The 72,089-nt window shown below is 40.2% G+C and overlaps 2 protein-coding genes across 2 annotated transcripts; one reads left to right on the top strand and one right to left on the bottom strand.

The window, feature by feature from the left end:
• Positions 1-10,318: 10,318 nt before the first annotated feature.
• On the top strand, positions 10,319-12,331 carry LOC128779457 (heterogeneous nuclear ribonucleoprotein M). The gene has a single exon (XM_053913275.2). The coding sequence runs from the start codon at positions 10,516-10,518 to the stop codon at positions 12,223-12,225; it is 1,710 nt and encodes a 569-aa protein (XP_053769250.1). The 5' UTR covers positions 10,319-10,515; the 3' UTR covers positions 12,226-12,331.
• Positions 12,332-56,118: 43,787 nt separating this feature from the next.
• MC2R (melanocortin 2 receptor) lies at positions 56,119-57,070 on the bottom strand. The gene has a single exon (XM_024580139.2). It carries the CDS (start codon positions 57,068-57,070, stop codon positions 56,180-56,182), a length of 891 nt encoding a protein of 296 aa, XP_024435907.1. The 3' UTR covers positions 56,119-56,179.
• Positions 57,071-72,089: the final 15,019 nt, after the last annotated feature.

Here is a 72,089-nt window from a genome sequence, read left to right as displayed (position 1 = left end):
GGTAGGTTGTTTATTTGAAATGTTTCCGTCTTTTTTAGGGAGGCCTGTATTGCCATGAACTTCCCTCTCAGGAGTGCCTTCACTGTGTCCCATAAGTTTTGGACTGTATGTGTTCATCTTCATTTGTTTTCAGAAACTTTTTGATTTCTTCCATGATCTCATTATTCACCCATTCATTGTTTAAAAGCATGCTATTCAATCTCCATGAGTTTTAGTGTTTTTGACTTTTTCCCTTGAGATTGGTTTCTAGTTCAGTCCCTTGTGGTTAGAGAAAATGCTTGATATGATTTCAATTTTCTTGAATTTTTTGTTTTTTATTATGTAGTCTATCTCTGAAAATATTCCATGTGGATTTGACAAGAATGTGTTCTTTGCTTCTTTGGGATGAAAGGTTCTCTCTATATATATATCAGTTAAGTCCATTTGATCTAGGACCTTGTTCAATGCTGCACTATACTTGTTGATATTTTGTTTGGAAGATCTATTCCTTCTTGACAGCGGGGTGTTAAAATCCCCTAGGATAAGTGTGCTGCTGTTTATATCTTTCTTTAAATCCTCCAAGATTTTCCTTACATATTTGGGTGCTCCTTTGTTGGTGCATATATGTTTACAATGTTTATGTCTTCTTGGTGGATTCTTCCCTTGAATATTATGAAGTGTCCTTCAGTGTCTATTTTTATGGCTATTGTTTTGAAGTTTATTTAGTCTGATATAAGTATTACTACTCCAGCTTTCTTTTCCTGTTCATTTGCATGGAATATTTTTTTCGAACCCTTCACTTTCAGCCTGTGTAGGCATTTTTTTCTGAGGTGGGTCTCTGTAGGCAGGTTATGTGCAGGTTATGTTTTCTTATCCATTCAGTTGTCCCATGTCTTTTGATGGAGCACTTAATCCATTAGCATTCAAGGTTATTATTGATAGGTATTTATTTATTTTTCTCTCTTTGTATTGGTATCCCTCTCTTTCTCATTCTTTTTCTTCCTCTTCTTATAGCAGTCCCTTTAGCATATCTTGCAGTGCTGGTTTGGTGGAGATGCATTCTTTCAGCCTTCTTTTGTCTGGGAAACTCCTTATTTTGCCTTCCAGTTTAATTGAGAGCCTCACTGGGTAGAGTATTCTTGGTTGCAGGACTTTGCTTTTCATTAGTTGGAATATTTTTGCCATTGTCTCCTAATCTGAAGTGTGTCTGTTGAGAAATCAGCTGCTAGCCATATTGGAGCTCCCTCATATATTACTTCTGGTTTCTCCCTTGCTGCTTTTAAGATTCTCTCTTTGTCTTTAAAACTTGTCATTTTAATTATGATGTGTCTTGGTGTAGGCCTTTTGGGTTCATCTTTATTTTGTTCACAAGTTCACCTGAACTTGTGTGTTGTTTTTGCTCTCCAGATTCGGAAAGTTTTCTGTCATTATTTTTTCGAACAGGGTTTCTATCCCTTGTTCCTTTTCTTCTCCTTCTGGTATTGTTATGATTCGAATGTTATTGCGTTTCATATTGTCTTGGAGTCCCCTTAAGCTATCTTCATATTTTTTAAGTCTTTTTTTTGTGTCACTGCTCTACTTGGGTGTTTCTTTCTACCTTGTCTTACAGCTCACTAATTTGGTCCTCTGCTTCATCAAGCCTGTTTTTAATTCCTTCTAGTGTGTTCTTCATTGCAGAAATTGTATTTTTCATTTCCTCCTGGTTCTTGTTTATAGTTTCTATTTCCTTTTTCATACTGTTGTAGTTCTCACTCATTTCCTTGTAGTTGTTTTTGAGTTCCATGAACATCCTTATAACGATTCTTTTGAATTCTACATCTATAGTTTCCTTACCTCCATTTTATTTAGCTCTTTTAGTGGGGAGTCTTCCATTCCTTTTGATTGCATATTCTTTTTTTTTCTTCAAATTTTAGGTGACTCTTTTGATTTGTTTCTGTGCTTCCTGATGCTCTGCTTTGCTAGCTGTCTTCGTAGGGTGAACTCATATGGTAGGAGTTCTATGGGATTCAGCAGTGTGGTCTCTTTGATCTACTTGCCTGGATGCTCTAGCATTGCCCTTTTTTCTGTTTGTGTGGGCTCTCTTGTTGTACTTGAGTTTTACTTGTTGGTGGTTACTTTGTTGGTGGGTTCTCTCCTCCAGCAGGTTTACTGGTGTTCACAACTCCCAGCTTATCTTGTATGTGATCAGTGGCAAAGTGGATTAAGACAGTGGGAGAGTATTCTATGGGATTTAAAGTACCAACAAGTAGAGAACAGATAGGAGATCCTTTGGAGAAGTACAGCGATAACCATGATATTTCACCCAACTAGCCACTTTTTATAAAATGTGAAGAGATGATTCTTATTAGAGGGGATAAGGAATGTGGGCTAAATTCAGAAAACAGAGCACTTGTGTAAGGTTAGAAGGTGAGATATAGTGAGAGTAAAGGATAGAAACTAGGTATAGTGTGCGAGAGAATAGAGTTAACCACAACAGTAATATACTCAGGAAGACAGTGAAATGGGCCAAGACCAGGGAGGAGTACTATGTAGTATTTACAATAATATGGAACAACAATTATTTATAATAATAATGGAACAAGAATAATATGACAAGAAATATATGATCTGAATAAAAAGAATAGAAAGTAAAAGACCAAGAGTAGTGTGTTATTGGAATACAAGTGAAGTGAAAGAAGAAAAATTAAAATGCAATATGAAATAGAGAACAAGGAAAATCAGTCAAACAATGCAATTAAACAAACAAAATGAAGAAAACTAAACAGAAAGAAGAGAAATAAAAAATAATAATCAAATAAAAAATAAAAATATCAAAAAAATAATTAAAAAATAAACAATAAAATGTAAGTTCTATAGGATATCAAAGTGAAATTTGTCTTAGTTTCTCAGTTGTTGGCATTAGCCTTGTGATCCCTTACTGGATATGTTTTTTGTCCTTTCACAGCTCCAGGCCTTATTGTCTCATACTTGGGAAAATAAAAGAAAAAAAAATGCCTCCTGCTGACTTTAAACCCTCTAAGTTCTGCTGGTCTTCCTGGATGGTGCAAGCAGAGAGGGGCTGGGCTTCACTTTTTTCTTCTCCTGTGGTTTTGCAAGCATGGGGGCTAGGTTTGGGCTCCAATATTCACAGGTGCCCAGCCTCCAGCCCAGGTCTTCAGGTCGCTGCTGGGCCCCTACTGTCCATCTGTGCCAAGCCAGTTTCTTTAATTCACCACATTGTTCTGCCCCTGAGGTGCCCTGATTTGGAGCAACTTGCACCCCACCTCCTCCCTCTTTGCTGGCCTGGGCACTGCACACTCTCAAAGTCCCTTCGGGTAGTTTAATTCCCTTATTCAATTAAGTCTCTCTGGGGACTGCTGCCCCTATGAGGCCCGGTTGCTCAACTTTGATCAGTCTGTGAGGTGCCCTGATTTGGAGCAAATCACATCCCTCCTCCCTCTTCACTGGCCCAGACTCTGGGAGAGTTCCTTAAACAGTGGCTGACAGCTTTTTAAAATTAAATTCCTGGCAAGCACCTGGCTTTTCACACAGCCTAACTCTGACCAGTTGAGAGGCTATCTGGGTCAGGGCTCATCATGATCCAATTGTACTCCCTTCTCTAGGTGTCAACTGGTTCCCCGATTTTTCTGGTAATGTCCTAGCCAGTGACCACAGCGGGGGGCACCACATATGTGCATCTCCCACTGCATCTTTATTCTCCCTAGCAACTTGAAATATCCAGGTGTCTTCTGGTGCCTGGCTGCCTTCCCTGCTCTGGTAGGAGAGGGAGTTGCGGAGTTACAATCACTGATCTGGCTCTTCTCCAAAGCTCCTGCAGCCAGTGACCGCCAGCAGTAGCCTTGGTCCCTGGGTCAATTCCAGGGAATTTACCATCCTAACTCAATCTCTTTACCATCTGTTTTTCTACATCCTCTACATTTTTGGCTTCCAAACTTCAGAAAAGCTGGGATTCCATTGGCTGTTTACTCTGTTCTTCAGAAGATCTGCTAGGTATTCCAGTTGGGTTCACCAGCAAGTGTGCTCAGCTCCTACCTACCTCGCCACCATCTTCAGTCTCTAGACTTCAGTGTGCCTTGCGGATGGACCCTATCATTCTTAGGAGAGGTTTTGGAAAAATGCTGTACCTGTGTAAAATTGGCAATATAAACTAAGAGTCCAAGTCCTCTTGGAATTATTCATCTTTTTAGTTAGCAGGTGACTGTAGTCCCTGGGATTCTCGTCTTACTTTCTCAGATGTAAAATTTAAAGCATAAAGCATAAAAATTTCTGCAAAAAATTCTTGTTAACTGAGAGTGCTTTCCTTATATATTCTTACTTTTACTTATCACAAGGAATTCAACCTTAATAAAACTTAGTAACTATGGCTAAGTTTTCCCAAAGGGTTTATTTCTTTGCCAAATTTTGATGAGAAGTAAATATGGTATGTTGGAATGTAGCTGCATTAGAACCCTAAGAATCATAACTAGTTTGAGGATCATTTGGGAATTCTGAGCAATAACCATTAGTTTCCTAGTAGTTGGGATTGAGAGGCAAATATTACTTTGATTTTTAAAATTTGATATAAATAATGTTTTTCTTTCCCAAGCTCTTTCTTCATGATCACATGAAATGAAAAATTAGGAAGATCACATGACTGAAAATGGTATATATATATTTGAAATTTTTTATTTATTGATTTCAAGAGAGACAGAGACAGAGACAGTGAGAGAGAGAGAGAGAGAGAGAGAGAGAGAGAGAGAGAGAGAAATTTTGGTTTGTTGTCCCACTTACTTATGCTTTCTTTGGTTAACTTTTGTGTGTGACCTGGCCAAGGATTGAACTTGCAATAGGTGTATGGAGGGTATTTATTTATTTTGTTGTAGTAATGCTAATTTTTCAATCACAGATGACAAACATTATTATATTAGCTTCAGGTGTACACCACAGTGATGAGATATTACATTACTTACTAAGTGATCATCCTGGTAATACACCCATCTGACAATATACATAATTATTAGAATATTGTTGACTATATTCCCTATAATGTACTTTATATCCCTATAACTATTCAGTATCAATTTGTACTTCTTAATCGCTTCACCTTTTTCAACCATTTCTACCTATCTCCCTCCCATCTGAAAATGTGAAAATGTTCTTGTGAGTCTGTTTCTGTTCTGCTTGTTTATTTTGCTTTTCATATTCAATTGTTGATAGATATGCATTTATTGCCATTTTATTTTTCATATTTTTAAATCTTTTTTCTTGTTCTTCTTAAAGAAGACTGTAACATTTCATATACTACTGGTTTGGTGGTGATGAACTCTCTTAGTTTTTTCTTGTCTTGGAAGCTGCTTATCTGTCCTTCAATTCTTTTTTTTTTAACCAAAAAGCTTTTTATTTTTCAAAATGAGAATAAACATATCATTCTTGAAGAAAAACACACAGACAAAAAACCCTATAATTAGTGTTGTGGGTTTTGATTGGTTTAATCTCCTTTCTGTGAACAAGATTTAGGACACTGCCAAAATGCAGAACTCTGCAGATTACCTTATAGACTCAAGGCACGACTTTTTTAGAAGTAATTTTAAAGAGCAACAACAATACCATGATTGAAAACTTGTTAATATTTCATGTGCAAGGGGCCCAAAGTTACACAAAAATGAGATATATAGTAAGGGAGAAGATACTAAATGAACTTGGTCATGAACATGACACACAAAGACAATTAGGATAACCTTAAAATTTGCCCAAATTAATGGAATATAAAATGTATTTAACATCCAGATTTACATAATTTAAATACTTTATATATTTAAATTGGATTCATAAACATTTAAAAATATACAGATAATGTATTATAGAATTGTATACATCAAGCCTATATGATTTTATTACCAGTGTAACCTCAATAAACTCAAATCAACAAGAGGAATCTTGGTTGTAGGTCCTTGCTTTTCATCACTTTGTATATTTCTTGCCACTCCCTCTTGGCTTGCAAGGTTTCTTTCTTTTTTAAAAAATACCATAACATGAGTGTATCCAAAGATGGCGGAGAGAAAGTGGAGAGCAGAGTCCACTTCCCCTCTGCACCAGTGAAACACCTAGCTGATCTGAGGAACAGAGCAAACAGCCAACGGTATTCCAGCATATATGATGATCGGATACCAAAGATAGAGGACATTGAAAGATCAGATGGTAAGAAGAGTACTTAAGGACAATAAGGTCTCTGGGACCAGTGTGGGGACCAGGGTGGCTGAAGCCCCCAGCTGGGGCACAGGGTCTGCTGCAGGATTCTTGGGAGAGAGCCAGGCTGGGCTGTGTGAGAGGCCAGGTGCTTGTTTGGACCAGGGGGTCTTGAAGAGGAGGAATTTCTTGAAAAGAAAAAGAGAAAATAGGGACACTCAGTGGCTGTTTAGAGAACTCTCTGCAGCAGCCCTGGCATCTTGCGCCCCTACCCCTCAGCCCCTGCACTGTTAACGCTGGATAAGCAGCCCCAGCACACACCTGAAGCCCGGTTGGTGCACACCCAGATCAGTGGATTGGAAGCCCACACCTGAAACACTGGGTGGGCGTGCACTCTGATCAGTGGCCTGGCTGCCCAGGCGCACAGGCCCAAAGCCTGGGATCAGTGTGCACCCAGATCAGAGGCCCAGCTGCCTGGGCGCACAGGCTCAAAGTGCCTGAGTGGGTGCGTACCCCAATCAACGGCCAGGGCTCCCACACCTGAAACCTCAGGTGGGTGTGCACGCTGATCAGCTACCCAGCTGCAAAGCTGGGGATCAGTGTGGAACCTAATCAACAGCCTGGCTGTCTGCGGGAGACCACGACTAAAACACCGGGGACTGATAACCACCCAACAAGCCCTGGTGCACAGAGCCCTGCAGGGCCTACTTGCTCTCCAGGAGGAAGGCAGAATGCCCAGCAGAGGGGAGCTGCAGGGATAGGGGAGACTGAAGTCCCCCAAAAGACTTGACTCAGTAGGGGGCTGAACTACCCTGAAGGAGCACAGAGAGACCCTAGCGTCTAGGACAGCAAAGAGCAAGAAGGGGGAGTATGAGTTGCCCCTAATTGGTGCACCTCAAGGACAGCACAACTGGTGAACTAAAGGCTTAGGGGGGAGCAGAAGGACCCTGAGGAAGTGGACTGGAAGCTGGACAACAGCAAAGAGTGTGTCTCAGGAAGGGAGAAAAGTGAAACCAATCCTTCCCCGAACTCCCTCCCCATTTCACAGACAGGAAGACCAACAGAACTGACCAGACCTGTTTAAAGCCAGCAGAAGGCTGTTTTTTTCTTTCCCCCTAAATTCCTTCTTCCTTTTTGTCCTTTCTTTTTTATTCCTTCTTCCTGCTTTCCTTTATTTATTTATTTTTATTTTAATTTTTGTTAAAATTCCTTCTTCTTATCTTTCCTCTGATCTTTTTTATTCCTTCTTCCTTCCTTCCTTCCTTTCCTTTTCTATTCCTTTTTTTCTCCCCTCCTTCTCCTTTTATGTTTTTTCTTCTTCCTCCTTTTCCGATAGGTGAGACAATAAAACCTGAGCTCTGAAAAGACCAGAGTTAGAACCTGTTAGACCCATAAAGGTCAACTCAGGACCAGTGAGCACAGGAGATTAAGCAGACGGCACTACTGAATCCCACTGCCATTCTACCATAGAAGTTCATACCATAAGCCCAGGGAGTCAGAATAGATCAATTTAAGAAGCAGAGGTTAACAAGAAGAGTCTCACAAACAATGGGAAGAAAAAGAAACAATCCCCAAATGAAAGGAAAGGAAGGAACCTCAGAAAGAATGCTAAATGAGATAGAGGCAAGTCAACTATCAGATACAGAGTTCAAAGCAATGGTTATCAGGAAGCTAACTGAGCTCACAGAGAACAACCAGACACTACAGGGAACTACAATGTACTCACTGCAAACTATATCAACATGAAAAAGGAAATAGAAACTATCAACAAGGGCCAAGAGGAAATGAAGAATACAATTTCTGAACTGAAGAATGCAGTAGAAGGAAACAAAAGCAGACTTGATGAAGCAGAGGATCGGATCAGTGAGCTGGAGGACAAAGTAGAAAAAACCCAGAAAGAGCAAGAAAAGGAGAAGAGGCTCAGAAAGAATGAAGAGGGATTAAGGGAAATGCAGGACAACATGAAACGTAAAAATATCCGTATAATAGGGATAACAAAAGGAGAAGAACAGTAGCAAGGGATAGAAAAACTGTTTGAAAAAGTAATGATGAATAATTTCCCTAATCTGAGGAGAGAAAGAGTCACACAAATCCAGGAAACACAGAGAGTCCCAAGCAAGAGGAACCCAAAGAGGCCCACTGCAAGACACGTAATTAAAATGGGAAAATTCCAAGACAAAGAGAGGATCTTAAAGGCAGCAAGGGAGAAACAGGAAGTAACATACAAGGGAGCCCCAATAAGGTTAGCAGCTGACTTCTCAATAGAAACGCTCCAAGCCAGAAGAGAATGACAAAAAATATTCCAAGTAATGAGAACCAGAGGACTGCAACCAAGGCTACTTTACCCAGCAAGGCTCTCCATCAAGATAGAAGGCCAAATAAAGAGTTTCCCAGACAAAAGGAGTCTAAAAGAATGCACTTCCACCAAACCAGCTCTGCAAGAGAGCCCAAAGGGGCTGCTGTAAGGAAAGGAAGGAAAAGAGAAACACATAGGAACACAGGTATGAAAAAATGGCAATGAATAACTACCTATCGATAATAACCTTAAACATAAATAGATTAAATGCTCCAACAGAAGACATAGAATAGCTGAATGGATAAGAAAGCATGAACCACACATATGCTGCCTTACAAGAGACCTACCTCAGGACAAAAGACCTACACAGACTGAAAGTGAAGGGCTGGAAACAAATTTTCCAAGCAAATGGACAGGAAAAAAAAGCAGGGGTAGCAATACTCATATCAGACAAAATAGACTTCCCAAGAAGGACCATAAAGAGAGACCCAGAAGGTCACTTCATAATACTCAAAGGAAGAATCCACCAAGAAGACATAAACATTGTAAATAGATATGCACCCAACATAGGAGCACCCAAATACATAAAGAAAATCTTGGAGGATTTCAAGAAAGATATTGACAGCAACACAATTATAGTAGGGGACTTTAACACCCCACTGTCAAAAATGGACAGGTCTTCCAAACAAAATATCAACAAGGAGATTGTGTCACTGAACGATACCCTGGATGAAATGGACTTAACTGATATACATAGAGCTTTTCATCCCAAAGAAGCAAAATACACATTCTTTTCAAGTGTACATGAAACATTTTCAAAGACAGACCACATCATAGGACACAAAGCAAGCCTCAACAAATTCAAGAAAAATGAAATAATATCAAGCATTTTCTCTATCCACGAGGGACTGATACTAGAAACCAACCCCAAATGAAAAACCCAAAACACTCAGAATCATAGAGACTGAATAGCATGCTATTAAACAATGAATGGGTGAAAATGAGATTAGGAAAGAAATCAGAAACTCTCTGGAAACAAATGAAAACAAACTCACAACAACCCAAAACTTACGGGACACAGCAAAGGCAACTCTGAGAGGGAAGTTCATAGTGATACAGGCCTACTTTAAAAAGATAGAAATATTTCAAACAAACAACCTAACCCTACACCAACAAGAACTCGAGAAACAACAACAAAGACAGCCAGAGCAAGTAGAAGGAAGGAAATAACCAAAATCAGAGCAGAGTTAAGTGACACAGAGACTAAGAGCACAATTGTAAGGATCAACGAATCCAGGAGCTGGTTCTTTGAAAAGAGTATCAAAATCAACAAGTCTTTAAGCAGGGTCATCAAGAAAAAAAGAGAGAGGATCCAAATAAACACAATTGAAATGAAAGAGGAGAGATTACAACTGATACCACAGAAATACAAAGGAGTGTAAGAAATTACTGTGAAGAACTGTATGCCAAGAAATTTGAAAACCTAGGTGAAATGGACACATTTCTAGAAAAATATAATCTTCCAAAACTGAATAAAGAAGAAGCAGAAAACCTGAACAGACCAGTAACAGCAGACGAAATTGGAGCAGTAATCAAAAAACTCCCAACACACAAAAGCCCTGGACCAGATGGTTTCACAGTGGAATTCTAAAAAGCATTTAAGGAATAGCTAACCCCTATCCTTCACAGACTATTTGAAAAAATCCAAACTGATGGAAGACTCCCAAACTCTTTTTATGAAGCCAGCATCATCTTAGTCCCAAAACCACATAAAGACACAATGACGAAAGAAAACTTCAGGCCAATATCGCTGATGAACATAGACATTAAAATCCTAAACAAGGCGGTCGGCCCGGACAAACGGTAGCGAAGGCGGTGAAGGGGAACGACCTACTCAGAATGAGAAGAGGAAGGAGAAAAACATAAAGAGAGGAGGCAATCGCTTTGAGCCGTATGCCAATCCAACCAAAAGATACAGAGCCTTCATTACAAATATACCTTTTGATGTGAAATGGCAGTCACTTAAAGACCTGGTTAAAGAAAAAGTTGGTGAGGTAACATACGTGGAGCTCTTAATGGACGCTGAAGGAAAGTCAAGGGGATGTGCTGTTGTTGAATTCAAGATGGAAGAGAGCATGAAAAAAGCTGCTGAAGTTCTAAACAAGCATAGTCTGAGTGGAAGACCACTGAAAGTCAAAGAAGATCCTGATGGTGAACATGCCAGGAGAGCAATGCAAAAGGCTGGAAGACTTGGAAGCACAGTATTTGTAGCAAATCTGGATTATAAACTTGGCTGGAAGAAACTGAAGGAAGTTTTTAGTATGGCTGGTGTGGTGGTCCGGGCAGACATTCTTGAAGATAAAGACGGAAAAAGTCGTGGAATAGGCACTGTTACTTTTGAACAGTCCATTGAAGCTGTGCCAGCTATATCTATGTTTAATGGCCAACTGCTGTTTGATAGACCAATGCACGTGAAAATGGATGAGAGGGCCTTACCAAAGGGAGATTTTTTCCCTCCTGAGCGTCCACAGCAACTTCCCCATGGACTTGGTGGTATTGGAATGGGGTTAGGACCAGGAGGGCAGCCTATTGATGCCAATCACCTGAATAAAGGCATTGGCATGGGAAACATAGGACCTGCAGGAATGGGAATGGAAGGCATAGGATTTGGAATAAATAAAATGGGAGGCATGGAGGGTCCCTTTGGTGGTGGTATGGAAAACATGGGTCGATTTGGATCTGGGATGAACATGGGCAGAATAAACGGTGGAGGTGGAGGCAGTGTCCCCGGGATCGAGAGGATGGGTCCTGGCATTGACCGCATTGGGGGTGCCGGCATGGAGCGCATGGGCGCAGGCCTGGGCCATGGCATGGATCGTGTGGGCTCTGAAATCGAGCGCATGGGCCTGGTCATGGACCGCATGGGCTCTGTTGAGCGCATGGGCTCCGGCATCGAGCGCATGGGCCCACTGGGCCTCGACCACATGGCCTCCAGCATTGAGCGTATGGGCCAGACCATGGAGCGCATCGGGTCTGGTGTAGAGCGCATGGGTGCCGGCATGGGCTTTGGCCTCGAGCGCATGGCCGCACCCATCGACCGTGTGGGCCAGACCATTGAGCGCATGGGCTCTGGTGTGGAGCGGATGGGCCCTGCCATTGAGCGCATGGGCCTGAGCATGGAGCGCATGGTGCCCGCAGGCATGGGGGCTGGCCTGGAGCGCATGGGCCCTGTGATGGATCGCATGGCCACTGGCCTGGAGCGCATGGGCGCCAACAACCTGGAGCGCATGGGCCTGGAACGAATGGGCGCCAACAGTCTTGAGCGCATGGGCCTGGAGCGCATGGGCGCCAATAGCCTGGAGCGCATGGGTCCTGCCATGGGCCCTGCCCTGGGCGCTGGCATTGAGCGCATGGGCCTGGCCATGGGTGGCGGCGGCAGTGCCAGCTTTGACCGTGCCATCGAGATGGAACGTGGCAACTTTGGAGGAAGCTTCGCAGGTTCCTTTGGTGGCGCTGGAGGCCATGCTCCAGGGGTGGCCAGGAAGGCCTGCCAGATATTTGTGAGAAATCTCCCATTTGATTTTACTTGGAAGATGCTAAAGGACAAATTCAACGAATGTGGCCACGTGCTGTATGCTGACATCAAGATGGAGAATGGGAAGTCCAAGGGGTGCGGTGTGGTTAAGTTTGAGTCGCCAGAGGTGGCTGAGAGAGCCTGCCGGATGATGAATGGGATGAAGCTGAGTGGCCGAGAGATTGACGTTCGAATTGATAGAAATGCTTAAGCGGTTGCCTTTTTTAAACATCAATACCAGACCTCTGAATTTGTATTTTTTCTTGTTAACCATTTTAATTTGTTGGCTGGATGTATAAAGATGTTTAAAAAATTCAGTTGCTTTTTGGGGTAATTTGAATTACTTTTTTAATGACTGGGGTTCCATTTGACTGTTTGCATTGAGATTGCAATGTGCGCGATTTTTTTTGTAGTTGTGGCATCTTGTTGACATCAAATATGACTTTGATAATAAATACCAGTTCCTGAAAAAAAAAAAAAATCCTAAACAAAATATTGGCAAACTGCATCTAACAATACATTAAAAAGATCATACACCATGATCAAGTGGGATTCATCCCAAGGATGCAAGGATGGTACAATATTCCCAAATCAATAAACATAAAACACCACATAAACAAGAGCAAAGAAAAAAACCACATGATCATATAAATAGATGCAGAAAAAGCATTTGATAAGGTACAGCACCCATTCATGATAAAAACACTCAGCAAAGTGGGAATAGAGGGAGCATTCCTCAACATAATAAAGGCCATATATGAGAGACCTATGGCCAACATCATACTCAATGGACAAAAACTTAGAGCTTTCCCACCAACATCAGGAACAAGACAAGGATGCCCTCTCTCACCACTCCTATTTAACATAGTATTGGAAGTCCCAGCCACAGCAATCAGACAAGAAAAAGCAATAAAAGGCATCCAAATTGGAAAGGAGGAAATGAAACTGTCATTGTTTGCAGATGACATGATAGTGTACATGGAAAATCCTATAGACTCCACCAATAAACTACTGGACCTAATAAATGAATTTGGCAAAACAGGTGGATCCAAAGTCAATACTCAGAAATCAAAGGCATTCTTGTACACCAACAGTGAAACACCGAAACAGAAATCAGGAAATAAATCCGATTTGATATAGAAACAAGAAAAATAACGTACCTAGGAATAAACCTAACCAAGGAGATAAGAGACCTGTACTCAGAAAACTACACAATACTGAAGAAAGAAATCAGGGAGGACACAAACAAATGGAAGTATCTACCATGCTCATGGATTGGAAGAATTAAAATCATCAAAATGCCCATACTACCCAAAGTGGTTTATAGATTCAATGCAATCCCTATTAGAGTACCCATGACATATTTCACAGATATAGAACAAACATTTCAGAAATTTATATGGAACCATAAACAACCCCAAATAGCTGCAGCAAATCTAAGAAAGAAGAACAAAGCAGGAGGGATCACAATACCTGATACCAAACTGTATTGGAAGGCCACTGTAATCAAAACAGCCTGGTAGTGGCATAAAAACAGGCATATAGACCAATGGAACGGAACAGAGAGCCCAGGAATAAACCCAAGTCTTTATGGTCAATGAATATTTTGACAAAGGAGGCAGGAGCATAAAATCGAGCGAAAATAGCCTCTTCAACAAATGGTGTTGGGAGATCTGGACAGCTAAATGCAAAAAAATGAAACTCAATCACCAACTTACACCATACACAAAAATAAATTCAAGGTGGATAAAAGACTTAAATATGAGTCATACCACCATAAAAGTCTTAGAGGAAAACATTGGCAGGAAAATCTCAGACATTCCATGCAGCAACATCCTCACAGACATGTCCCCTAAAGCAAGGGACATAAAGGAAAGAATAAACAAATGGGACCTCATCAAAATAAAAATCTTCTGCATGGCTAAAGAAAACAACATTAAAACAAAAAGAGAGCAGAGTATGGGATAACATATTTACCAATGATACCTCCAACAAGGGCCTGATCTCCAAAATATATAAAGGACTCACACAACTCCACCCCAGAAAGACAAACAACCCACTTAAAAAATGGGCAAAGGACTTGAACAGACACTTCTCCAAGGAAGACATACAGAGGGCCCAGAGACATATGAAAAGATGCTCAGCATCACTAGCCATCAGAGAGATGCAAATTACACCCACAGTGAGGTACCATCTCACACCAGTCAGAGCGGCCAACATTAATAAATCCACAAACAAATGTTGGAGAGGATGTGGAGAAAAGAAAACCTTAGTGCACTGTTGGTGGGAATGCAGACTGGTGAGGCCACTGTTTAAAACACTATGGAATTTCCTCAGAAAACTAAAAATGGAACTGCCCTTTGACCCAGCAATTCTGCTGCTGAGATTATACCCTAAGAACCCTGAAACAGCCACCCAAAGGACCCATGCACCCCAATGTTCATGGCAGCACAATTTATAATAGGGAAGTACTGGAAGCAACCTAAGTGCCCATCAGCAAATGAGTGGATCAAAAAACTATGGTATATTTGCACAATGGAATTCTATGCAGCAGAGAGAAAGAAGGAGCTTATACCCTTTGCAACAGCATGGGTGGAATTGGAGAGCATTATTCTAAGTAAAATAAACCAGGCAGTGAAGGACAAATACCATGTGATCTGTCTTTTAATGAAGTATAATGAAGAGAAGAAAAAAGCAAACAATATATAACCAGAGACACTGAAGTTAAAAACAATATAATAGCCAGGGGGGAGTGGGGAGTGGAGAGTGGGTAGAGGGAATTACAGGAACTACTCTAAAGGACACATGGACAAAATCAATGGGGAGGTTGATGCTCGGGGAGGAAGGTGGGTTTGGTTGGGGTGGGGTGGAGGGATGGGAAGAATAGTCATACAAGTGTAATTGAATAACAATAAAAAGTAAAAAAAAAACCAACACCATAACATATTTTATATATTTATTTATTTTATTGCTGTTAATTACAGTTGTTCCAATTTTTCCCCATTTTCTCCCGTGCTCTCTCCACTCCCTCCTCCCTCAGCCAGTCCCCACCCTGTTGTCCATTACCTTGAGTCCTTTATACATATTCCTTGACTTGACTCTTCCCCTTCTTTCCCCTGTTATCCCTCTCCACCCTCCCCTCAGTTCACTGTCATTTTGTTCCTTATTTCATGTCTCTGTTTTTTTGCTTATTTGTCTTATTCATTTGGTTCAAAATATAGGTGAGATCATATGGCATTTGGCTTTGGGCTTGGCTTATTTCACTTAGCATAATACTCTCCAATTCCACCCATACTGTCACAAAGTGTAGGAGTTCCGTCTTTCTGCTGCATAGTATTCCATTTGAGAAATCACCAGACAGTCTTATGGGAGCTTCATTGTAAACAACTAACTGCTTTCCTATTGGTGTTTTTAAGATACTTTTCTTGTCTTTAACCTTTTGCATTTTAATTCTGATGTGTCTTGGTGCGAGCCTCTTTGGGTTCACCTTGTTGGGGGCTCTCTGTGCTTCCTAGACTTGTATGTCTATTTTCTTTACCAAGTTAGGAAAGTTTTCTGTCATTATTTCTTCAAGTAGGTTTCCAATTCCTTCCTCTCTCTCTTCTCTTTCTGGCACCCCAATGATGTGAATGTTGGTACACTTGAAATTGTCCCAGAGGCTCTTTACACATCCCTCAATTTTTTGGATTCTTTTTTTGTTTTGCTGTTCCGATTGTGGGTTTTTTTTTCTTCCTTATATTCCAAATAGCCTATTTGATTTTCAGCTTCTACTCTACTGTTGATTCCTTGTAAATTATTCTTCATTTCAGTTAATATATTCTTCATTTCTTGCTGGTTCTTTTTCATGTTTTCTATCTCCAGTTTTGTGTTTCCTATCTCTTTGTTGAAGTTGTCCCTAAGTTCATCTACTTTTACCCTAGGTTCATTGAGCATCCTTATAACCAGTGTTTTGAATTCTGCATCTTGTAGATTGCTTGTCTCCATTTTGTTTAATTCTTTTCCTAGAGTTTTGTTCTTTTCTTTCATTTGGGCCATATTTCTTTGTTCATTTGGGCTGCATCCCTGTGTTTGTTTCTATGTATTAGGTAGAATTGCTATGTCTCCTGGTTTTAGTAAAGTGGCCTTTTGTAGTAGATGTCCTGCAGGTCCAAGTAGCACAGCCTCCCTGATAACCAAAGCTGATCAATCCAGGTGCACTCCCCAAGTGGGTTGTGTACATCCTCCTGTTGTTGAACTTTGATTGTTTTTGGCATGTCAGTGGACTAGATTTATCCTCAGTCTAATCAGTTGCAAGTACTGGCTATGACCACAGACCACTATGGAGGATCAGCTGTGCAGGGACCCATCCCACATAGTAGGACTTACTTCAGTAGGGCTCTGATGGACACTGAATCTGCAGTGCACTCTTATTTTTAAAACAAAAAATTAAATAAATATTTGGTTTTACAACCACAATATTATACTAAATTTCAATGAACTTTGCAGAAAATTTTTTCCAATAAGTTTTATTTTCTTATAAATTATGTTCTTCCAGCTTTGGGGGAATCATCCTTTTTTTAGTAGTATTTAATAATACAGTGCTAATTTTTTATCCCACATCCTATCGAAAGCCAAGACAGTATAAACTCTCCCAGGATTTTCAGGACTCCCCTCTAGAACTCTGGTTCTTATGGGCTCCTCCACCCTTCTTTACTATTTTTGCTTCTCTGTACTGTGGTCACAATCTCTTTTACTTCATTTACCAAAGTAGCACTTATATAAAGGCTGATGTGTGCAAAGCTTTTCTGGATTATTTGGGTGGAGTAGTTTTACCCCATGCTGTGGTATAGGAAACCACTTGGAATAGCACATATTATCTCTGTTTTAAAATTTCTTGCCCATATTTATTATCAAAAGAAATTTCACTGACTCTCTCCTAAGGATTTGGTCTGCTATGATTGAAAAATAGCTTATGTTAGTCATTTTAAACAAGAATAATTGAATATACTATAAATGGTGATGGTGATGATGATTTTGGTAATGTAAGGAATAGCACTGATGATGTATGGTCTATTTTTTTCTTTCCAATATACAAATATGTTGTCTCTTTACTATAATATGAGTTTTCTTTCCATTTAATGTTACCACTAATAAATGCCTTATTTCACATCTAGCATTAGAACCTCCAACCTTTTTTCTTCTTTGGCATCTTTCCATTTCTTCTGGATTGCAGGCCTAAGACCAACAATACATCACTTGTCACTTGGCCCTCATTCATGTAGTGATGCTTGTTGTAGTGATCTATGATTCCTGTGCTCATAATGATGCTACTCATTGTGGTGCTTTGGTGTCTTTGGACCTATTGAGTCACTAAATTTTCAGAATGAATTAAAATCTACGGCATTTTTCTGTGTGAGCTGGGTCATGAGAGGCCTCTTTATTGGCAACAATTTTCTCCTGAGCATTCTTTAATCCATCACCATCAGCCCCAGAACCTTCTGGTTGATCAAATTTAAATAAAAATCCACCAGTGTCATTCTCCATTCCTCCTTCTTCTATGGGTCTTCAGTTTGTGTTTCAGTAGTTACTTGATTGCTATAATTTCTTGAACTCCACTCTTAAATTCCTAATCCTGAACCATTTCCCTTAACTTCCTTTGCCCTGGTCTAAACAACACATGCACCCTGCCTTGCACTGCTTCTGGAAAACTCAAAATAATTGTTAACTTTATTGTGCAGGTCATATTGGTTCTCTTTTGCTCAACCTTCTTTTTCATGACTATCTTGAATTATGCTTTAAAAAAAATTAAAACATCAACAACAAACAACAAAATGGACCATTATAATGATCTTCTAAATAAATTTGTTTTCTATCCTAGATGAGAAAAATTCTTAATCACACACGAAAAATCAGCAGAATATTTGAAAACATAGTTTTTCTTTAACGTGTCCAGTTAGAGATCTCGGGGGAAAGTTATTTTCTAGGACAGGGATCTCAGTAGGTGAAAGAGAAAATAGATAAACAGGTTTTTTTTCTCTCCAAAGAAAATAGCAGGATGTTTTATTTTATTTTGTCTTTTTCTCTATAACTTCTTTTAAAATGAAATGTGATACAAAATAATCAGATTGCCTTTTATAACTCTTTTATCTTTAACAATCCTATTCTCCTCTATAATTGAATTAAGCTCTTAAAATAGCTCTCGTGTCAAATTCTTCATGATATTGTCCTAATAGTGAAAGGTCTGTTTTCTTTGACTTTGCTTTGAAATGACCCAATACTACAACAATAATGTTAAGAAAAACCACATCTATGTTAGGGAAAAAGAAACCTCAATATTTTAAGAAGAAATGTTTTTTTTTCTGTAATTGACAGTACTCAGAAATTAAAACTATAAATACCACAGATATTAGATGATGTTTAGAAATATCTATGACTAAGTATTTTATCCAGTTCAGGCACTGGCTTTATTTTCTGAGAAAACACAAATATTTTCCACTGCATTCTTAGATTTCACAGAAATCTTCAGTTTAATTTTATCATTTATTGAGAGAGAAAAGTTTTTTTTGTATTTGTCTATTTCACTTCTATCAGTTTTTTATTCTAGATTTTGAAACTTTATTATTAGGTGCATATACATTTAGAATTGCTATGTCTTCTTGATGGCTTGAGCCTCTTTATACTCAGTAAAATTTTTGGTTTTGCTTCAACTTTCTAATACTAATATAGCTACTCCATTTTTTGGATTAGTGTTTCATGGTATATCTATTCCTATCATTTTACTTTCAACCCATCTATGTCTTTATACTTAAACCATATACTTGGATTTGCTTTTCTATCCAAAGTTTCTCTATAACTTCAGCTACTTTATTAGGTTGTTTAGATTGCAGTTGACCCTTGAATGACATGGGTTTGAATTGTGCAGCTCTACTTATATGCAACTTTTTCAATAAATATGTATAGTACTGTAAATATTTCACTTCTGTATGATTTTCTTAACATTTCTTTTCTCTGGCTTATTTTATTGTAAGAATATATTATATAATGCATAGAACATACAAAATATGTGTTAACTAATGGTTGATGTTACCGGTAAGTCTTCAGTCAGCAATAGGTTATTACTAATTAAGTTTTGGAGGAGCCAGAAGTTATACTCAAGTTTTTGACTTCATGGAGAGGTCAGTACACCTAGTCCCCACATCGTTCAAGGCTCAACTGTATTTAAATTTACTCTAAATATTTACATGTTTAAATTTATATTGTTGCTAGTTATTTTCTATTGCATTTGTTCTCTCTCTGCTTTCTTTTCAGTGAAGCATGTTTTATGATTATTTTTATTTTATTTTTTTCTCTAATATTCTCTTACTTATTATATCGTTTAATTGTTTTCTTATGGTTGCTCTAAGATTCATGGTTTACGCTGATGCGCTGGAGGGAAGGAATGCAGCAGGCAGAAAAATTGGAAGGAAAAGAGCAGTGATCCCTTACACTGAGAACATACTTTCTCCAAGGAACCAGTTGTGTGTATGCGGGTAGGCTTTTTACATGGGGACAAGTTCTTCCAGCATTTTTACCTGCACATTCCGAGACAGTAGGGTGCATCAGTCCTTTCAGCAGAACCTGCCTTAGGCACTTAACCTTTCATGGCTCAAGCACCCCAAGACAAAAAAAAAGTGGCCCAAATGAAAGAACAGATCAAAGCTCCAGATATAATACAACTAAGCAGCAAACAGATAGCCAACCTATCAGATGCACAGTTCAAAACACTGGTAATCAGGAAGCTCACAGAATTGGTTGAATTTGGTTGCAAATTAGGTGAAAAAATGAAGGTTATGCTGAGTGAAATAAAGGAAAATGTACAGGGAACCAACAGTGACGGGAAGGAAACTGGGACTCAAATCAATGGTGTGGTCCAGAAGGAAGAAAGAAACATCCAACCAGAAAAAAAAAAATGAAGAAACAAGAATTCAAAAAAATGAGGAGAGACTTAGGAACCTCCAGGACATCTTGAAACGTTCCAACATCCTAATCATAAGGTTACCAGAAGGAGAAGAGGAAGAACAAAATGTAGAAAACTTATTTGAACAAATAATGAAGGAGAATTTTCCCAATCTGGCAAAGGAAATAGACTTCCAGGAAGTCCAGGAAGCTCAGAGAGTCCCAAAGAAGCTGGACCCAAGGAGGAACACATCAAGGCACATCATAATAACATTGCCCAAGATTAATCAGAAGGAGAGAATCTTACAAGCAGCAAGAGAAAAGGACACAGTTATCTACAAAGGAGTTCCCATAAGACTGTCAGCTGATTTCTCAAAAGAGACCTTCCAGGCAAGAAGGGGCTGGCAAGAAGTATTCCAAGTCATGAAAGGCAAAGATCTACATCCAAGATTACTGTATCCAGCAAAGCTTTCATTTAGAATGAAAGGGCAGATAAAGTGCTTCCCAGATAAGGTAAAGTTAAAGAAGTTCATCATCACTAAGCCTTTATTATATGACATGTTAAAGGGATTTATCTAAGAAAAAGAAGATTCAAAATATGAGCAGTAAAAATGCCCGCAAATTCACAGTTATTAACAACCACACCTAAAACCAAAACAAAAGCAAACTAAGCAAACAAGTAGAACAGGAACAGAACCACAGAAATGGAGATCACATGGAGGGTTATGAACAGGGGAATGGGAGAGAAGGGGACAAGGTATAGAGAATAAGTAGCATAAATTGTAGGTAGAAGATAGACAGGGGAAGGGTAAGAATAGTATAGGAAATGGAGAAGCCAAAGAACTTATATGTATGACCCATGGACATGAACTAAAGGGGGGGAATGTAGGTGGAAGGGGGCGTGCAGGGTGGAGGGGAATAGAGGGGGGGAAATGGGACAACTAATAGCATAATCAATAAAATATATTATTTAAAAAAAGATTCATGGTTTACAACCTTAATTTTTTATAGTATTTCTTCAAATAATATTTATCACTTCACTTACAGTGTACAAACTTCAGCCATGTAGCTTTCCATTTTTTCCTCCCATTCTTTGTGCTATTGTTGGCAAATATTTCACTTCTATATACTATAAATCCCACAATATTATTGCCATTATTAGTAATTAATAACTATTATTAATATAATTTTATTTCAAGCAGTTAGCTATATTTTGAATTGATATTTTTGCTATAACTTTATTTTCAAAGGTCATGGAATACAAGAAGTTGCAAAACAAGTACAAAAAATTTTTATGTGAGAACCAAGATGGCGGCGTAGGTAGACACACTGCGCCTCCTTGCACAACCAGAACTGACAGAAAATCCAACAGCAAGGAAGTCCAACACCAAGTAGATAAAAAAGAAACATACATCCAGACCGGTAGGAGGGGCGGAGACGGGCACCAGGGTGGAGAGGACTCGCGTTGCCCTGGAGTGACTGAGACTGGAGGAGTGTGGGAGGAATGGCGCAGGCAGTCTGACCACTAGCAGACCCTGCGGCCCCACATTCGTGCACAGATAAACCGAGAGGGCTGGACTCAGAGTGGCGGAAAACGGGGCAGGCAGAGCGGCGGGTAGCACCCGGCAGCCCCACATTCATGCATAGATAAACCAGACAAATGGCAGGGGATCGAAGCAGACCAAGTAACCCAGGGCTCCAGAACGGGGAAATAAAGCCTCAAACCTCTGACTGAAAGAACCCGTGGGGGTTGGGGCAGCAGCAGGAGAGACTCCCAGCCTCACAGGAGAGTTCATTGGAGAGACCCACAGGGGCCCAGACTGTGCACAAGCCCACCCACTTAGGAACCAGCACCAGAGGGGCCCAATTTGATTGTGAGAGGCGGAGTGAAAGACTGAAATCCAGTGGAGAGTGGAGCGGGTGCCATTGCTCCCTCTCGGCCCCTCCCCCACGTACAGCGTGTTCATCTCAAATTTAACTTCACTGTATTCAGAATATTTTTGTGAAGAGAAAAACTAGTGATGCTTTTCTTAAATGAATTTAATGAGTTGAACCATGTTAATGTGTCCTCTGTGAGATTCAGTTTGGATAATTTTAACCAAAATAAATAAGATGAAAATTACCTGCTTTTGAAACTGTGACTTCCAGCTGTTATCTCTTTCTAATAAAAGTCAGAATTAGACATGCTGTCTATGAAATTCAGCTTGCTCACCTACTGGATCATTGTGTGGCCTATATGTCCAGTTGGTTTAAGCCTGGTGCCAGGGACACAAGATTTGTGGGTGCTTCTCCTGAAAAGCAACACAGCTATGCCCGGTTTTGTGGTATTGGTCCCTAGAAAATGATGTGCAATGTCCACAGACTTTCCTTCCTGTTGGTGAGACAGCATCATTAGTTTTGAACATTTATGGAAGCATGTAATAGAGAGAACAAGAATGACCACATATGCAGTGTCTCATGGCCTTACTATGCACCTTCCTGCCATGTGAAAAGCTATGGGAGGAGTCCCTACTTGTGGGCACTGCCTGCAGCTGACAGCTAGGCTGCTCTGCCTTGATTTTACTGCTGCAAGCACTTTTTCATCCATGAACCTCATGTGAGAAAGGACTTATAATTCCTATCAGGTAAACATGAGGCTAGAAACTGGGATGATGCCTAGCAAAGCCTTTCTTCTGACATTATCACTTTAAGAGCCATGCGCATATCCCTATTGCCTATCTGTGTACATAGACTCTGCTTGAGGTAAGCAAAAGAGCTAAACATGAGGGGTGAACAGTACTGTGGGTTAAATGTGCATAGGAAACTTTTCCTTTTCTGTCCACTGCTTCTAATGTAGTTGTCAAATGTATTGGATTTCTCTTTTGTATTAAAAATCACGGTTATCATAAATTCTCTTCAATTGGTGATTCAGGATTCTTAGGGTATACCCAGCAGTGGAATAACTTGATCAAAAGACAGTTCCATTTTTAGTTTTTTTTAGAAAGTTCCATACTGTTTTACACAGTGGCTGCACCAGTCTGCTTTCCCACCAATAGTACATTAGGGTTCCCTTATCTCCACAACCTCTGCAGCAGTTCTTGTTTGTTGATTAATTAATGATGGCCTTTCTGACAGGTATGAGGTGATATCTCATTGTGGTTTTAATCCCTCTGATGGCTAGTGATGTTGAATATCTGTTTACATGTCTCTGGGCCCTCTGTATGTACTCCTTGGAGAAGTGTCTATTCAGATCCTTTGCCCATTTTTTAGTTGGATTGTTTGTCTTCCTGGTGTTGAGTAATATGAGTTCTTTATATATTATGGAGATTCAACCCTTGTCCAGTGCATCATTGGCAAATATGTTTTCCTATACTGTTGGTTCCCTTTTCACTATGATGATGGTTTCTTTAGCCATGCAGAAGCTTTTAAATTAATGAGTGGATAAAAAACTGTAGTACATTTATACAATGCAGCAGAAGAAAGAAGGAACTCCTACCTTTTGTGACAGCATGGGTCAAACTGAAAATATTATGCTAAGTGAAATAAGCCAGTCAGTGAAAGACAAACACCATATGATCTCACCTATAAGAGGAATCTAATGAACAAAATAAACTAACAAACAAAATAGAACCACAGGCACAGAAACATAGAATAGACTAAAAGTGACCAAAAGGAAGAGATGAATGAGATAATGGTGGAAAGAAGGGGAAGGGACTGGACAAAAAAACATGTATGAATGAGCCACGGACATGGACAACAGTGTGGGAATTGAGTGCAGGAGCAGGAGGTAGGATGGGCAGAAGAGGGCAAAGGGGGCAAAATTGAGACCTTAATGGAATAACAATAAAAAAGTTTAAAAAATGATGATCATCATACCAAAGAATATTTGAAAAATATTAATCAGTTACTTTAGAACTGGGGAGATCTCATTGGTCACAAAGAACAAATGGCTTTTAGTGGACCTCAGTGAGGGGGACACTTCTGAATGGGGGCTGGGGAGTGGGAAGTCCAAGCTTCTCCTGCTCAGGGTGCTATCACTCCCTGGTCCTAAGGGGCTTATAGGACTGCTGGAATTTTGAAAACCACTGGCTTCATCAAACCCAGAAAGTGCATGCAAAATGAGGAAATTACCAAACTGTATGCAGATGCTGAAGAATCATAATTAGCACAAGAATCCAGGTCTCCTGCTCTAGGCTAACTACATTTTCTAGTGCACCACAATTCTTCCTATACAATGAGTAAAAGTTTAATTTGTCATGTTGCTGTTGTGAATGAAAATGATACCCAGTGCTCCACGCCCCTCATGGTGTTTTGGGCTGGCAGCAACAAAGCAGTGTAGAGTCCTGTATTTCCTACTAAGGAATATTTAACATACAGACAGCAGCACATCAGAGCCGAACCCAGAATTAGGCTCTCTGTGGAGTAGGTGGGCCAGGGAATTTCTAATAAATGAATATGTCATTTTCATTACTTCCTATTTTGAGGGCTTCTCTTTTGAGCTGAAGGAGAAATATTTTGTTCATAAGAATCTGAGAGAAATATAAAATTGAGCTGAGTAGAGGAGATAGATTAGCACCCATCTTAGCTCCAGCCCTAGTTCAATGGAAATTAAGATTAGAGGTAAATGCTGAGGGAACTCTTCCTATCACCAAACTTGTGAGACTTTGGGAAAAAGAATTACAAGACAAAGTCCAAAAAAGAGACTCTACTGCTTCTACACAAGAAGCTATCTTCAGCAGCCCCAAACATGAGTAGCTTTGGCAGCCTTTCTGTGGATCTGAAAGTTTTCCAAGCTCAGTTTCCACGCCCTGCTTTCTACACATTCCCCCTCAGGGTTCAACTTCACTCAAGTAACTTCACTCTGCTGTTGACTCCTGGGTTAATCCTGCTCAGGCCTCTCTTGTGGTCCCCACTCAAAATGCCAACTGCTTATTTGATATCGATGCTGTTCACTGGGCATGTCACATTCAAAATGCTTCTCTTTTTCTGTTCTCATATCTCTGTAAATGCTCTCTCTGCAGCTCAAGACAGACCAATGGCCATCTCAGATCCCTTTTTATTTCTTCTCCTTCCATATCTAACCTTTGGGAACATTTTTTTTTTTAATGCTCAATTCTTTTTTTTTTGAAATTTTTATTGTTATTCAATTACAGTTGTATGCCTTTTCTCCCCTTCCGGGAACATTTTTCCATCTGGCTGCAGGGTGAGAAATCAATCAATATATCCACTCATTTGCTCCTTGTTAACCCAAGGTTACATGAAGACCATACAAGGAACTTTTGTTCCCAAATGCCACTCAAAATTTATAAGGATGTATTACACTGGCATTTAGATAGGAGTCAAAAATTATGTGATAGATATTTGCATTGTTTCCAATATTTTTCTATTACAGTCTATGCTATATGAGTGATTACTTACATATGTTATTATACCTCTGTGCAGTTATATGTGTAGGATGAATTCCTAGAAGTGGAATGCTGCATTAAAGGACATGCATATTTGTAATTTTTCTATATATAGATATTGCTATATTTTGCTTTTTAGGGATTGTACCAACTTATGCTTCTCCCAGCAACGTATAAGTGCATGTTTCTCCATATCTTGATTAGCAGACTGCATTAACAAACCTTTCAGTTGTTGAGTGTCTGGTAAACAAAAAATAATTTCATAAAATAGTTTTAATTTTCATTTCTCTTATCATAAGAAATGTCATGTGTTCACCACCATATGACTGGTATGGAGTGCAGAGGAGACACTGTGACAGGGCTGGCTGGGCTCCCACAGGTGGCAGCTCAAGTGCTGGAGGAATATTTCAGTGGCCAGCAGGTTTCCCCTGAGAAGTGTGGGATCTAAACTCCAAGAAGGGCTCCCAGCCTATAGCACCAGAGCCCAAAAAGAACCCAGACAACTTTCAGCTGTGAAAGAGGTAGGGTTTCTCTCTGCCAGAGATGGACAGCTGGAGATGCAAAGAGCCATTTTAAAGGGCCAACACATAAATTTTCATATGCAGCCACTTATGCTGGGCTCTGCCAAAGAAGGATCAGAGTGAACTAGAGATGCTTGAGGAAAGACTGTGGACAGTGGCTTTGGGGATAGAACTGAGAGACTAGCCACCAGGATCCCTGTGCTCAGTCATACCCATACTGCAGGAGCCATCTTACTCAAGCAGAGCACTCCCATCCAAATGACATCAGCCTGATGGGAAGCAATAGCTCCATTCACAGGGATTACTCTGACCCACCCTATGGTGCTTAAGCCTGATTATGGAGTGAAAGGAATGAATGAAATATGATTATGGAGTGAATGGAATAACAACAGAAGGAGTCAGCCATAGAATGTGGATCCCTGTGGTCTCAAACAGGCTGCCTAAGGCCAGGCTGAGATACCAACTGACATTCTCCGACTAAGAATGAAGTGGCATCTTAATATGGTTTTGGTTTGTATTTTCCTTTTTATTAATGGTGTTGAGCAGATATCTTTTCATGTGCTTATTGGTCATTTGTATATCTTCTTTTGAGAAATGTTTACTTAGATCCTTTGCTCATTTAAAATTTTTTCTTTTTAGTTTTGCATTGTAAGATTTTGCATTGTTTTTTTATATAGTCTAGATATAAGTCCTTTACCAGGTATATGATTTGCAAATATTTTTCCCATTCTGTGTCTTTCTTGTCACTTTCTTGGTAGTGTCCTTTGAAACACTCAAGGATTTAAATTAGATAAAGTCCAATTTTTTGGTTGCTAGTATTAATAGTTTTGTTGTCACATCTAATAATCCATTGCCAAATCTGAGGTTAAGGAAATATACTCACATGTTTTCTTCTAAGAGTTTTATAGGTTTAGCTCTTTCTTTTGTCTTTGATCTATTGTGAGCTCATTTTTGTATATTGTGTGAGGGAAGGTTACAAATTCTTTCTTTCCCTCTTTTTTATTTTTATCCTCATTTGAGGACATTTTTCCATTTCTTTTTTCTCTCTTTCTCTCTCTCTCTCTTTTTTCTTTTTTGAGAGAGGGCCATCAAGGGAGAGAGAGAATAAACATTGATATGAGAGAAAAATATTGACTAGTTGCCTCCCATATATGCTTGGACCAGGCATCAAACCCATAACTGCACTGACTGGGAATAAAACTACAACCCTTTGGTTATGGGACAATGTTGCAACCAAATGGGCCACACCAGCCAGGGCAACTTCATTCTTTTTCATGTGGTTGTTTTTTAAAGACTTATTTGTTTATTCATAGATGGAGGGGAAGGGAGGGAGGAAGTGAGGGAGAGAAACATCAATGTGTGGTTGCCTTCTACACACTCCCACCGGGGACCTTGCCTGAAACCCAGGCACTTGCCCTTACTGGGAATCAAACCAGTGACCCTTTGGTTCACAGGCTGGTGCTCAATCCACTGAGCCACACCAGCCAGGGCTAGTTGTCTGATCATTTTTTGAAGAGACTAGTTTTCCTCCATTGAATGGTCTTGACACCCTTGTCCAAAGTTGAGCATAGACACATGAATTTATTTCTGGACTCTCAATTTTGTTCTATTGATGTATGTATATCTACCCTAATATTGCTTTGCAGTAAGTTTTGAAATTGGAAAGTGTGAGTCCTACTTGGTTCTTTTTTCAAGATAGTTTTGAATATTCAAGGTCCCTTGAAATTCCATATGAATTTTAGAATAAGCTTGTCAGTTTCTACAAAGAAGTCAGCTGGATTCTGGTCATGTTGATGAATCTGTAGATCAGTTTGGGAAGTATTGCCATCTTAATACTATTGGATCTTCTAATTCATGACATAAATATTTTCCATTATTTAGATCTTTAGCTTTTTTCATGATGTTTTATAGTTTTCATAGGTTAAGTTGCCACTTTTGTTAAATTTATTCTTATTCTGGGAGAGAGAAGATGGTGGTCAAATAGGTAGAAGTTGAGTTCACTTGCTCTTGTCCACAATCTGGATACTTGGCTGATCTTCTAAAAAAATAAGCTGATCATTCAATGGAATCTTAACTGATATGAAGTTTGGAAGCCAAGGAGTACAGAAGATGCTTCACAATGGACAGTAAGGAGATTTTATAGGTTGAAGGGGAAGTATCTCAGGCATGATGCCTGGGGCCATAGAGAGCCTAGTCAGAGATCACAGCTCTAAGGCTCCCTCCCCTCACAGGGCAGAGAACCCTCAGAACCAGTCTGGAAGTGACTAGGATACTCAAATTGGGGAGATCTAGGCTACACACACAGTGAGTAGCACACCCATAGTCGCAGCAGCAAACACCAATTGGGAGAGTGCAAGAGAGAGGGATTCCATTTGCATCTGGGTCAGACAGAGAGAGGATGTAACCAGCCATGGCTATGAGAGACTTTTGGATTTTTGGAAAGGTGGTGTGTTGTGGGGGAGCTTCATCCAGCAAAGCTCTCCCCAGCCACCATGGATGAGAATAAGTCTACCAAGACATGATCTGCTTGGGGAGGAAAGGTGGTCAATCTCTCAGAGGAGAAGGGCCTTAAACCTCTTTCTCAATGGGCTTTTATTGGGCTGAGTTTGCATAGGAATACAGGGCATATATGTAAATCTCCTCAATCATTATCAGGCAGTAATGATCAAGGAATAGATAACATTCAAAGAACTATAAGAGCTTATTCTGAGTCAGGGTCAGACAGATAGAGTGACATCAAAGGGCCATAAAACTTTGGGAAACAAACTCATTTTATCCTGAGACCCTTAACATTTAAATTGAGGGTATTCTTAGCCAAGCATGTTTCACAGGATTTTATGCATTCTTTCTTAGGCCTGATTCCACACCCACACCCGCCAACCCCCCCATCCCCAGGAACTGCCCTTTCTGCACAGGGCTGCACCACTTTCCGGCATTGTTTCAGGCCTGAATCAGGTGGGGGATACAGGCAGTCAAGAGATTAGGAGACCTTTTACAGGTAGAATGAGGACTTAGGCTATGACAAAGCCAAGGAGTGAGGGTTCATCACCCCTTTTCTATAGTCCCTTAAGTCCTTCCCTGATGGTCTCTTCATGACTGTGCCTATCTTAGGTTGTTTATCCCTTGAGGAATCTTATGTGTCATTGACTATCCAGCCATTCTCCAGGGGCCAAGCAGGATGAAGTAAAGGGGGCAGAGGCTGCTCTCCTGCTGGGAGGATAAGTTTTGTCTCCTTAGTGGCTTATGGTCCCAAGGTCTTTTTACTCAGCCTTAGCCGTGGGGGGAAGTTATAGCTTCTGAAACCAGGCAGGGTGGTTCCCAACAGTGGGTGAGGAAAGCCACATAGTGACTCAGTGTTTCAGTGGGAGTGCCTGGAGAGACTTTTTAAAATGGGAGCTGGGGTGTGCTGGGTAGGGACTACATGTGCCAATCACCCTGCCAGCAAGGGGAAAGGATTGATGGCACAATTTACTCCCACTGAGTGCAGCTGAGAAGAGCAATCAGAAAGGTGCACAGCAAGGGGAATTCTCATCCCCAGCCCAGCATGGCTAGCAGGCCAGATGTTGCACGCAGTAGAGAGTTTGGGATGGTGTCTGCTATGAGGGCAGTGGGCTGGGAGCAGGAAAGGCAGGAGTGGAGCACCTGAGATTATTTACAGCCAGACAGAACTGCCTTCCCTGGGGAGATCTAATCTCTGGAAAAGGAAGAATGAGCCCATCCCCCACCTCCTACAGAATGCAAACAAGAGAGGCTCAAGAACCCCCTGCAGGGTTCACATCCACAAGAGAAAGGCAGAAAGAGAAACACCTAAAGGGCCCATTTTGAATTTCTCTGAGGAAGACAAAATACACTGGTTCTTAGGATCCTATTTCACTGAGCCTAGCAAAGCATGGATATCAGAAATTGGTGCAACTAGGGGGAATCAAGGCTCTGCCCAGTGCCAGCTAGTACAGAGAGCTGCCCTCAGCACCAAGCAGTAAAGAGCAGACCCTCTTACTCAGACAGGCTCATCCTTTGAAACAGACAGCTAATTCAGCAGTAACTGTACATTTTTGGTAATAAGCTGGGGTAGATGAAGATGGCTGGGCAAATGAAGACAGCTGGTGCAAAGGCAAGGGAACACACCTACAACTTTCCCAAAAGGCTGAACAGTGCCTCCAAGGGGATAACTAGTGGCCCTACCCTCCCAATCACAATAGAAGTCCTCTCTAGAGACAAGTAAGGATAATACAGGCAGTGCTGCCAGAAGTTGAACAACTATCTCTGGGACCTTGAGCTGAAAAAAATCCAGAGGCAGATCCAGAAAGAGAAAGCAAAAGGCAAACATCCAACTATGCTGAGACAAATTCCATCTTGTTCCTCTTCAGAATTTGTTATTGTTTTTCTTTTTTTAACTTTTAATATATTTATTGATTATGCTATTACAGTTGTCCCATTCCCCCCCCTTCACTCCACTCCATCCTGCCCACCCCCTCCCTCCCACATTCCCCCCCTATAGTTCATGTCCATGGGTCATACTTATAAGTTCTTTGGCTTCTACATTTCCTACACTATTCTTACACCCCCATCTATTTTCCACCTATCATCTATGCTACTTATTCTCTGTACCTTTGCCCCCTCTCCCACTCCCACTCCCCTATTGACAACCCTCCATGTGATCTCCATCTCTATAGCTCTGTTCCTGTTCTAGTTGTTTGCCTAGTTTGCTCTTGTTTTTGTTTTTGGTGTGGTCATTAATAACTGTGAGTTTGCTGTCATTTTTACTGTTCATATTTTTGATCTTCTTTTTCTTAGGTAACTCCCTTTAACATTTCATATAATAAGGGCTTGGTGATGGTGAACTTCTTTAACTTGACCTTATCTGAGAAGCACTTTATCTTCCCTTCCATTCTAAATGATAGCTTTGCTGGATACAGTAATCTTGGATGTAGGCTCTTGCCTTTCATGACTTGGAATACTTCTTGCCAGCCCCTTCTTGCCTGTAAGGTCTTTTTTGAGAAATCAGCTGACAGTCTTATGGGAACCCCTTTGTAGGTAACTGTATCCTTTTCTCTTGCTGCTTCTAAGATTCTCTCCTTCTGTTTCATCTTGGGGAATGTAATTATGATGTGCCTTGGTGTGTTCCTCCTTGGATCCAGCTTCTTTGGTACTCTCTGAGCTTCCTGGACTTCCTGGAAGTCTATTCCAGGAAGTCTATTTGCCAGACTGGGGAAGTTCTCCTTCATTATTTGTTCAAATAAGTTTTCATTCTTTTGTTCTTCCTCTTCTCCGTCTGGTACCCCTATAATTCAGATGATGGAACGTTTCAAGATGTCCTGGAGGTTCCTAAGCCTCTCCTCATTTTTCCGAATTCTTGTTTCTTCATTCTTTTCTGGTTGGATGTTTTTTTCTTCCTTCTTGTCCACACCGTTGATTTGAGTCCCAGTTTCCTTCTCATCACTATTGGTTCCCTGTACATTTTCCTTTGTTTCTCTTAGCATAGGCTTCATTTTTTCATCTGGTTTTTGAACAGATTCAACCAGTTCTGTGAGCGTCTTGATAACAAGTGTTTTGAACTGTGCATCTTATAGGTTGGCTATCTCTTCCTCGCTTAGTTGTATTTTTCCTGGAGCTTTGAAGTGTTCTTTCATTTGGGCCTTTTTTTTTTTTTTTTGGTCTTGGCGCAGTTGTTACTTAAAGGGGCAGAGCCTTAGGCGTTCACCAGGGTGGGGTAACGCTGGTTACTGCACTGTGAAGCTGTATGTGGGGGAGGGGCCAAGAGGGAGCAATGGCGCTTGCTCCCCTCTCCACCGGATTTCAGTCTTTCACTCCGCTACCCACAATCAAACTGGGCCCCTCTGGTGCTGGTTCCCCAGTGGGTGGGCTTGTGCACGCCCTAGGCCCCTGTGGGTCTCTCCAACGACCTCTCCTGTGAGGCTGGGAGTCTCTCCTGCTGCTGCCCCAACCCCCACGGGCTCTTTCAATCAGAGGTCTCTGGCTTTATTTCCCCGTGCTGGAGCCCTGGGTTGCTCGGTCTGCTTTGCTCCCCTCCATTTGTCTGGTTTATCTGTGCACGAATGTGGGGCCGCTGGGTGCTACCCACCGCTCTGCCTGCCCCGTTTTCTGCCACTCTGAGTCTGGCCCTCTCGGTTTATCTGCGCGAATGTGGGGACGCAGGGTCTGCTAGTGGTCAGACTGCCTGCCCTGTTGGTCCCACACTCCGCCAGTCTCCGTCCTGCCCTGGCAACTCGAGTCCTCTCTGCCCTGGCTGCCCGTCTCCGCCCTTCCTACCGTCCTGGATGTTTCTTTTTTATCTACTTGGTGTCAGACTTCCTTGCCATTCAATTTTCTGTCAGTTCTAGTTGTGCAAGGAGGCGCAGTGTGTCTACCTACACCCGCCATCTTGGTTCTCCATTGTTTTTCTTTTACATAGCCTTTTAAGACTTCTTTTTTCTGATATCCATGTTTTGCCAGGCTTGGTGAAATAGGATCCTAAGAACCAGTGTATTTCGTCTTCCTGAGAGAAATTCAAGATGGGCCCCTTAGGTGTTTCTTTTCCTGTCTTTCTCTTGTGGATGTGAACCCTGCAGGGGGTTCTTGAGCCTCTCCTGCTTGCATTCTGCAGGAGGTGGGGTATGGGCTTATTCTTCCCTTTCTGGAGGTTAGATCTCCCTCAAGGAAGGCAGGTCTGTCAATTTTATTCCAACTAATTCACTATTCTTTGTCTTTTATTTCTTATTATTTTTATTCAGATTCTTATGTTATATCTTATTTTATTTTTATTTCAAATCTCACATTGTACCCTTCCCTTGACTGCTCCATTTTGCCTTCTTCCTGCCTTTTCTTATTTCCATTGTAAATTTCCCCCCTGTGTTGCCACCCTTCAAGACCAAGCAGGTTCATGGTATTCATGCAGATGGAAAAATGTTCACAAGGCCTTTGGGATGTCTGGCATGCCTTTATTCATGGGTGGGTGAGCCACACATCCTGCAAGCTGCATGTCTATTTGCATGTCTCATGTCATGGCCCTTGCTCCCCAGTGTGGCACCCATCATGGCACCTGTCTACTTGTGTGTCTCTCATCATCATCGCCCTCAGTAGGGAGTCTACTACTTCCCTTCTACTACTTAAACTATCTGTTTAAGTAGTAGAAGGGAATACAGCTGAAAAACTGCCATAACATTACATATAACATAATTCTGTGCATGTGAGCTCACTTTATGTTATGGGAACATTTTACTGGATGAAGTCTCAAGGCTAAGAGAACACTAGTTATCAGGCCCCTCCAAGGGAACACTGCTTCCTTTAGCTATCCAGATACCTGGGTGAGGAAGCCAGACTGTTTCCACTTACCCTACATCCCCATGCTACACCTTGTTTCTATTCCTCACTCTTACCATTTCTCCTCCTTCTACCCTCTCAAAATCATTCTTTCTTCCTCTAGTCAGGTCTTATTCTTTTCCTCCTTTTTATAATATTCATATTTTCTTCCCACCTTTATAAATTGTGGCTTGTTTGATATGGATATTATGGTTATTGCTGTTCTTCTTCAACTGTATTCCTGTTTGTTTACTATATTTTTCTTTCACATCTCTTGGTTACTCTCTCCCTGTCTGATTACATTTTTCCGTCTTATTTCTCATGCTTATTGGAGTTTGGATTTTATTTTTTCCCTTTCTTAGCCTGGATCTATTCCTCACTCTCATTATTTTTTTCTCCCATTGTCCTTTCAAAATCATTTTTCCTTACTGTAGACATCGCATATCCTCTGTTCTCTTTTGTATAATATTGTTATTCTCTTTCCACTTTTATTAATCCTTGCTCAGATGTGGTTGTTATTGATACTGATGTAGTTTTTCTGCATTTTGTTCCCCTTGGTTCACTGCATTTCTGATTTAATTTCAAACCTCATATTATACTCTTCCGCATTCTTATGCCATTTTGCCATCACCCTTCCATTTTACTTATGTTTTAAATTTTATTTTCCCTTTCTTTGCCTTGTTTCTATTCCCTACTCTTATTATTTCTCCTCCCTCTTTCCAGTCAAAATCATTTTTCTCTCCATTACTCATTACATATTCCAATTTTCCTAAGTTATATTATCCTTAATTTCTGTCCAACTTTATTAATCTTTACTCAACTGCCATTGATATTGCTGATGTGGTAAGGGATATTTTTGCTGGTGGCAATTTTGTTTTCTGGGTAGTATTGCTTTATTAACCAGCACCTGTACAATAGCATACAAGATGTGGCAGGGGTTGTGACACCCAGTGAGCCAGCCAGAGGGGAGAACCACACAATGGTTAGTCAAAGTCCATGTACAACAAGAGAGCACACATGCTGTGAATAAAGGGCAAGGCTAGATCATCCAGATCAGGAGATCAAAGAGACTGCACCACTCAGTCCCACAGAACACCTACCACAGAAGTCCACCCCATCAAGACAAGCAGGCAAAACAAAGCAATGTGAGATGCAGGAACAAACAAAACAGCCAACTATAATGGGGAGACAGAGAAATATAACCTGATCAAAACGAAAAGAGAAATACCCAGAAAAAGAGCTAAATTAAATTGAAGCAAGCTATCTATCAGACTTAGAATTCAAAATAATGGTTATAAGGATGCTCAAGGAACTCAGTGAGAACTACAAGGAACTTTATGGGAGCTACAAGGATCTTAGTGGGAATTACAGCAGCATGAAAAGGGATATAGAAACTATGAATAAAAACCAGAAAGAAATGAAGAATACAATATCTGAAATGAAAAATATACCAGAAGGAAGTAAATGCAGACTAGGTTAAGCAGAGGACTGAATCAGTGAGCTGAAAGACAGGGTAAGAAGAAATATCCAGTCAGAGCAAAAAAATGAAAAAAGACTCAAAAAGAATAAGAATAGTTTAAGGTGGTTTCAGGACAGCATAAAACATAACAACATTCACACCATAGAAATATCAAAAGGAAAAGAAAAAGAGCAAGGGATAGAAAGCCAGCTTGTAAAAATACTGGCAGACAGCTTCCCTAAGCTGGGGTGGGAAAAAGTCATGAAAGCTCAGAAAGCACAGAGGATCCCAATCAAGATGAACCAAAAGGACCTACTTCATGACATACCATAATTAAAATTACAAATTAAAAAAAGAGAAGATTGTTCTTAATTTCAATGTCTCTGGTTATGTTTTGTTTGCTTTTTTCTTTTGTTGATTATGTGCCAGTTAAAGGTGAGATCATATGGTATTTTTCCCTCACCACCTGGCTTATTTCACTTAGGTTAATGGTCTCCAGTTCCATCCATGCTGTCATCATCAAAATGTCCATACTACCCAAAACAATTTATAGATTCAATGCAATCCTTATTAAAGTACCAATGACATAATGTAGAGAAATAGAGCAAACATTTCAGAAATTCATATGGAACCATAAATGACCCCAAATAGCTGCAGCAATTTTGAGAAAGAACAAAGTAGGAGGGATCACAATACCTGATATGAAACTGTATTCCAAGGCCACTGTAATCAAAACAGCCTGGTACTGGCATAAGAACAAGCACATAGACCTATGGAACAAAACAGAGAACCCAGAAACAAACTCAAGACTCTATGGTTAATTAATATTTGACAAAGGGGGAAGAAGCACAAAATATAGTAAAAGTAGCCTCTTCAACAAATAGTGTTGGGAGATCTGGACAGCTACATGCAAAAAAAGAAACTTGATCACCAACTTACACCATACACAAAAATAAATTCAAGATGGATAAAAGACTTAAATATAAGTTGTGACACCATAAAAGTCTTAGAGGAAAACATTGGCAGGAAAATCTCAGACATTCCATGCAGCAACATCTCCAATGATATGTCCCCTAAAGCAAGGGACATCAAGGAAAGAATAAACAAATGGGACTTCATTAAATTAAAAATCTTCTGCATGTCTAAAGAAAACAGCATTAAAATGAAAAGAGAACCAAGCATAAGGGAAAACATATTTGCCAATGATACCTCAGACAAGGGTTTTTTCTCCAAAATATATAAAGAACTCCCATGATTCCACTCCAAGAAGACAGAAAACCCAATTAAAAAATGGGCAAAAGATTTGAACAGACACTTCTCCAAGGAAGACATACAGAGGGCCCAGAGACCTATGAAAAGATGCTCAGCATCACTAGCCATCAGAGAGATGCAAATTAAAACCACAATGAGGTACCATTTCACACCAGTCAGAGTGACGAACATAAACAAATCAACAAACAAGTGCTGGAGAGGATGTGGAGAAAACGGGAACCCTAGTGCACTGTTGGTGGGAATGCAGACTGGTGAGGCCACTGTGGAAAACCGTATGGAATTTCCTCAGAAAAACAAATGGAACTGCCTTTTGATCCACAAATTCTGCTGCTGGGATTATGCCATAAGAGTCCTGAAACACCAATCCAAAAGAACCTATGCACCCCAACGTTCATAGCAGCACAATTTACAATAGCCAAGTGGTGGATGCAACCTAACTGCCCATCAGTAAGTAAGTGGATCAAAGGAGCTCCTAACCTTTTTCACCTCCTTAAAGTAGTCCCTTTAACATATCCTGCAATGGTTGTTGGAGGTGTATTCATTTCTTCTTATTTGGTCTGATAAACTCCTTATTTTGCCTTCTATTTTAATTGTGAGCCTTGCTTTATAGAGTAGTCTTGATCGCAGAGCTCTGCTTTTCATTACTTGGAATGTTTCTTGCCATTCCTTTCTGGCTTATAGTGTTTCCATTGAGAAGTCAGCTGCTGGTCTTATCAGTGCTCCCTTGTATGTTACTTCCTATTTCTCCCTTACTGCCTTTAAGATTCTCTCTTTATCTTTGAATTTTGCCATTTATGGTGTTTCTTGGAGTGGGACTCTTTGTGTTCCTCTTATTTGGGACCCTCTGTGCTACCTGGATTTGTGTTACTTTTTCTCTCATCATATTAAGAACATTTTCCATCATTATTTTTTGCAAACAATTTTTCTATCCCTTGCTCCTCCTCTTCTCCTTCTTGTATCCCTATTATACAGATATTATTACGATTCATTTGTCCTGCCTCTCCCTTAACACCTCTTTGTCATTTTTGAGTGTTTTTTCCTTTTCTTGTTCTTTCCAGCAATTTTTTCCTCACTTGTCCTCCTGCTTACTGATTCAATCCTCTGCTTCACATAGCCTGCTTTTGATTCCTTCTACTGTAATCTTGAATTCAGAAATTGTATTCTTCATTTCCTCTTTGCTCTTGCTGATAGTTTCTATGTCTTTTTCATACTGATATAGTTTCCAGTAAGTTCCTGATTGTTTCCCTGTAGCTTTTGGTAATTCACAGTGAGCTCATTGAGCTTCCTTATAACCATTGTTTTGAAGTCAATATCTGCCAGCTAACTTGTCTTTATTTCACTTAGCACTCTTTCTGAGGATTCCTCCTTTCCTTTCCATTGGGGGTTGTTTCTTTGTCTTCTCATTATTTGTGAGACTCTTCTTGTTTGCCTCTACTTCTTAAATTTACCTGCTTTGACTCCCTGAGTTTGTGGTATGAACGTCTATGGTAGGAGACCAGTGAGATTCAGTGGTGCAGTCCCCTTGATCTTCTGAACTTGATGCTCTGGGATGCCCTTTATGCTGTTTATGTTAGCTATATGTATGTAATTAGGTTTTGATTGTTGTTGTGTTGTTATTTCTTTAGTCCTTCCCTCCAGCTGGTTGTCTGAGGGTCACTCCATCCACATCTTCTTGTATGCTATTTTAAGGTGCAGTCAGGTTGTGCAAAAGTTTATTCTCCTGTCTGTCCATGGTTATCAGGCTTCTCTCTCACTATTGTTCAGCTGTTTCTTCTGGGTGCTTTCTCCACATTTTAGTTGTAATTCCAGATTGGTCCTGGGAGGAAGTTAGTGTGGCTCCCTTGGACTCTTCCAACATCTTGTCATCTCTAAAGAAATAATCTTAAAGGCAGCAATAGAAAAACATCTGGTAACATACAAGGGCACTCCAATAAGGTACCACCTGATTTCTCAACAGAAACAATACAAGCCAGATTGGACTGGCACAAATTATTCCAAGTAATGAAAAGCAAGGTCCTACAACCAAGATTATTTTATCCAGCAATGCTCTTATTTAAAATGGATTGTGAAATAAGAGCTTCCCAGACAAAAGAAGGCTAAAAGAGTACATCTTCATCATCCAGCACTCTAAGAGATGCTAAATGGACTGCTATAAAAAGGAGAAGTAAGATGGAGAGGGAGAGAGAGAGAGAAAGAGAGAGAGAGAGGTAAGTTAAAAATGGCAATGTATATGTCCTATCAATAATAACGCTAAACATAAATGGTATAAATTCTTCAATCAAAAGACATAAGGTAGCTGAATGGATAAGAAAACACAACTTGCATATATGCTAAAAGACACCTACTGAAAATGAATGGATCAAAAAACTGGTAAATTTACACAGTGGAATACTATACAGAAGAAAGAAAGAAGGAGCTCCTACCCTTTGTGACAGAATGGATGGAACTGGAGAGAATTATGTAAGTGAAGTAAGCCAGGTGGTGAAGGACAAAAATACTATATGATCTCACCTTTAACTGGAACATAGTCAACAAAACAAACAAACAAGCAAAATATAACCAGAGACACTGAAATGAAGAACAATCTGACAGTAACCAGAGGGGAGGTGGGAGGAGGTAATGGGTGAAGGGGGAAAAGATTTTCAGGAACAACTATAAAGGACACATTGACAAAACCAAAGGAGGGGGGTGGAAGCAGGGGAGGGATGTGGGGATGGCTAGGGTGGGGAAGAGTGGTTCAGGGTAAAAGCAGACAACTGTAACTGAACTACAATAAAGTAATTAGAAAATAAAAAAAAGACACTTACTCAGAACAAAAGGTTTACACAGGTTGAAAGTGAAGGGATGAAAAGATATTCCAATGAACAGACATGAAAAGAAAGCCAAGATAACGATGTTTATACAAGACATAGACTTCAAAAGAAAAGCCATAAATGGAACAAAGAAGGTCACTACATAAAACATAAAGTTGTAATCGAAGAGGACAACATAACCCTTGTAGACATGTATGCACCTAACATAGAAACACCTAAATATATAAAGAAAATCTTAGAGGTCTTCAAGAAAGATGTTGACAACAACACGCATACCATATGGGATTTTAACACCCCATTGCCAACAATGGATAGATCTTCCAAACAAAATATTAACAAAGATATTGTGGCACTGAATGGCACTGTAGATCAAATGGATTTAATTGTTATATATAGAACATTTTACCTGAAAGAAGCAAAATGCACATTCAAATGCACATGACACATTTTTTAAACTTTATTTTTGTGCAGTTACAGTTGTTGCACCTTTTCCCCCATTGCTCACCCCTAACGCTAACCCACATTCCCACAGTCAATCTCCCCCATTTTCCATGCCCATGAACCCTCTTTATCTGTTCCTTTGCTTGCCCTTTCCCCTTCTTTCCTCTGTTATTCCCCTCCCCCACTTTGGTCACTGTCAGTTTGTTCTTTATTTACAAGACTCTGCTTGTATTTTGCTCATTTGGTTTTTTTTGATTAGGTTCCACTTATAGGTGAGATCATGTGATGTTTGTCTTTCACTGAAATTCTCAAAGATAGACCACATGGTAGGACACCAAACAAGCCTCAACAAATTTAGAAAATTTAAATCGTGTCAAGCATGTGCCCAGATCACAACTGATTGAAACCAGAAATGAACCTCAAGGAAAAAACTCAAAAACAGTCAAATACCTGGAGACTGGATAACATGGTATTAAATAATGAATGGGTAAACAATGAATTTAAGGAAGAAATGAAAAGTATCTGGAAAGTAAGAAAATGAACACACAACAGCCCCATACCTATGGGACACAACAAAGGCAGCTCTGAGAGGGAAGTTCATAGTAATATAGGCCTACTTATAAAAGATAGAAATATTTCAAATAAACAATGCTACATCTACAATAACTAAAGAACAACAACCAACAAAGACCAGAGAGAATAGTAGGAAGGAAATAATCAAGATCAGCAGATTTAAGTGACATTGAGATGAAAAGAACAATTCAAAGGACCAATAAATCCAAGAGTTGCTTCTATGAAATGATAGACAAAATCGACAAAACTTTTACCAGACTCATCAAGGAAAAAGAGAGAGAGAGCCCAATAAATAAAATCAGAATTGAAAGAGGAGAAGTTACAACAAATAACACAGAAACATAAAGGATTGTAAGAAATTACTATGACCAAGTATATGCCAAGAAATTGGACAACCTGGGTGAAATGGACAAATTTCTAGAAACATACAATCTTCCAAAACTGAATCAAGTAGAAGCAGAAAGCCTGAATAGATCTATAAGGACTAGTGAAATTAAAGCTGTGATCAGAAAAACTCTTGGCACAGAAAAGCCCTGGACCAGATGGCTTCACAGGTGAATTTTGCCAAACTTTTAAGGAAGAACTAATTCCTATCCTTCTCAAACTATTACAAAAACTCAAGAAGAGGGAAGAGTCCCAAATTCTTTTTACCAAGCCATTATCATTCTAATTCCAAAATGAGGAAAGAACAAAACAATGACCAAAAATTATAGACCAATATCTCTGAGGACAATGGATGCTAAAATTTTCAAGAAAATACCTGCAATCCAGATCCAGAAATACATTAAAAAGTCATACACTATTATCAAGTGAGATTCATCCCAGTGTTGAAAGGATGGCATCATATTTGAAAATCAATAAACATAATACACCACATAAACAAAATGAAGGACAAAAATCATGTGATCATGTCAATATAGGCCAAAAAAGCATTTGATAAAATCCAGTATCCATTTATGATAAAAACACTCCACAAAGTGGGAATAGAGTAAACATACCTCAACATAATAAAAGTCATATATGAGAAACCTACAGTCAACATCATACTCTACAGGCAAAACCTAAAAGCTTTCCCACTAATATCAAGAACAAGACAAGGGTGTCCACTTTCATCACTCTTATACTACATAGTACTGGAGGTTCTAGCTACAGCAGTCAGACAAGAAAAAGAAATAAAAGGCATCCAAATTGGAAAGGTGGAAGTAAAACTGTCATTATTTACAGATGACATGATAGTGAACATAGATAATCCTATAGACTCCACCAAAAAATTACTCAACCTAACAAGTTAATATGGCCAAATAGCAGGATACAAAGTCAATATTCAGAAACTGATGGCATTTTTGTACACCAACAATGAAATATCAGAAAGAGAAACTAAGAAATAAATCCCATTTACTATAGCAACAAGAAAAATTAAGTACCTAGGGATAAATGTAACCAAGGAGGTAAAAGACCTATACTTGGAAAACTATAGAACATTGAAGAAAGAAATTAAGGAAGATACAAATAAATGGAAGCATATACCATGTTCATGGAATGGAAGAAGTAACATCATTAAAATTTCCATACTACCCAAAGCAATCTATAGATTCAACACAATTCCTATTGAAATACCAATGGCATATTTCACAGAACTAGACCAAATATTTCAAAAATTTATATGGAACCAAGAATGACTCTGAATAGCCTCAGCAATCTTGAGAAAAAAGAACAAAGTAGGAGGGATCACAATACCCGATATCAAACTATATTTCAAGTCACTATAATCAAAACAGTCTGGTACTGGCATAAGAACAGACACATAGACCAATGGAACAGAATAGACAACCCAGAACAAAATTCATGTCTCTATGGTCAATGATATTTGGCAAAGTGGGCATGAGCCTACAATGAAGTAAGATAGCCTCTTCATTTAGTGTTGGGAGAACTGGACTGGTCCATGCAAAATAAAGAAAAAAGGAAACTAGACTGTCAAATTACACCATACAACAGAATAAACTCAAAATGGATAAAAGACATATATAAATTGTGATAACACAAATGTCCCAGAGGGAAACATAGGCGGGGAAATTTCAGATATCCCATGTAACAATATTTTTGCCAATACATCTCCTAGGGCAAGAGAAAGAGATTTTTTTCTTTTCCATTTTTTATTGCTCTTCAAGTACCATTGTCTTGTTTTTGTCTCCATTTTCCCCTCACCACTCTCCCCCTGCCCCACACATTCCAATCTCCCACCCTTGATACTACCCCACTTTGGCTTTGTCCATATGTCCTTTATACATCTTCCTTGATGACCCTTTCCCCTCCCCACCATTATTCCTCATCCCCATACCCTCTGGTTACTGTCAGTTTGTTCTTCATTTCAATGTCTCTTGTTATAATTTGCTGTCTATATTTTTAGGCATTGAATATGTATGTATGTGTATATATGTGTGTTCTTTTCTCTAATAACAGAGAACATTTTCAATATATTAAATTCATTTCACTTCCCTTTTTTGTATTTGTTTAAATTTGTAGTCCTTGAGTTAGGCTTTAGTGGAAATCTTTTTGAATTGAGCTGTTAGAAAAACTGTTTTGTACTATATATTGAAGATTTCTCAAAAATAAATATCAGATGGTAAAAAGTGCACAGAAATTATTCTTATTCTTTTAGACACTATTGTTAAGAGGAATTGTTTTCTTTACTTTTTGGTTGCTCATTGCAACTGTATAGACATAGAGCTAATTTTTTTGTATGGATCTTGTATTCTGCAACTTGAAACTTCGTATTAGCTCTAATAGGTATTTTTGTTCTTGTTACCTACCCTTTTCTCTACATTTATGGACATTTTCATAGGTAAGATAAGTACAAAACTAAGGGCTAAGTGTTGGATGAAGCCACACATACAAATCCAATTCCAGGACACTTTTGAGCTTAATTCCCATGGCAATTTACTTAAACCACCTAAACCTGGGGAAAATCCAACAAGATTAATTCATCTATGAATAGTAATTCTTTTACTTTCTGTTTTCCAATCTAGGTATTATTTATTTCTTTTTCTTGTCTAATTGCTCTGGCTAGTATCTTCATTACAATATTGAATAGCAGTGCTGAGAGTAGGAATCCTTGTCTTGTGTCTCACCTCAGGCAAACAACATCCAGTCTTTCACCATTAACTATATAGTAACCTGTGGGGTTTTTTGGTAAATGCTCTTCATCATATTGAGAAAGTTCTCTTGTATTCCTGGTTTGCTATATATTTTCATCATGAAAAGGTGGAAATTTTTATCTAATTTATTTTTTGCATCTAGTGAGATGGTCATGTGGTTTTTGTTTTTATTCTATTGATATGGTATATTAAAATAATTGATTCTGAAATGTTAAAGAACCTTGCTGAATATAGAATTCTTTTTTAAAATTTTTATTGTTGTTCGATTACAGTTGTCTGCATTTTATCGACACCCTGCCACCCCACCCCAGCCAACCCCACCTCCCTCCCCTACCTTCACCCTCCCCCTTGATTTTGTCCATGTGTCCTTTATAGTAGTTCCTGAAAATCCCTCTCCCCTCTATCCCTTCCCCACTCCCTTCTGGCTATTGTTAGATTGTTCTTAACTTCAATTCTTGGTTGGCAGGTTTTTTTTCCAGTGTTTCAAATAGGCCATCCCACTACCTTATAGGCTCCATGGTTTCTGATGGGAAATTGGATGTTAATTTCCTGAGAATCCCTTGTCCACGACAAGTCACTTTTCTCTTGCTGTTTTCAAGATTCGTAGTTTGATTATAATGAGTATCATTGTGAATGTTTTTGAATTTATTCTGCTTGGAGTTTGATGAGATTCTTAGGTGTTAAGGTTCATGGCTCTCATTATATTTGGGAAGTTCCTGGCTTGTATTATTTCAAGTACTCTTTTGCCCCATCTCTCTTTTCCTTCTGGGATCCCATAATGTATATGTTGATATAATTGATGATGTCCCACAGATCCCTTAGGCTCTGTTCATTTATCTTAATTTATTTTTCTTTTGCTCCTAGGACTGAATAATTTCAATTGCCCTGTTTTCACACTTGATAATTCTTTCTTTTGGCTTCTCAAATATGTTTTTGAACCTATCTATAGTGAATTTTTTATTTCTAATATTGTGCTTTTCAGCTCCAGAATATTTATTTGCTTCCTTTTAAGTTAATATCAATCTGTTTTGATATTCTTTCTTAATATACATTATGCTATTGATTTCTTTAGTTCTTTGTCCATAGTTTCATTTAGCACTTTGTGCATTTTTAGGAAAGTTGATTTAAACTTTGTATTCAGCTGTTTTGCCAAATTCATTTATTAGGTCGAGTAGTGTTTTGGTGGAGTCTCTAGGATTTTCCATGTACACTATCATGTCACCTACAAACAGTGACAGTTTCATTTCCTCCTTTCCAATTTGAATGCCTTTTATTTCTTTTTCTTGTCTGATTGCTGTGGCTAGGACTTCCAATACTATGTTGAATAAGAGTGGTGAGAGAGGGCATCCTTGTCTTGTTCCTGATCTTAGTGGGAAAGCTCTAAGTTATTGTCCATTGAGTACGATGTTGGCTGTAGGTCTCTCATATATGGCCTTTATTATGTTGAGGAATGCTCCCTTTATTCCCACTTTGCTGAGTGTTTTTATCAGAAATGGGTGCTGTATCTGATCAAATGCTTTTTCCACATCTATTGACATGATCATGTGATTTTGTCTTTGCTGTTGTTGATGTGATGTATTATGTTTATTGATTTGCGAATATTGTACCATCCTTGCATCTCTGGGATTAATCCCACTTGGTCATGGTGTATGATCTTTTTAATGTATTGCTGGATGCAGTTTGCCAATATTTTGTTGAGAATTTTAGCGTCTATGTTCATCAGCGATATTGGCCTGAAGTTTTCTTTCTTTGTTGTGTCTTTATCTGGTTTTGGGATTAGGATGATGCTGGCTTCATAAAAAGAGTTTGGGAGTCTTCCATCAGTTTGGATTTTTTCGAATAGTCTGTGAAGGATGGGGGTTAGCTCTTCCTTGAATGGTTTGTAGAATTGTCCTGTGAAACCATCTGGTCCAGGGCTTTTGTGTGTTGGGAGTTTTTTGAAGACTGCTTCAATTTCATCTGCTGTTATTGGTCTGTTCAGGCTTTCTGCTTCTTCTTCATTCAGTTTTGGAAGATTATATTTTTCTACAAATGTATCCATTTCACCTGGGTTTTCAAATTTCTTGGCATACAGTTCTTGGTAGTAATTTCTTACAATCCTTTGTATTTCTGTGGTATCAGTTGTAATCTCTCCTCTTTCATTTCAATTGTGTTTATTTGGATCCTCTCTCTTTTTTTCTTGATGAGCCTACTTAAAGGCTTGTCAATTTTGTTTATCTTTTCAAAGAACCAGCTCCTGGATTCATCGATCCTTAGAATTGTGCTTGTAGTCTCTATGTCATTTAACTCTGCTCTGATCTTGGTTATTTCCTTCCTTCTGCTTGCTCTGGGCGATCTTTGTTGTTGTTCCTCCAGTTCTTGTAGGCGTAGGTTTAGGTTGTTTGTTTGAAATGTTTCTATCTTTTTAAAGTAGGCCTGTATTGCTATGAACTTCCCTGTCAGGACTGCCTTTGCTGTGTCCCATAGCTTTTGGGTTGTTGTGAGTTCATTTTCATTTGTTTCCAGAAAGTTTTTGATTTCTTCCCTAATCTCGTTCTTCACCCATTCATTGTTTAATAGCATGCTATTCAGTCTCCATGATTTTGAGTGTTTTGGGTTTTTTCCTTTGGGGTTGGTTTCTAGTTTCAGTCCCTTTTGGTCAGAGAAAATGCTTGATATCCTCTCAATTTTCTTGAATTTGTTGAGGCTTGCTTTGTGTCCTATCATGTGGTCTATCTTTGAAAATGTTCCATGTACACTTGAAAAGAATGTGTATTTTGCTTCTGTGGGATGAAAAGCTCTATATATATCAGTTAAGTCCATTTCCTCTAGGGTATTGTTCAGTGACACAATATCCTTGTTGATATTTTGTTTGGAAGACCTGTCCATTTTTGATAGTGGGGTGTTAAAGTCCCCTACTATAATTCTGTTGCTGTCAATATCTTTCTTGTCATCCTCCAAGATTTTCTTTATGTATTTGGGTGCTCCTATGTTGGGTGCATATATATTTATAATGTTTATGTCTTCTTGGTGGATTCTTCCTTTGAGTATTATGAAGTGACCTTCTGGGTCTCTCTTTATGGCCCTTCTTTTGAAGTCTATTTTGTCTGATATGATTTTTGCTACCCCTTCTTTTTTTGCCTGTCCGTTTGCTTGGAAAATTTGTTTCTAGCCCTTCACTTTCAGTCTGTGTAAGTCTTTTGTCCTGAGATGAGTCTCTTGTAGGCAGCATATGTGTGGGTCATGCTTTCTTATCCATTCAGCTATTCTATGTCTTTTGAGTGTAGCATTTAATCCATTTACATTTATGGTTATTATCGATAGGTAGTTATTCATTGCCATTTTTCATATCTGTGTTACTCTCTCTTTCTCTTTTCCTTCTTTTCCTTAAAGCAGTCCCTTTAGCATCTCTTGCAGATCTAGTTTGGTGGAGGTGTATTCTTTTAGACTTCTTTTGTCTGGGAAATTCTTTATTTGGCCTTCTATCTTGATTGATAGCCTTGCTGGGTAAGGTAGTCTTGGTTGCAGGCCCGTGGTTCTCATTACTTGGCATATTTTTTTGCCATTCTCTTCTGGCTTGGAGCGTTTCCATTGAGAAGTCAGTTGCTAACCTTATTGAGGGTCCTTTGTATGTTACTTCCTGTTTCTCCCTTGCTGCCTTTAAGATCCTCTCTTTGTCTTGGAATTTTGCCATTTTAATTATGATGTGTCTTGCAGTGGGCCTCTTTGGGTTCCTCTTGCTTGGGACTCTCTGTGTTTCCTGGATTTGGGTGACTTTTTGTCTCCTCAGATTAGGGAAATTTTCCGTCATTACTTTTTCAAACAGGTTTTCTCTCCCTTGCTCTTCTTCTTCTCCTTCTGGTATTCCTATTATACGGATATTGTTATGTTTCATGTTGTCCTGCATTTCCCTTAATCCCTCTTCATTCTTTCCGAGCTTCTTTTCCTTTTCTTGCTGTTTCTGGGGTTTTTTTTCTACTTTGTCCTCCAGCTCACTGATCCGATCCTCTGCTTCATTAAGTCTGCTTTTCATTTCTTCTACTGTGTTCTTCAATTCAGAAATTGTATTCTTCATTTCCTCTTGGCCCTGTTGATAGTTTCTATTTCCTTTTTCATGTTGATATAGTTTGCAGTGATTTCATTGTAGTTTTCCTGTAGTTTCTGGTAGTTCTCTTGAGCTCAGTGAGTTTAGTGAGCTTCCTGATAACCATTGCTTTGAACTCAGTATCTGATAGTTGACTTGCCTCTTTTTCAGTTAGCATTCTTTCTGGGGTTTCCTCCTTTCCTTTCATTTGGGGATTGTTTGTTTTTCTTCCCATTTTTTGTGAGCCTCTTCTTGTTAGCCTCTGCTTCTTAAATTGATCTATTCTGACTCCCTGGGTTTATGGTATGAACTCTATGGTAGAATGCCAGTGGGATTCAGTGGTGCTGTCTCCTTAATCTCCTGTGTTCCCTGATCTTGAGGTGATGTTTATGGATGTAACACGGTCTAACTCTGGTCTTTTCAGCACTCCAGGTTTTATTGTCTCACCTGTGGGAAAAAGAGAAATGGGTGGGGAAAGAAGAAAATAAAAGAAGGGAAGAAGGGGGAGAGGCAATAGAAAAGGAAAGGAAGGAAGGAAGAAGGAATAAAGAAAGAAAGAAGGACAGAAAGGAAGAAGGAATTCAGGGGTAAAGGCGGGGAGAAAAAAAAAGTCTTCTGCTGGCTTTAAACCGGTCAGGTTAGTTCTTCTGGTCTTCCTGTCTGTGAAACGGGAGGGGTTGGGGGAGGGATTGGTTTCACTTTTCTCCCTTCCTGAGCCACACTCTTCGCTGTTGTTCAGCCTCCAGTCCAGTTCCTCAGGGTCCTTCTGCTCCCCACTAGGCCTTTAGTTCACCAGTTGTGCTGTCCTTGAGTTGCACCAATTCGGGGCAACTCACACTCCACCTTCTTGCTCTTTGCTGTCTTAGATGCTAGGGGCTCTCGGTGCTGCTAAGGGATAGTTCAGCCCCTTACTGGGTCGAGTCTTTCCGGGGAATGCAATCTCTCCTAGCCCTGTAGCTCCCCTCTGCTGGGTGTTCTGCCTTAGTCCTATAGAGCCAGTAGGCCCTGCAGGGCTCTGTGTGCAGGGGCTAAGTAGGAGTTGTTCAGAACTGGTGCTTTTAGGTGTGGTCCCTGGCAGGCAGCCAGGCCATTGATCAGCTGATCTGCTGCTTTGGGCCTGGGTCGTGCTGGGGTGGCTGGTCTGCTGCTCTGGGCTTGAGTCTTGCTGGCCGGCAGGTCTGCTGCCTTGGGCCTATGCGTGGGGCAGCTAGACTCTGCTCCCAGTGCGCACCCACCCGAGATTTCAGGTGTGGGCTCCCCGCTGGGGTTTCAGGTGTGGGCGGCCAGCCGGGGTTCAGGTGTGGGCCCCCACTCCACTAATCTGGATGTGGGCAACTGGGCTTCAGGTAAGTGCCTGGGCTGCTTATCCTGCGTTCCCATCCAGGGGCTGTGGGAGGAGGGGCGCCAGAGGCCGAGGCTGCTGCAGAGAGTTCTCTAACTAGCCCCTGAGTGCCTCTATTTTCTTTTTCTTTTTCAGATATTCTTCCTATTCAAGCCCCCCTGGTCCAAACAAACACCTGGCTGCTCACACAGCTCAGCCTGGCTCTCTCCCAAGAATCCTGCAGCAGACCCTGCACCAGGGCCAGGGCTTCAGCCGCCCTGGTCCCCGAGCAGTTCCCAGGGACCTTATTGTCCTTAAGCACTCTTCTTACCGTCAGATCTTTCAATGTCCTCTATCTTTGGTCTCCGATCTTCATATATGCTGAATTACCGTTGGCTGTTCGCTCTGCTCCTCAGGTCAGCTAGGTGTTTCACTGGTGTTGAGGGGAAGTGGACTCCGCTCCCACCTATCTCGCCGCCGTATTTGTTTAACAATTTTTCAAAAAGATTTCTGAGAAGACAGTATTCATTTTGTGTGTGATCACTAATGTTTCTGTTTCTTTATCTCTGTATCCCTGTGTTTAGTCAGTGACCTCACAGAGATTTTCTGAAATGTCAGGAGGCAAAAACTAAAGAAAACACAGTTCTGGTCTTTGCAGATTGGCTCTGAGCTAGGGCACGTCTTCAAAACTAAGTCAGATACTTAAACTCTGCCTTAGCTTCACCTCCTGTTTGTGCAGTGCCCAAAGGTCAGTCAGAGGTAAAAACTTACGGTCCTCGCAGGTCATTTCTGAACCATAAAAATGCATGTTGCACTATAGATTCCCTGGTGTACATAGTTGCCTTTGAAAGCCCTTATTTGCCCAAGAATCTTCCTCCTTAGCATCCTCCTCCACAGGCTTTCACGATAGATTTGTCCGTTGCTTGTACCATCTTCCATTTCTTGCCCCTGGTTGCTATGAATAGCACACGTCTTTAAATGCTTTCATTACAAACCTCCTGGGACCTCATGCCTGACTGATGAAGGTAAAACAAAGGTCAGCCTCTGTGCCGCTTCCCCAGACATGTCAAAAAGCACAACCCCTGTTTTTTTGAGAACAAGGTCTTGGAACCAGCAAGTAACCATAGGAAAGTGGGCCACCATTTTCATGATGACTGGCAAGCAGGGGAATGGAAGATAATAGGTAAGTAATAAAAAAATGCCACTAGGGTTTCTTAGTAAAATTTAGCTACCTCTTTCTTTATTAAACATTTCCCTGATTTCTGTGTTTAATTTTTTGAACATATTTATAACAGCTATTTTGACGTCTTTGCTGAGTGTGACATCTAGTTGGCTGTTACAGGCAATTCCTCTTGCTGGCTTTTTTTCCCTGGTGTGTGGGTTATATTTTCCTTTGCATGTCTTACATTTTTTTTTTCTGAAAACAAGACATTTTAGATAATACAATGTAGTAACTCTGGTCACTGGTCCCTTCCTGTTCTGGGGTTTATTAGTTGCTTGTTTATTTGTTTAGTGACTAGCTGGATTATTTTAGTAAGCTCTACATGACCCCCCCTCCCCCCATATTATGCCTCTGATGTTCTTCTCAGGGGATGCAGGCTTAGGTTTGCTTGCAATCACCATGGACTGACTGAAAGTGGTTTTAACAATGCTTTGTTTGACTGCTCTTTCCTTAAACCTAACCAGATGTTAAGCCCCACTATTTACTGACTGACTATTTATTGTTTTCAACAATGTCCTTGGAAATAAATTGCTCCAAAGACTAATCAAATTTGGGCTTCTTTGAAAGGATAGTTCTTGAGGTCAGTGATTGAGATTTGTTCTGACCCCAGAAGGACCCCCCACTGCTCCCCTCCTCTTCTCAGCAAACTGCCTGGCCTATAGATCTGTCTATATTTTTAATGAGTTTATTGTTCTTTTCTCATTGTCTTTGCCACAATCTCCTTTGTTCTTGAGAGTGCTGAGACTTCTCTACACTTTGTTGAAAATGAAGTAAGTCACTTTGGGAAGAGATTAGGACATATTTATTTTATGGCCTGCTTCTTCTTGCAGGGAAAAATCTCTGAGCCAGTACTCTGGTTGTAGGGTGGGGACAATGGGGCCATTCTCTCTGGGTGACATGCCTATATTAGGAGCTAACTGCTCAGTTGGGAAAGGAGGACCCCAGATATTGGCTTGCCTGATCTGGAATGGAATGAGACAAAGTAAATAGTCATTCTGTCATGACTATTTATTTATTCATTTATTTTTGAATGTGGAACATCATAACATCACAGGCAATGGACTTTGGGGCCACACTGAAGCCTAGAATTTGCTCTTAACTCTGTCACTCACTGACTTGACTTGAGTAAGTGTATTAGTTTTCCATGGCTGCATAGCAAATTTCCACAAACGTAGAGGCTTAAAACAATACACGTGTTGTCTCACAGTTTCTATGGCTTATAAGTGGGCATGGCTTAGCTGGATCCTCTGCTCAGGATATCACAAAGCTTCTGTCAAGGTGTGGGCTGGACTGCACTCTAATCTGATGCTCAGGGTCTGTTTCCAGACTCACGTGGCTGTCAGCAGCCATCAAGGCTGAGAGATTCTATTGTTTGCATAAGAACAGGAGGCTACCTGTTGTTCCTTTGCACATGTGTTTCCTAGAATGTCTGCTAACTTTATTAAGCCAGTAAGCAGAGTCTAAGAAGTCTGTTAGCAAGATGGTATTTTGTATAATGTAATATAGTTATGAGAGTGATATCCCATCATATTTGATGAGTTAGAAATCAGTCATAGTTTGCCCACACTCAAGGGGCAAGGGTAACACTTAGATGTGAAACATCAGGAGGCAGGGATCGCAAGGACTACCTTAGAGTCTGCTGCCACAGATAGTAACTCATTATCTCTGAACCTCAGCTTATTCATCTAAGAAATGAGGATAGTAATAGTACCTAGTCTTAAGGTTGTTGTGAGAATTAATGTACACAAAGATTATAATAATCATTCAGTATTAGATAAGCACTATTGTTATGTTATAATTACCAGATGTCCTCAGAGTCCAGGAAACATTAACTCTGACAATTTTTCATGATTTATTACTGATTTACTTATGTTTCTCAGTAGGTCTTAATCAAATGGTCTGGGTGTGATCCTTGAGTGCTCTCTCAGCCTCTTTCCAACCTCAGCCCAGTGAACGTGCAGTTGAAGGAGGGGGTTGTTTATTGAATTACTCATGTCTATTCATGAATAAGAGGTCTGTCCAGAAGGTATCCAGCCATATAATATGAAAAATAGAAACATTTATTAAAAAAGATACAAGAAATGTTGTCCATAAGACAATGATGCCTAAGTTCCCTTCCAAGTAGGCACCTTGTCACCTCATACAGTTCACCCATTAGCTGTTCCATCATATTTTCCTGAATCTCATTGATGGTCTGAAATCTCTTCCCTTTCAAAGGTGATTTTAGTTTTGGAAAAAGCCAGAGGTCTCAGGGCACCAAATCTGGACTGTAGTGGGGCTGGGTCACCTGGGTGATTTGATGTTTTGCCCAAAACTGCATGAGATGTGATGCAGGAGCAGTCATGTTGTCATGATGAAAGTACCAATCACCAGTTGCCCATAGCTGTGTCTTTCTGAATCATCCAAATAGTTTCTGTAGAGGAATGTTCAAGCTTAACACAAAATTTAATGCAAATTCATTGCTCTACTCACTCATTTTGAACTATGAGGGTCACACAGTACACATGCTCAATCATGGTGTCTACCACCCTCAATGACTAGTATGGTGAAGTCATCATTGCTTATGCATGTGTATGCCAGTCCACTTGGCTGTCAGGTTACATTGATGTCACACAAACTGTTCTCATTATATAAACAATGGCTGGAGTTTTTCCAGACAGACCTTGTATATTAACAATGGTTGGAGTTTTTCCGGACAAGACAGGCCTTGTATATGAGTGTCTTAGCGTGGTCAGGCTGCTATAACAAAAATACCACAGACTGGGTAGCTTATGAAAATCAGAAATTTATTTCTAACAATTTTGGTGGCTAGAATAAGGGGTGCCAGCATGGTGGAACAAGGGCCATCCTCCTGGTTCATAGCTGGTGCCTTCTCACTGTGTGCTCACATGGCAGAAGGGGTGAGGAATTTCTCTGTAGCCTCTTTTCCATTCATGAGGGTTCAACCATTATGACCTAAGTACCTCCCAATGGCCCCACCTTCTAACTCTACAACCTTTCAGGAGTAAGATTTCAACATGTGTGAATTCGGGGGAAAACAAACATTCATACCAGGGCAATGGGGAGGTGAGAGACAGAAAGAGGAAACTTCCCTTCCTTTTTATTAGAGAGGGCACAGAAGTAGTATATTCCTGTATTAAAGAGGGTATCAAGTCTGCTACAATACTTCATATTTACTAACATTCTCAGCTGTGTAATCTAAAGCTAGGTCATCACCAAACTGAACATGTTTATGGCATTGCCAAACCAATTTTAAAATGTGATATTTTGATAAAAAAATTAAAGTAGTAAGCATGAGAAAAATCTGAGCCTTGTTGGTCTTCTTCACTCAAATCAATGCACTTTGACACTGTTTTTGAGTTACATATGAAGGTAAATATAGGAAACCATATTTTCTTCAGTAATTCTGAATTCTAAAGACCCTGGTCTGATTTGAATACAGCTGAGAACCTAGAATTGAAACTGTCTCTGGGTTAGCACTCAGCCTGTTTTTGCTTTATACACTATTAGAGTAAACTTCTTGGTTTGTATCTTAGATTAAACACAAGAAATTGAAGGCAGTGGGGAGAGGAATATCTAGGTGATTTCCTATGACAACATTCAGATGTGACAGCTGAGAGCTCGAGAGTGGTAGCATATGGGGAACCATTCCACGTGTGGGAAATGTGGCTCAGCCCCCACTCGAAAAAGCCAGTGGGGAGCGAGGTTGGCAGGCAGGACCCACATCCATGGATAGGTTCTCCAGTAGGAAATCAGGCCTGCATTGTACCTAGACTGCTATGAGACTTGCTCTTGCTAAAACTCCCAAACCCTGAGGCAGGAAATATTTACTGAGTATCTTTAACTTCCTAAAGTCTGCGCTAAACCACCCAAGTATGGAGTGTGAGCAGTTTCCCCCTTGAGCTGTAACATCCTTGTCTTTGAAGTAATTAGCAGTATTCTTTCCTTTGTTGTCCTTAAAAGGTAATCACCTGTGATGAACCCGTGCATAGTAAATGAGGACCATCCTCAATGTAATGTGCCCAGAAAAACAATAAAAGCCTGTCCAGGCAGGGGTCAGCTCTCCTGGGCTCTCTCTAGCCCTCTCGCCCTCTCTCACTTAGAGAGTGACCATGCCATCCCTTTTTCTCCATAGGATTTCTGTAGTCTGTGTGTATTTGTATATTGCCGCCACAACACAGGATCCTGCGAGCTGGGATCTGCATCAATAGCAAAACTATTAACAATGACAGAGCAGCAGTTTGGGACCATTTATAACAGGGGTTAAATTGTACTACCAACCTCTATAGTATCATAGGACAGCAGAACAACAAAGACAGGCTATAATTTATTGAGAATACTCAGTTTAATTACAGAAAAATATGCTCTAAATTATTCTTTTATTTTAATTTTTAAGTATTTTTATTGATTATGCGATTACAGTTTTCCTAATTTTCCCCCCTTTATCACCCCTCCACCCTGCCCCCCAACCCTCCAGCATTACCCCTCCCTTAGTTCATGTCCATGGGTTGTACATATAAGTTTTTTGAGTCCTCTGTTTCCTACACCATTTTTTATCTGTCGGCATGTAATGGTAGAAATAACATGTAGAAAAAATTATTTATAAGGCTGTGTTTTAGATTTTATGGAAATTAAACTTACATACGGTATTTTGTATATTAATAAATTTGAGTACAGTTGTCTCCATTTTCCTACTACCACTTTCCCCTGCCCCACCCACCCCTACCTCCCACCCTCAATCCTTCCCTTCTTTGCTTTGTCCATGGGTCCTTTATACATATTCTTTGATGACCTTTCCTGTTCTTTCCCCTGTTATCCCCTTCTTTCCTCCCCTCTGGTTACTGTCAGTTTGTTCTTTGAACAACAATTAAAAAATGCAAAAAAAAAAGATAAAAGACAAGGAAAAAGAAAAAAAAACCTTATATTAAGAAGATTTCCACTAAGAAGTTTCTAAAATAAGCTTTCACTCTGTATTTCTGAAGAATAAAGATTGCTTTGAAATAATGTAATAAAGGATTGCAATTTAGAAAATAAAAGTTTTTGCAAATTACTTAAATTTTCAATGAAAAAATAAATTTGAGTTAATGTACATTAGAGTAATATACCTCATTTGATGAGGTAGAAGAACCAAAGGATTGTTACAGAAGAGAGAACAAAAAATACACTTTAGGTTTCATCTCCAAAATGTGATAGAGACCACCTGGAAAAATGCCCACAGCTGTCTTCCCTCTAACTCCATGCCTTCTGCTCTGCTTCTTAAGATCCTATTCCTCCCCACGTCTAATATCAAATCCATCACCAGACCAGCAGTCCTGATTGTGGCTGGCTTTTGCTCTCAGCAGCTCAGGAAAAATTCTACTAAGGGTAAAGTGTTGCCTCTTCCAGAACACACTATCACTCTCATTGGATCCTGAGCAACCAGGCCCCATGCATGTGAAGACCTGGCTTCTTTCCCCTCTCTGTTTCATAACTCAACCCTTTAAGTCACTCTCCAAATTAGCTAGGACTACAGTCAGTAGCTGCTTCTTCTTTAGGCTTTATTTTCAGCTATTAACAATGGATGGATTTACAAACTGTGCTTCTTTTATTTCCATTGGGGATGCCACTTTTCAATATCTGGCATCTGTCCTGTATCTGATAGTAGGGTGAAATTTTGGAGTGACTTGATCTGCCTCTCAGACTCATCTGTGGACAGAGATAAAATGTTTTTTCATCAGTATCTGGCTTGGGTCTCAATAATAGCACTGTTCTTGAAGTATTGATTTGGTCTTGGTTTTTCCCATAGTCCAAAAGCATGCTTATTCATTCTCATATTCATTCTCTCTCTCTCTGTCTCTCCTCTCTCACCCTTTCTCTCTTTCTCTTCTTACTCCACAAAATACATATTGGGGCCTCTCTTTTCCTTACTTCTACATTTGGACAAGTTGACAAAGATTAGTTATAGTTTCTTCAGATGGTCACAATGTGACAATTTTCCTCTGGCCTTTATTTCCACATGGAACCCAAAGGGATTAATTTTTTTATTCCCTCTTTTGAAATGTATGCTTCTGAAGCATGAGGAGTTTTAACCAAGAAAAGATTTTAAAGTCAGTGAGATACTGAGTGAGCAAGGAATTCAAACAGAGAAGGTTCCTTCATTTTTGAAAACTCAAAGCTGGTAATTTGATATTTATAATTTATACCCTTCCTGCTTCCAAAAAGATTTAAGATATAATAAAGTAGGCAGGTAGGAGGAAGGGAGGGCAGAAAATCTGTATGGCAGTGTGTGACAGGCAAATTCAGCTGCAGCAATTTATTGGCAACTTTGGCTTACAAAGACCTATAGTTTCTTGCCTGAGTACTTGTCCTAGTACTTTAACTTCTAGAAATCAGCTACAGTGGCCTTCAGCCTGGAGGGGTTACCTCAGTAATAGGTTTGCAAAATATCTGTATGAGAAGAAGTTTTTCCCTTAGCCCAAGGCTCTCAAATTTGTATTGCTGCATGTGCTTTTTATTCTGTCCTTCTTCTTAGTATATTATTTTATCTCTCTAGTTATGAAAGTCTTATTACAGCAAGACTGTCCACCTAGAACCAAACTATTACAAATACTAGTAAGTGGAATTATCCTCATGCACACTAGGGAATGAAAGCACAGTTGGGAGCATTGGTATTTGTTGGTATGTCATGTTATTCTTTCACTTGACAGTATTATCACCATGGTTTTTAAAATCTGGGACCAATAATTCTATTAGTACCTGCTGCAGAAGATCATCTTTTTGAATGCTTCCCTAAGCTCTGGGCTTCGGAATGCATATATAAAAGGGTCAATGACTGCATTGCACATGATCAACATGCCATTCACCTGGAAGAGGGACATGTAGCAGACACAGTAAGGGTTATTTGGGCAGAATGTCATTAAGAGGACATGAAGGATAAAGGGGGCCCAACAGAAAATGAAGACCCCTAGTAAGATGGTCAGTGTGACGGCCCCTTTCATGTTGGCTCTGGAAATTGTCATGATCTTCCTAACATGGGAACGGGCCAGTAAGAACATGTGCATATAAAGGCACAGGATAAACACCAACATCAGAGGGAACAACAATGTAAAGGTGATCACTGTGGGGATGTGATGGGAGAAGATTACCATGGTGATGCCACTGCATGTGCAACATGTCCAGATGACCATCAGGACGACAACGGCACGGCGCATAGTCACAATGCTGTGGTACTGCAAAGCATGGAAGATTGTAACGTAGCGGTCAGCAGCGATCACAGACAGGCTGAAAATGGAGCCAAGTAGGGAAAGGATGAACAGGGAATCAAGGATGTCATCTGCTGTGGTTTCAAAATCTCCATGAGGCTTGAGATAACCCATGTTTCTGAACATGATCAGGATATTTTCCAAAATCTTATACAGGCTGCCCAACATATCAGAAATGGCCAAGCTGCAAATAAAAAAGTACATGGGAGCCTGGAGATTCTTATTTTTGATCACAGCCAGAAGGACGATCAGATTTTCCAGAAGCCCAATGATGGATATTGTAAAAAATATCTCTTCGGGCAAAACCACATGAGGACAGTCTGAATTATTTCTTGCTGTATCATTGATGTTTTCATACAGATTGATTATGTGCTTCATTTCTCCTGCTTGTGGTAAAGACAGTAATGTTACTTGGACTTGACAGAAAACTTGACTGATTATTCAGAAACTTTTTTTCTTTGTAGTACTTGTAAGAAATCTGAGGTATAAACCACACTGTCACCTAAGAAAGAATATATAGAAATTTCAGTTGCAAAATAAACTACAAATAAAAACAAGCCATGTTAACTTTAGGAAAGTTCTATTGCTTCAATGAAATATAATGGTGTGATAATGTAACTAAACAGTTTACTGAATTTTCATCCTAACCTCTCTGTGACAAGTCATTACTGGAAGTTTGAGCCCAGAGATAAAAATAAAGATTATCCTTTGTCCTTTCCCTTTTCTCTCCTCTATTGTTCTCATGAACCTAATCTTATGTGAGATAGATTAGAATGAGAAAATAAGAACTTAAAGACTTGTGTAGAAATAGAAAAGCCCACAACTACCTTTCCTTGACTTGGGGGTGGTGGCTGGTTTCAGTAGACTGATGAGATGTTTGGGTCCTTTCTTTTTCACTTTCTGAGTCATCACCTGACTTTGTAGCATATAGGATAATGGCAGAAGTATTGATGTACCACTCCCAAATATGACTATGCAATTATTATTTTTGTTTCAAATGCAGAACTCATAAGAGTGGTATTTCTGGAGATTTCCAATGCTTTCAAGGTGTCTTTAGGTTGGAGTAGAATTATGGCATTAAAAAGGTCCAGTTTCCATCCAGCATAAAAGACCGATTAGATCATAGCTGAATGACTTTGAGAATCTGCTTCTGGTGAGAATATGTGGAATTTTTACTCATTCAACTTCCAGATGGCTAAACACAGTTTTATGAAATGTCTCAAATTTGCTTTTGCCATTGTGGTGGTTTTAAGGCTATGGGCTATGACCACAGATTCTTTATACTCCTCCCTTCAGGTAATGGAGCTTAGTTTCATTTCACCTGAGCCTGTGGGAAGCCTGCTGCCATGTTGTAAAGTGGCTCTTGGAAAGTGAATCTAGCTAGAAGTGTAACTTTTGATCCAAAGTCCACAGGGCACTCATCACTGTTTTACACTAAAGCTTTTCCTTGAAAGGGACTAATTTCCTTAAAGAGGTCTGGGTTCAGAGGTTAAATATTAAAGTAGACATTTATGAGTTAGGTAGGTAGATGATTAGGAAAGGAGTGGAGTGCAGGTGTTAGCTGCTGACAGGGTTCTACCTAGGTTGACTAATTTATCTGGTTTACCTGGGACTGAGAGTCAAGTATTCCAGGCACCTTCTCAGCCCAGGCAAACTAGGATGATTAATTACCTGGTTCTACCTACTTAGGCCCTGGGAAGTCTGTATGCTAAAGCATCCACTTATATGTCCACACATGCTAAAGAGAATGAGGCCTTTGATGATTAACTTCTTATGTCAACTTGACTGGGTTTTGGGTGCCTGATATTCGGTCAAACATTATCCTGGGTTTGTCTGTGTGGGTGTTTATGGATGAGATTAACATTTGAATCAGTAGACTGAGTAAAGCAGGTTGCTCTCCCCAATGTAGGCAGGCCTCATCCAATCTGTTAAAGGCCTGAAAAGAACAAGAAGCCTCTCTTGGGTAAGGGGGTACTCTTCCTGTCTGACTGCTGAGCTGGAGCATTATTTTTTTTCTGCCTCAGGACTCACATGGAAACATCAGCTCTTTTTGGGTCTTGATCCTGCTGGCATTCTGACAGGGGCCATACCATTGGCATTCCTGAGTCTCTAGCTTGCAGACTAGAAATCTTGGGACTTCTCAGCTTTCATAATCATGTGAACTGACTCTTTATAACAGGTCTTATATCTGAAGGTCTGTGTTCAGCACCACCTATGGAGACCCTGTATAGACAGAGACTCCTGTCCTATACTTGAGTTCATTACATGTGATCAAATTTGGTATATATTTTCAATCTTGAATGGATTTGATGGTAGAATTAATAAAGAAAAATGTTTACACATATTGTGGCACTTCCTAGGAAGAGGTGGTTCTGAAACCCAGTTTCAGTCAATGTGCATTGCTGATCTGCTGCTGCTAGAACTGTAAATACATGGGAGGGTCCTACATTTGAGTAGAAATGTGATATAGTCCATGGGCTACCTTCAACAGGCCGTCAATCAGCCATTGTTACTGTGGATTCATGAATTGCTATCAACTTGGTGGGTGGGGACTACACGTGGTATGTAACCCCTCTCTTGGTTGAAAGGGGTGATGACACTCATAGGTATTTGTGAATGTATTGGACACCATTCTAAACACTCCACATGCACTAACTTATTTAATTCTCACAATAAACCCATGAGGTAATTGCTGTTATTTCCTGGTTTGACAATTGAGGAAACCTTCCAGAAAGGTTAGGTAACTTCCAGATGCCATACTCTGGGCAGGTGTGCACTGGGGCCACCTCTCAACTGCCATACTTCACACCTCTCTCAATATATACAAGAAACCAGACAAATCATCTCCCATCCTAACCCAAATAGCAACAAAAAGTGATATGTATTATATCCTTATTAACTCAGTGCCTTTCTCAGAGCCCAGAGGGAGTATATCATAAGTTACATTAGTATGCCACTATTGTTCCTACTCAGGTATTGCTTGTAGAAGACATTAAGTGACAATTAGAAGAAACAAAACTCATTTCATTAACACTTCAAAATGACCATGTGTTTCCTGACATAAATGATCCGAATATTTCAGGTGACAATGTTCTTTGGTTTAAAGAGCTTAGATAATAATCCTTACTTACCATGTGCCTGGTCTCACCAATTCAAAGTCCTCTGCTGCTTCTCTCCTATCTGTTTTTTGGTACCTGGATTTCTTTGCTCCAAGCAGCACAGTTCTAAACTACTTTTACCTCCTTCTCAGCTTAAAGTTTGCTGAGCAATAACTGTCCATCCTTCAAATCCATGCTGCTTTCCCCCATCCAATATTCTATTGAAACCTGTCTCTGGACAAACTAAATGGGTCAGGACCCCAGCCTCTGTTAACTTCATCTCTTCCACTATGATCCCTTTTGGTACAGAACATTGCATCAACACAAACAATATTTATACATTAACAGTCATGTTCTATACTTCAGGATAAAAAATTATATTTGATTTGGGAGCACTATGTTTATAAGTTTATTTTAATTTGGCAAATCTGTAGACTTGTAGGGATACTCAACAATAGTATCAATAAATAACAATAAGAAACTACTACAGTTAATGCTCTTTTATTCATCACAGTGGGAAAATCTAATAGGTGTTTAAAAAGTTTTGTTTTCCTCAGTGGCTGCACCAGTCTGCATTCCCACCAACGGTGTACTAAGGTTCCCTTTTCTCCATAACCTCACCAGCACCTGTTGTTTGTATATTTCTTTATGATGGCTATTATGACCGGTGTGAATGGTATATCATTGTGGTTTTAATTTGCATCTCTCTGATGGCTAGTGATGCTGAGAATCCTTTCATATGCCTCTGGGCCCTCTGTATGTCCTCTTTGGGGAAGTGTCTGTTCATGTCCTTTGCCCATTTTTTATAGACAACTGTACTTGAACAACAATAAAAAAAGATTTTAAATATTAAATTTTTTTTGGCTATTTCTTTTTAAAAAGCAATGTGTTTGGTTACATAAAAAGCAAAACAACATTAACTATTCAAGAAGTATTTAGTAGAAAATTAAAATGAGTCAGTTTGTGCTTGTTACTACTTGACAGATGTTGTTAGTTCATTTTCCACCTACTATGGGGAAAAAAGTATTAAATGTGAGATTCTGCCCTAAATTTATATTGGAACACTCACATTCCTTGAGGCAAGAGTTTTATTCCTGAACACTTTTTTAAACTTGTATTTAAAATGTCTTTTAGGAGACGGGAAGATGGCAGCAAGATAGGTGGGAGCGGAGTCCACTTCCCCTCAACGCCAGTGAAATACGTAGCTGATCTGAGGAGCAGAGTGAACAGCCAACAGTATTCCAGCATATATGAAGATCAGAGACCAAAGATAGAGGACATTGAAAGATCAGATGGTAAGAAGAGTGCTTAAGGACAATAAGGTCCCTGGGACCTGCTCGGGGACCAGGGCAGCTGAAGCCACGGCCTGGGTGCAGGGTCTGCTGCAGGATTCTTGGGAGAGAGCCAGGCTGAGCTGTGAGCAGCCAGGTGCTTGTTTGGACCAGGGGGGCTTGAATAGGAAGAATTTCTCAAAAAGAAAAAGAAAATAGAGGCACTCAGGGGCTAGTTAGAGAACTCTCTGCAGCAGCCACAGACTCTGGCACCCATCCCCCCTCAGCCCCTGGATGGTGAATGCACCATAAACAGCCCTGGCGCTCACCTGAAGCCCGGTTGCTTGCACGCAGATTAGTGGACTGGGGGCCCACACCTGAATTCCTGGCTGGCCTCCCACACCTGAAACCCCGGTGGGGCGCCCACACCTGAAACCTCGGGTGGGTGCGCATCTGGAGCAGAGGCTAGCTGCCCCACCCACAGCCAAACAGCGGACCCTAGCGACGTGTGACTCAGTCCCAAAGTGGCCCCGCGTGCATGCCCCAGCAACCCAAGCCCAAAGCTGCTGGATTGGCCCAAACCAGCAGATTGGCTGATCAACAGCCTGGCTGCTTGAGAGGGACCACACCTACAACTCATACCTAGGGCCTGCACACAGAGTCCTGCAGGGCCTACTGGCTCTCTAGGACAAAGGCAGAACACCCAGCAGAGGGGAGCTACAGGGCTAGGGGAGACTGCATTCCCCGGAAAGGCTCGACCCAGTAAGGGGCTGAACTACCCCATAGCAGCACCCAGTCCCCTAGCATCTAAGACAGCAAAGAGCAAGAAGGGGGAGTGTGAGTTGCCCCTAATTGGTGCAACTCAAGGACAGCACAACTGGTGAACTAAAGGTCTACTGGGGAGTAGAAGGACCATGAGGAACTGGACTGGAGGCTGAACAACAGCGAAGAGTGTGGCTCAGGAAGGGAGAAAAGTGAAACCAATCCTTCCAACCACCCCCTCCCGTTCCACAGACAGGACTACCAGAAGAACTAACCTGACCGGTTTAAAGCCAGCAAGACTTTTTTTTTTTTCCTTGCCTCCTTTCCCCCTGAATTCCTTCTTCCTTTCTTTTTTTTTTATTCCTTCTTCCTCCCATCCATTACCTTTTTTATTCCTTCTTCCTGCCTTCTTTTATTTATTCCTTTGTTTTAATTTTTGTTAAAATTCCTTCTTATCTTGCCTCTGATCTTTCTTTATTCCCTCTTCCTTCCTTCCTTTCCTTTTCTATTTCCAATTTCCCTCCTTCCCTTTTTTTTGGTTTCTTCCCCCCTTTCTCTTTTTCCCACAGGTGAGACAATAAAACCTGGAGTGCTGTAAAGACCAGAGTTAGACCGTGTTACATCCATAAACATCACCTCAAGATCAGGGAACACAGGAGATTAAGGAGACAGCACCACTGAATCCCACTGACATTCTACCATAGAAGTTCATACCATAGACCCAGGGAGTCAGAATAGATCAATTTAAGAAGCAGAGGCTAACAAGAAGAGTCTCACAAACAATGGGAAGACAAAGAAACAATCCCCAAATGAAAGGAAAGGAGGAAGCCTCAGAAAGAATGCTAACTGAAAAAGAGGCAAGTCAACTATCAGATACTGAGTTCAAAGCAATGGTTATCAGGAAGCTCACTGAACTCACTGAGCTCAGGAGAACTACCAGAAACTACAGGGAAACTGCAATGAACTCATTGCAAACTATATCAACATGAAAAAAGAAAGAGAAACTATCAACAAGGGCCAAGAGGAAATGAAGAATACAATTTCTCAACTGAAGAATGCAGTAGAAGGAAACAAAAGCAGACTTGATGAAGCAGAGGATCAGATCAGAGAACTGGAGGACAAAGTAGAAAAAAAAAACCCAGAAACAGCAAGAAAAGGAAAAGAGGCTCAGAAACAATGAAGAGGTAATAAGGGAAATTCAGGACAACATGAAACATAACAATATCCGTATAATAGGAATACCAGAAGGAGAAGAAGAAGAGCAAGGGATAGAAAACCTGTTTGAAAAGGTAATGATGGAAAATTTCCCTAATCTGAGGAGAGAAAAAGTCACCCAAATCCAGGAAACACAGAGAGTCCCAAGCAAGAGGAACCCAAAGAGGCCCACTGCAAGACACATCATAATTAAAATGGCAAAATTCCAAGACAAAGAGAGGATCTTAAAGGCAGCAAGGGAGAAACAGGAAGTATAGTACAAGGGAGCCCCAATAAGTTTAGCAACTGACTTCTGAATGGAAATTCTCCAAGCCAGAAGAGAATGCCAAAAAATATTCCAAGTAATGAGAACCACAGGCCTGCAACCAAGGTGAATTTATCCAGCAAGGCCCTCAATCAACATAGAAGGCCAAATAAAGAATTTCCCAGACAAAAGAAGTATAAAAGAATACACTTCCACCAAACCAGCTCTGCAAGAGAGCCCAAAGGGGCTGCTGTAAGGAAAGGAAGGAAAAGAGAAAGAGAGAGGAACACAGGTAGGAAAAAATGGCAATGAATAACTACCTATCGATAATAACCTTAAACATAAATGGATTAAATGCTCCAATCAAAAGACATAGAATATCTGAATGGATAAGAAAACATGACCCACACATATGCTGCCTACAAGAGACCCATCTCAGGTCAAAAGACTTACACAGACTGAAAGTGAAGGGCTAGAAACGAATTTTCCAAGCAAATGGACAGGAAAAAAAAGCAGGGGTAGCAATACTCATATCAGACAAAATAGACTTCCAAAGAAAGACTATCAGGAGAGAACCAGAAGGTCACTTCATAATACTCAAAGGAAGAATCTACCAAGAAGACATAAACATTGTAAATATATATGCACCCATCATAGGAGCTCCCAAATACATAAAGAAAATCTTGGAGGACGACAAGAAAGATATTGAAAGCAACACAATTATAGTAGGGGACTTTAACACCCCACTGTCAAAGATGGACAGATCTTCCAAACAAAATATCAAGAAGCATATTGTGTCACTGAACAATACCCTGGAGGAAATGGACTTACTGATATATATAGAGCTTTTCATCCCAAAGAAGCAAAATACACATTCTTTTCAAGTGTACATGGAACATTTTCAAAGATAGACCACATGATAGGACACAAAACAAGCCTCAACAAATTCGAGAAAATTGAAATCATATCAAGCATTTTCTCTGACCACAAGGGGCTGAAATTAGAAACTAACCAGAAAGGAAAAAACCCAAAACACTCAAAATCATGGAGACTGAATAGCATGCTATTAAACAATGAATGGGTGAAGAACAAGATTAGGAAAGAAATCAAAAACTTTCCGAAACAAATGAAAATGAACTCACAAGAACCCAAAAGCTATGGGACACAGCAAAGGCAGTCCTGAGAGGGAAGTTCATAGCAATACAGGCCTACCTTAAAAAGATGGAAATATTTCAAACAAACAACCTAATACTATGCCTACAAGAACTCGAGGAACAACAACAAAGACAGCCCAGAGCAAGTACAAGGCAGGAAATAACCAAGACCAGAGCAGAATTAAATCACATAGAGAATAAAAGCCCAGTTCTAAGGATCAATGAATTCAGGAGCTGGTTCTTTGAAAAGATAAACAAAATCGACAAGCCTTTAAGTAGGCTCATCAAGAAAAAAAGAGAGAGGACCCAAATAAACAGAATTAGAAATGAAAGAGGAGAGATTAAAACTGATACCACAGAAATACAAAGGATTGTAAGAGCGGGAGGGACAAATACCATATGATCTCACCTTTAACTGGAACATAATCAATAGAGGAAAAAAGCAAAAAAAAAAATAACCGGAGACATTGAAGTTAAGAACAATCTAACGATATCCGGGGGGCGGGGGACAGTGGGAAGAGGGGATTACAGGAACTACTATAAAGGACACATGGACAAAACCAAGGGGGAGGGTGGAGGTGGAGGAGGGAGGTGGGTTCAGCTGGGGTGGGGTGGCGGGATGGGGAGAAAAGGCATAGAACTGTAGTTGAATAACAATAAAAATTTTTTAAAAATCTGATTAAAACAAAAAAGAAATGACTACGAAGAACTGTATGCCAAGAAATTTGAAAACCTAGCTGAAATGGACACATTTCTAGAAAAATGTAATATTCCATAACTCAATGAAGAAGAAGAAGAAAACCTGAACAGACCAGTAACAGCAGACAAAATTGAAGCAGTCATCAAAAAAATCCTGACACACAAAAGCCCTGGACCAGATGGTTTCACAGGAGAATTCTACAAAGCATTTAAGGAATAGCTAACCTCTATACTTCACAGACCATTTGAAAAAATCCAAACTCATGGAAGACTCCCAAAGTCTTTTTATGAAGCCAGCCTCATCCTAATGCCAAAACCTGATAAAGACACAACAAAGAAAGAAAACTTCAGGCCAATATTGCTGATGAACATACACGCTAAAATTCTCAACAAAATATTGGCAAACCGCATCCAGCAAAACATTAAAAAGATCATCCACCATGACCAAGTGGGATTCATCCCAGGGATGCAAGGATGGTACAATATTTGCAAATCAATAAACACACTGCATCACATAAACAACAGCAAAGACAAAAATCACATGATCATATCAATAGATGAGGAAAAAGCTTTTGAAAAGATACAGCACCCATTTATGATAAAAACACTCAGCAAAGTGGGATTAGAGGGAGCATTCCTCAACATAATAAAGGCCATATATGACAGACCTACAGCCAACATCGTACTCAATGGACAAAAACTTAGAGCTTTCCCACTAAGATCAGGAACAAGACAAGGATGCCCTCTCTCACCACTCCTATTCAAGATAGTATTGGAAGTCCTAGCCACAGCAATCAGACAAGAAAAAGCAATAAAAGGCATCCAAATTGGAAGGGAGGAAATGAAACTGTCACTGTTTGCAGATGACATGATAGTGTACATGGAAAATCCTAGAGACTCCACCAATACACTACTAGACCTAATAAATGAATTTGGCGAAAAAGCCTGATACAAAGTCAATACTCAGAAATCAAAGGCATTCCTGTACACCAACAATGAAACTGCAGAAACAGAAATCAGGAAAAAAATCCCATTTGATAGAGCAACAAGAAAAATAAAGTACCTAGGAATAAGCCTAACCAAGCAGGTAAAAGACCTGTACTCAGAAAGACCTGTCTCAGAAAAGACTCTACAACACTGAAGAAAGAAATTAAGGAAGACACAAACAAATGGAAGTATGTACCATGCTCATGGAGTAGAAGAATTAACATCATCAAAATGGCCATACTACCCAAAGCGATTTATAGATTCAATGCAATCCCTATTAGAGTACCCATGACATATTTCACAGATATAGAACGAACACTTCAGAAATTTATATGGAACCATAAACGACCCCGAGTAGCTGCAGTAATTTTGAGAAAGAAGGACAAAGCAGGAGGGATCACAATACCTGATATCAAACTGTATTCCAAGGCCACTGTAATCAAAACAGCCTGGTACTGGCATCAAAACAGGCACATAGACCAATGGAACAGAACAGAGAGCCCAGAAATAAACTCAAGTCTTTACGGTCAATTAATATTTGACAAAGGAGGCAGGAGCATAAAATGGAGCAAAAACAGCCTCTTCAACAGATGGTGTTGGCAGATCTGGACAGCTACGTGCAAAAAAATGAAACTCGATCACCAACTTACGCCATACACAAAAATAAACTCAAGATGGATTAAAGACTTAAATATAAGTTGTAACACCATAAAAGTCCTCCTCGAGGAAAACATTGGCAGGAAAATCTCAGACATTCCACGCAGCAACATCCTCACAGACATGTCCCCTAAAGCATGGGACATAAAGGAAAGAATAAACAAATGAGACCTCATGAAAATAAAAAGCTTCTGCATGGCTAAAGAAAACAGCACCAAATTACAAAGAGAACCAACAGTATGGGAAAACATATTTGCCAATGATACCTCAGACAAGGTCCTGATCTCCAAAATATATAAAGAACTCACATGACTGCACTCCAGGAAGACAAACAACCCAATTAAAAAATGGGCAAAGGACTTGAACAGACACTTCTCCAAGGAAGACATACAGAGGGCCCAGAGACATATGAAAAGATGCTCAGCATCACTAGCCATCAGAGAGATGCAAATTAAAACCACAATGAGGTACCATCTCACACCAGTCAGAGTGGCCAGCATAAACAAATCAACAAACAAATGTTGGGGAGGATGCAGAGAAAAGGGAACCCTAGTGCACTGTTGGTGGGAATGCAGACTGGTGAGGCCACTGTGGAAAACAGTATGGAATTTCCTCAGAAAACTAAAAATGGAACTGCCCTTTGACCCAGCAATTCTGCTGCTGGGATTATACCCTAAGAACCCTGAAACACCCATCCTAAAGAACCTGTGCACCCCAATGTTCATAGCAGCACAATTTACAATAGTGAAGTACTGGAAGCAACCTAAATGTCTATCAGGAAACGAGTGGATCCAAAAACTATGGTATATTTACACAATGGAATTCTACGCACTAGAGAGAAAGAAGGAGCTTATACCCTTTGCTACAGCATGGATGGCACTGGAGAGCATTATGTTAGGTGAAATAAGCCAGGCGGTGAGGGACAAATACCATATGATCTCACCCTTAACTGGAACATAATCAATAGAAGAAAAAAGCAAACAAAATACAACCAGAGACATTGAGGTTGGGAACAGTCTAGCTGTGGCCAGGGGGGAGTGGGGTGGGGACAGTGGGAAGAGGGGATTGCAGGAACTATTATAAAGGACACATGGACAAAATCGGGGGGGAGGGTGGAGGTGGGTGAGGGAGGTGGGTTCAGCTGCAGTGGGGTGGAGAGATGGGGAGAAAAGGCATACAACTGTAATTGAATAACAGTAAAAATTTAAAAAAATAAAATGTCTTTTAGAGCATTAAAGATATGGACTTCCATGTGTACTAAATAATGGCTTTTATATCACTCTGCCAGGGAGGGTGGTTTAATAACCATAAGTGCTCATTGGAATACTTTCAGACACTTGAAATAATTGCTAAAATGTTGGCCAAATAAAGCATTATAGCAAGTGGCACAAAGAATTCTTACCCCACAATAAAGAGTCAGTTTATATCTGAAGTGATATGTGGTTTTCTTTTTCCTTTCTTTTTGTTTTCCTTTCTTTCGTTCTTTTTTTTCTTCCTGCTGACTCTGGCCTTATCCACATGAGTCAAACATTTTAGTCTCTGGCCTTACTATGAACAAAATGTTATTGCTTGACCAGCTATTGTGCACACTCCCAAAGAGATTCATACTGAGCTTGACTAATCAAGGTGAATTGTGGCTAAGTCTTGGTTTACAGACTGATCTTAAAATTTTGGCTCTTATATTGTTCTGCCTCTGGGATTAATTCCTTGTCTGAAGACCAAGCTCACCCATTTTGACCTTCAGAAAGCATGATCTTAGAAATCATGATGTAGGCTTGGGAGATTGTAGAGATGAGAGAGTGAGTGATGGAGAAAGTGAGGCAAGTTTTTCACAGCTGTACAATCTGTATCCAGAAACAACCTTTGCTGACTCATTTGTACTGAAGATAAGTTTGGATGCAAGCAGAAAATTGGGGCAATTAGAATCACACAAAGACTATAGGAAATTATTCTGGCCAAGATAGAGGTGTAGGTAGATAGGCTTTACTTCCATGCATAACAGAAAGAAGGACAACAACAACAAGTTTAAAAACAAAAAACAACCACAACTGCCAGAAAATAAAACTGTATGGAAGTCCAACAACCAAGTAGTTAAAGAAGAAACATTCATCCATACTGGTAAGAGGGGCCGAGATGAGCAGCTGGGGCTGAGAGGACACCCATCAAAGCAGCGTCTGGCAGACAGGGTGGGCAAGGTGGTGTCTGGTGGACTGGGTGGCCCCACATGTGTGTGTGGATAAACTCGGAGGAAAACTGGGAAGGAACATAGACCGTGCAACCCAGAGTTTCAGCATGGGAAAAATAAAGCCTCAAAACCTCTGGCTGTAAAAATCTATGGTCGTTGCAGCAGGGGGAGAAACTCCCAGTCTCACAGGAAAGTCCATTGGAGGGACCCATGGTGTCATAGAATGTGCACTAATTCACCCACCCAGGAATCAGCACTAGAAAGGCCCAATTTACTTGTGGGTAGTGAGGGAAGTGACTGAAAGTGGGATGAGAGCTGAGCAAGTGGCACTGTTCCCTCTCTGACCCCTCCCCCACTACCACAACCCAGCAAAGTGGGTTTCCCCACCCTGGTGAATACCTAAGACCCTGTCCCTTACAATGTAACAGGTGCACCAAGACAAAGAAATATGGCTAACATCAAAGAACAGATCAAAACTCCAGAAAAAGGATTATGAAACCAAGATGGAGGCATAGGTAGACACACCATGCCTCCTCCCACAGCCAAAAGAAGGACAACAACAATTTAAAAACAAAACACAACCAGAACTGACAGAAAAGTTAACAGCACGGAAGTCCGACAACCAAGGAGATAAAGAAGAAACATTTGTCCAGACCAGTAGGAGGAGCGGAGAGGGGCAGACAGGGCGGACAGAATTGCGGCAATGTGACCGGACCCAGAGACTGGTGGATTATGGAGCGAACAGGGCAGGCAGTGCGACAGCTAGCAGACCCTGCAGCCCCACATTCGTGCATAGATAAACTGGGAGGAACGGTGGGGGAGCAAAACAGATGCGCAACCCAGGGCTCCAGTGCAGGGAAATAAAGCCTCAAACCTCTGATTGAAAACACCTGTGGGGGTTGAGGCGGCAGCAGGAGAAACTCCAAGCCTCACAGAAGAGGTCATTGGAGAGACCCACAGGGGCCTAGAGCATGCACAAGCCCACCCACTCGGGAAACAGCAACAGAGGGGCCCAATTTGATTGTGGGTAGCAGAGGGAGTGACTGAAATCTGGCAGAGAGTGGAGCAAGCACCATTGCTCCCTCTTGGCCCCTCCCCCACATACAGCATCACAGGGCAGCCACCAGCATTACCCCACCCTGGTGAACACCTAAGGATCTGCCCCTTTATGTAACAGGTGCACGGAGACCAAAAAAAAAAAAAAAAAGGCCCAAATGAAAGAACAGATCAAAGCTCCAGAAATAATACAACTAAGCAGCGAACAGATAGCCAACCTATCACATGCAGAGTTCAAAACACTGACAATCAGGATGCTCACAGAACTGGTTGAATTTGGTCACAAATTAGATGAAAAAATGAAGCCTATACTAAGAGAAACAAAGGAAAATGTACAGGGAACCAATGGTGATGCGAAGGAAACTGGGACTCAAATCAATGGTGTGGACCAGAAGGAAGAAAAAAACATCCAACCAGAAAAGAATGAAGAAACAAGAATTCAAAAAAAAGAGGAGAGGCTTAGGAACCTCCAGGACATCTTGAAACGTTCCAACATCCCAATTATAGGGGTACCAGAAGGAGAAGAGGAAGAACAAAAAATTGAAAACTTATTTGAACAAATAATGAAGGAGAACTTCCCTAATTTGGCAAAGGAAATCGACTTTCAGGAAGTCCAGGAAGCTCAGAGAGTCCCAAAGAAGCTGGATCCAAGGAAGAACACACTAAGGCACATCATAATTACATTACCCAAGATGAAACAGAAGGAGAGATCTTAGAAGCAGCAAGAGAAAAGGACATAGTTATCTACAAAGGAGTTCCCATAGACTGTCAGCTGATTTCTCAAAAGAGATCTTACAAGCAAGAAGGGGCTGGCAAGAAGTATTTGAAGTCATGAAAGGCAAGGACTTACATCCAAGATTACTGTATCCAGCAAAGCTTTCATTTAGAATGGAAGGGCAGATAAAGTGCTTCTCAGATAAGGTCAAGTTAAAGGAATTCATCATCACCAAGCCTTTATTTATGAAATGTTAAAGGGATTTATCTAAGAAAAAGAAGATAAAAAATATGAACACTAAAAATGACAGCAAACTCATAGTTATTAACGACCACACCTAAAACAAAAACAAGAGCAAACTAGGCAAACAACTAGAACAGGAACATAACCATAGAGATGGAGATCACATGGAGGGTTGTCAATAGGGGAGTGGGACGGGGAGAAGGGGGGAAAGGTACAGAGAATAAGTAGCATAGATGATAGGTGGAAAATAGACAGGGGAGGGTAAGAATAGTATAGGAAATGTAGAAGCCAAAGAACTTATAAGTATGACCCATGGACATGAACTAAAGCGAGGGAATGTGGGAGGGAGGGGGTGGGTAGGATGGAGTGGAGTGAAGGGGGGAGAAATGGGACAACTGTAATAGCATAATCAATAAATATATTTTTAAAAAACTCCAGAAAAAGAAGAAAGGAGACAACCTATCAGATGCAGAGTTCAAAACACTGGTAATCAGGATGCTCACATAAATGATTTTGTACAGGTGCAACATAAAAGAAATCTATACAAAGTGAAATAAAGAAAAAATATACAGGGAAGTGACAGTGAAGGGAAGGAAATAGGGACTGAAATCAATGATTTTGAGCAGAAGGAAGAAATAAGCTTTCAACCAGAACAGAATGAAGGAACAAGGCTTAGGAACCTCTGAGACAACTTTAACATCCCAAAATCCAAATCATAGGGATGCCAGAAGGTGAAGAGGAAGAGCAAGAAATTGAAAACTTACTTGAAAAAAATAATGAAGGAAAACTGCCCCAGACTGGTGAAGGAAACAGACAAGAAAATCCAGGAAGCGCAGAGAATCCCAAAGGAGTTGGACCCAAAGAGGAACACACCAAGACACATCATAATTAAATTACCCATGATTAATGATAAGTAGAGAGTCTTAAAAGCAGCAAGAGAAAAAGGAGACAAGGAACTACAAAGGAGTTCCCATAAGACTATCAACTGATTTCTCAAAAGAAAACTTCCAGGTGAGAAGGCTGGAAAGACATATTCAAAGTTATGAAAGGCAAGGACCTACATCCAAGATTACTCTATCTAGCAAAGCTATCATTTAGAATGGGAGGGCAG

This window comes from Desmodus rotundus, chromosome 10, assembly GCF_022682495.2.
Source record: "Desmodus rotundus isolate HL8 chromosome 10, HLdesRot8A.1, whole genome shotgun sequence".
NCBI classification, from domain to species: domain Eukaryota; kingdom Metazoa; phylum Chordata; class Mammalia; order Chiroptera; family Phyllostomidae; genus Desmodus; species Desmodus rotundus.
The sequence above is the reverse complement of the archived record's forward strand: the minus strand, read 5'-3'. Positions and strand labels throughout refer to the sequence as shown.

Coding starts and splice junctions, on each gene's coding strand:
- LOC128779457 (XM_053913275.2), top strand. CDS start 10,516: ATGGACGCTGAAGGAAAGTCAAGGGGATGTGCTGTTGTTGAATTCAAG.
- MC2R (XM_024580139.2), bottom strand. CDS start 57,070: ATGAAGCACATAATCAATCTGTATGAAAACATCAATGATACAGCAAGA.